The sequence below is a fragment of the Dromiciops gliroides genome, chromosome 5, assembly GCF_019393635.1.
Source record: "Dromiciops gliroides isolate mDroGli1 chromosome 5, mDroGli1.pri, whole genome shotgun sequence".
NCBI classification, from domain to species: Eukaryota; Metazoa; Chordata; class Mammalia; order Microbiotheria; family Microbiotheriidae; genus Dromiciops; species Dromiciops gliroides.
In genome coordinates, this window is record NC_057865.1 from 226,988,765 (window position 1) to 227,060,623 (window position 71,859).

At 41.9% G+C, this 71,859-nt stretch overlaps 2 protein-coding genes across 5 annotated transcripts; one reads left to right on the top strand and one right to left on the bottom strand.

Moving 5' to 3' along the window:
- Nucleotides 1-6,942: 6,942 nt before the first annotated feature.
- On the bottom strand, nucleotides 6,943-11,637 carry LOC122729892 (UDP-N-acetylglucosamine transferase subunit ALG13 homolog). Of its 2 annotated transcripts, none has more exons than XM_043969018.1 (2): nucleotides 8,390-8,520; nucleotides 6,943-8,259 (listed from the first exon to the last, which is right to left on the bottom strand). In XM_043969018.1, the coding sequence occupies exon 2, from the start codon at nucleotides 8,130-8,132 to the stop codon at nucleotides 7,947-7,949; it is 186 nt and encodes a 61-aa protein (XP_043824953.1). In that variant the 5' UTR covers nucleotides 8,133-8,259; nucleotides 8,390-8,520; the 3' UTR covers nucleotides 6,943-7,946. The 2 variants fall into 2 exon arrangements, with proteins under 2 accessions (XP_043824953.1, XP_043824952.1); XM_043969017.1 differs by adding an exon at nucleotides 11,541-11,637 and having other exon boundaries at nucleotides 7,000-8,517.
- On the top strand, nucleotides 11,290-36,148 carry ATP23 (ATP23 metallopeptidase and ATP synthase assembly factor homolog). 3 transcript variants are annotated; one of them, XM_043969014.1, is made up of 6 exons: nucleotides 11,290-11,655; nucleotides 16,121-16,166; nucleotides 17,267-17,348; nucleotides 22,868-23,005; nucleotides 27,277-27,360; nucleotides 35,677-36,148. In XM_043969014.1, exons 1-6 carry the CDS (start codon nucleotides 11,463-11,465, stop codon nucleotides 35,878-35,880), a joined length of 747 nt encoding a protein of 248 aa, XP_043824949.1. In that variant the 5' UTR covers nucleotides 11,290-11,462; the 3' UTR covers nucleotides 35,881-36,148. The 3 variants fall into 3 exon arrangements, with proteins under 3 accessions (XP_043824949.1, XP_043824950.1, XP_043824951.1); XM_043969016.1 differs by lacking the exon at nucleotides 11,290-11,655 and adding an exon at nucleotides 11,797-11,893; XM_043969015.1 differs by lacking the exon at nucleotides 27,277-27,360.
- Nucleotides 36,149-71,859: the final 35,711 nt, after the last annotated feature.

The following is a 71,859-nucleotide window of genomic DNA, read 5'->3' on the forward strand; positions in this document are numbered from 1 at the left end:
AAATTGGGCCCTGGAGGCTCAGTACCCAAATATCACCACAGCCACTAAACCCTGCCCTGCTGATTCATTTCTGAAGATGTAAGGAGCCTCATCTCCCCGAGCCAAGTGTGGGATCCCTTATGTGATGTAGGTAGGTAATCTTTTGTTAACTGTTAAAATGTTCCACGTGAGTCTCATTTAATTTCAATTTCAAGCCTGAACTACCAGACGGGTCTGCATCAGCCCTGGACTAGAATGCTCTTATATTTCACATATGAGTAAACAGAATCCCAGGGAGGTTAAATGATTTGCCCAAGATGACATAGAAAGTACTAGTTGCAGAGCCAGGGACTAGATTCGATTTATAATGTAAATCAGTACGAAATTATGATTCAAATTTATTCATTTTGCCTAGACCTTTTCAGGAACACGTGTATTATGTAACATGAAATATATCAGCTATGGCCTAGATTTCTAAGATTCAGTATGCTGTTAGACTGTGAGCTGCATTTTGTTCAAATCTACCTTATATGGTAGTTACATATCTAACCCATGGCCTGGGAATCCCACCATTCTGCCTCTCCCCCGGCTCCCTCCTCACCCTTGCCTTCTACCCCCTAAGACTCTAACTTACACAGAATGATTTGATCCTGGGGGTTGACATGGAGACGGTTGTTTTCTCTCTTTTGGCTTTCTTCCTAGGACTTAGGTTGTCCTGCTTAATGAGTGTGGAGAGGGCTGTCCCTTATATGCAACATGGCAGGGGTGTTCTCCTGTGGCCCAAAGGGAGGCACAATAGACATCTTTTTGTTTGTTTGTTTGTTTTTGGAGGGTAGTGAGGGTTAAGTGACTTGCCCAGGGTCACACAGGTAGTAAGTGTCAAGTGTTTGAGGCCGGATTTGAACTCAAGTCTTCCTGAATCTAGGGCCAGTGTTCTATCCCCTGCACCACCTAGCTGCCCCCGACAATAGACATCTTTACACTCTTCTCCCCCTACCCTGCTCCATAGGAGACTATAATTCATGCCCAGAGGAAAGCAGGAGGTGAGGGTCAGACACAGGTAACTCTGCTTTCCTCAGGGAGTGGAGGTGCTGGGCTAAAATTTTATCTATCCGCTCCCTTAAATATTGTCAGTCTAGGGGATGTAGTCCTCAGGTTCAGGGTAAACTTCTGGTCACTCTTCATTAATGGGAGTAGGACCCCAAGCTTTATATCCAAACCTTCACTCCTGTCCCACCAAATACCACAATAACCACACACAGCAATTCGCAAAGGGACCTATTCATCCAAATAACAAGATAGACATCTGAGAACGTTTACATAGGAGAATATATATCAGACAATACAGAGCAAAGAATCTCTCTCATTGGGAGTGAGGTAACGCAGATCATCTAAGAGAAAGAATCCTGGATCTCACCCAAGGGAAGGTGCCCTCAAGTCTCTAGTGTAGTAAGCTGGCAATAGGGACATTATGGAAATTGCTGGCTCCTTTTATGTCTTCCTAGAGTCTTTTCCTTCAGCAACCTGAAGTAGGGTTGGCTTCTTCCATCTTCCCTCTTGAAGCTGGAGGTCAGGAGTATTCAAAGTGACTTGAAGCTTGAAGACAATTTAGAGAAGTCTGAAAAAAATGGATGTTCTCTCCCATTCTTACCAACCCTGCCAAGCCCCTGATGCAGCAAGAGGCATTAATCTCCACGAATGAGGAGACCATCCCAAATCACTGGGCTTTGGGACTGGGGTTACATGAGTCTATCACATGTTTTACTATACTTTGTAGGCACCAGCTGTGCTTCCCAAATCTGTATCACTCTCCTCTCCTTCATATTCTCGCTATGAATGAATGAATGAATGAATGAATGAATGAATGAGTGAAAAAGCATTTGTGAAGTGTTTACTATATGCAAAGCACTATGCTAAGTGCATGATACAATTAGAAAAGCAAGACAGGCCCTGCTCTCAAGGAGCTCACATTCTAATTGGGGAGACAACATATATGAGGTTTGAGCTGCAAGACAAATGGGGATGATCCCATGGTCCTTAGGGTACTATGGCAAAGCAGATGATCCATCTTCTTCAATGGCATTTCCACTTAAGAAATCATGGCATGCCCACACTCCATGGGAAGGTGCTCCTCAGGTTGATCAGGAATTTGTAAAATTAATCAGCAACATCTTTGACCAACTTTCTCCTCTTAACACACACTCAAATCTAACAATAGACTGATGTTGGATCAATTTACGGAGTCAAGGACTTTGTGGTGCAAAGTCGATAGGTCTTCAGTGCCTGTGGAGAAGATGTTCAGCTCAAGGAACAGAGAGTGTGTGTGTGTGTGTGTGTGTGTGTGTGTGTGTGTGTGTGTGTGTGAGAAAGCATTTGTATTTGTATTAACAGTGAGACAGGAGGTTGAGGAGTCCACCCAAGTCCTTAAAACCTTTCATCACTTCTAAATTTCAGACTCTGAGATTTTTCAGGCTGATTTAGGGATTGCTAATCACTAGATTGGTGTCTTCTGAACCATATTAAATATATTTTCTAATGTCATTCTATCAGATCTTATCTATGCAGATATAATGCACTTTTAGTGTTGCCTCAAGTTTTAGTTGTTGGATGAATTTTCTTTGGAGGGAGCAGCTCTGCAGGTGCACATAGATAGATAGGCAGAGGAGCCCTGGGAGTAACAATACCCTCCCAGACCACCATTACTCCTTCCAGCCCAGCCTGTATCTTGGAAGGCAACTCCTGCAGAGAGGGGCCCAGCCATCTCCACCAACTGTCGCCAACTGCTATACATATGGAAGGCAAGTCAGTTTAAACCTGGCTTCTATACCCCCTCCAATATGCCTGATGCCATGGATGTCTCAATCCCATGCATCTGATTATGCTCTTTCATCCATGAGAGGAACACATACAAGAGCAGGCATTAAATTTTCACAGAAGGGGAGACACGTATGAAGTCCAGGTACTGCACTGACTTGGGAAAGGTCGAGAGAACGGCTATTGGCAATGGCTGAGGTTGGCTTCTTTTGGCTCCATTTCCCCACAATATTGTACAGATGGCTGGAAGTTTTCATCCCACCCATCTCATTCTACCAGTTAGCAATAATAAGTGTGAAAAAAAAATTGAAGCAAGTTTGTCTGACAAAGGCCTCATTTATCAAACACATAGAGAACCAAGGACTGGAAAATGCTTAGAAAACAAACCTGGTATGCTTTAATAAATGCTTAATGCCCAAAGACTGGTACTAAAGCTTCTACCACACATTTAGATTTTAAACAACACAGGGCAGAGATAGGAGGCAGCAGCATGTGCCAGGCAGATCAGATGACCATCATCATCTTGATCACCCTCTCCCTCCAGACTCTCAGTGGGGACAGCTCAAGACCCTGAACCCAGGAGTCTTGGGAATAACAGCGCTCTTCCCCTTACCCCTTCCTGGCCACCAGACTAGCTTCCAGCCCAGACCCCACAGCCAACTGATTATACAATGACTTTAGTATATTATATACTATATGGTTGTATGTGGCTTTAGTGGAGAGGGGGCCCACCTTCTGCCTCCAGCAGCGACTGTTCTCTAACTACTACAGACAAGCAGATGGGTACAGAACTGAGAGTGCCATCCCATTCCTACATGCAGCCCAGTCCTCAGAGTCATTATCTGGAGAAACCACTCCTGTGGAGATGGGGCTACTAGCCCTGTCACTTGTCAACTCATTGTTACATTAGACATGGCACTGCTAAGACTAGGGGGAGGTGGGGAGAGCTGAAGTTAGAAGGAGAGGTGGTTAAAGGGGAGGAAGCAGAAAGGAAAGGGAGGGATCGGGTGCTCAGTGCTGGAGCCTCAGAACCTTGCATGCACTGAGCAGGTAACAGGCCTTGTAAGTTCATTGAATGTGGTTACAAAGAGCTGGGCTTCCTCTACCCCGATGCTCTGGTAGAATCCCAGCCAGAGACCCTCCTTCTGTGCCCCTTAAGCCCCTAAGGGTGTAAGATATGGATATTGGTCAGCAGGGAAGTTTATAGTGGCCACCATTTTTCTGGGTTTTGAGTGAACTATCATGTATTCAATGCATACATGTAATTATAAAATGTGATTATTTTCTTAATTTCTAGTGATTGATTTCTGATCTGGGATGGATTTAAACTGTAAAAGAAGACAAGAGAAGGCCTCATATATACTTATTGTTAACTGCTATCGAAACAACATGAAAATAGCAACAACAACAATAACAGCAACAACAACTGTAGTTGGCCCTAAATTGTGACTAGTGGAACTTGCTATTTGAGGTAAAATCTCTCAGGACTGTAATTTGATATTGTTTTGAATTTTGATTTCAGGAATAATTGCCTAAATTATCATTAAGCTAATAATCTATGATTCAAGGGAAGTGCCACATGCTGCTCAAAGGGAATGTGATCTAAGAATGACTACAGGTGGATGTCTGTACCTGGGAAGGTTGAGAAGATGAACGTATGAAGGTGATGGATGGATTATCTTGACTCAGTTTCCCCATTGTGATATTTCCTTTCTGAACAGGAAAATTTTCCCACCTAGTTGAATCTGAGCCTGGCTATGATACTTTATGAATAATGTGTAATGTTGCTGTATGATTGGCTGCTAAAAAAAATGTTAAACGATTTGTTTCAACAGCCATGAAAACAGCTGAAGCAGGTGATCTGGAGTGCTTAGAGCTTGGTCAGACATCAAAGACCAAGGTCATGCACTGCACCTTAGGTTATCCCCAGTCATCTTGACTTTTGTCTTGTCATTGGACTCTGATGACTCTGGAAGAGAGAGTGAGGCTGACAACTTTTTACAGTTCTTCCTTACTTAAATCTAATTCACACATGAGTCAAAACATTAGCCCATGATGACACTGGTTCTTTTTGAAAATGAAGGACAAACAACAATGTGCACACGCTAACTTATAAGTGTGTGATCTAAGAGAGGTCTCATAGACCCCTCTCCTCTCTCTCTCTCTGATCAAAATGGAGGAAATTGTGATGGGAAGCTTTCATTTTCCTTTTATCATGTCATTTCTTATAGATATTTGGTGGACTGCTTCCCATTTAATATTAACCTCACTTGGCTAAAATCTGACTCATAGAATGACAGAATCAAGACTTTCTGTCATTCCTCAGATAAGATGCCAAAGGGGAGCCTGAACATCCTAAAGTGATTTAGTTATTTGTGGAAGGATTCACACGTAAGGCCTACTGACATGTAGGCATGTAAATTTCCCTTCTCTACCAGCCCTCTGTGAACCCTCTAAAGGTAGTTTAACCTGACTTAGTTTCTCTGTAGGGAAACTCTGTTGACTAGGTTTGTTTCCTTAGGGAATATATGAGATTATGATTTTGTTCATCCTTTTATGACACTGAAGGAACCATGGGATCATGAATCTATCTTTTTAACTTTTACATGCTAAAAAATGTACAGGACCAACATATGTAAAAAAGCTTATTTCTCAGCCTCTCTGATGTAATTTTGCGTATAAAAACCTGGTTAGAATCCTAATTTTGGTTCAAGTTTATTATTCTAAATCCTCCACCGGTACTTAGGCATAATAAAAATCTAGGTTTCTACTTTTCTCATTTCTGTCTTGCAGTAGATTTCTTTGGCAGCAGTGATTTACTGCATGAGCTCAAACTGGAGATACGTCTCCCATAACAAACACATTTATTAAGGGCTTACTACGTGCTGGGCACTGTGCTAGGTGCTGTGGATACAAATATAAAAGTGAGACAGTCCTGATCATTAAGGAACTTCTATTTTGATAAGGGGATACAGGGAAGGGAGGCCTTTCCTCCCTCCTCCCACTGCTAGTGACTTCCCTCTGAGATTACCTCCAATTTACATTCTATATGTCCTGCATGTCCATAGTTGTTTGCATGTTGTCTTCCTATTATAATCTGAGTTCATTGAGTTCAGGGACTATTTATGTCTTTCTTTATATCTTCGGGACTTAGCACAGAGCCTGATACACAGTAGGTGCTTAATAAATGCTTGTTGGCTTTACTTGTTGACTTGGGGGAATCAAAGAAATGATTAGTGAAGCTATAGGACAGAGTCATTATCATATACTTTCCAGTAGCAATGATAGCAATTATTTGGTTATTGTTCCCAAGGCAAGAGCAAGAGGCAGAGAGTAGAGAATGGAACAAGTGTAATAAGCAGAGATGATGGCAACATGTCCTCACTGGACAGGCTCTGGTTTTCGGGGGCGGGGGACAGGTGGATGGATGGGATGGAAAGTATGTTCTTGAAGGAAGTGCACAAGTCTTCCTTTTACTTTCTTGATCTCCTCAGCTCAAAAGTCATCTCCCCCTCCTCAAATTTTCTTAAGACATTTTTGTTCTCTCTTAGGATCTGGAAACTTTTCACCTTGTATCACACTGACTTGTTTACACATTGTATGCTATGCAATTGCAAGTGCTTTGAGAATACGGGACCATAGCAGGCTTTTGGGGATCCGTTTATATACGCTCAGGCCCTTATCAAACGTTGTTGAATGGAATTCCATCTTTATTGGCCCTAAAGCCACATCTCCGGGGTTATACTTTTAGATTGGTTCAGTAAATATTTACTGAGTGATTCCTTTGGGCAAAGTACTATTTGTGGAAAAATCACTAGACTTCGACTGTGAAGACTGTAGACACTTCACTTCTCTTGGCCTCAGTTTCCTTATCTGTAAAATGAAGGGGTTGGACTAGATGACCTCTAAGGTCCCTTCTGACTCTCAGGCCCTGTGATGTTAAAGTCATAGGTTTATACACATTCAACAAACATTTATTGATGATCACTTTGTGCAAAGCATGGTGTCAGGTGAGGTCATAGAAAGAGAATGGATTTCAACTCTGAAGATCCAGTACTTGCTACCTGCATGAGTAGGGCAGCTGCTTAATGTCTCTGAGCTTTCATTTTCTCATTTGTGAAACAAGTTCTTTGGGCTAAATATTTTCTAAGGGTCATATAAATTCTAAATCCAATAAGCCAAGTTGTATACAGTGATGAATAAAATATGAGATTTATCCTCAGGAACTTACTTGAAAGAGCAATATTGATTTTTCAAAAGATCTACAATACAATGTAGTATGTAATTAAGTGGTAGGAGAGAACCAGAGTTGGAAAAGATTACTTCCAGTTTGGATCAGGGAGAGATTTATGGAGAGTTGGGATTTGAGGTGAGATTTAGGGATTGGTTAATATTTTTGCAGGTAGAGATGAGATGGGCAAACGGAGGCAGGCAAAAGCAAGGTATGCTCAGCAAAGATAGAAGTAGTAGTTTGGATATTGTATGGGACATCTAAGTCTTGTGTGGTGTAGTAGGAAGAGTATGAGAAATGCTGTGGAGGTAGAAATGTCAAGGTACAGAAACCAGTTGGATATGTGTAGTGAGGGACAGGGATGATTTGGTAACACAGAGTTGATAAACCTGAGTGACTAGGAGGAGGGTGCTTCCTTTCATTCACATTTCTAGTGAGGCACCTTTTGAATTTTTTTGGAGTTCCCTTTCTTGGACATCTCTGGGGGGTGCCAACTGTCAAGCTCCTCAGAGCATTTCTTAAAAGCCACAAGGCTTTAAAAATCTCCATATGGGATTCCAGGTTACAACCTGTGTCTGTCTAGCCCCGACAAGTGTACTGATAAAGTGCATTGACTAAAAACTAACAGTAGCTAGAACGATCTGAGTAAATGTTTACAAATGTTCAAGCAAGAAGAAACTTTGGATGCATCCTTAGATGGAGAAATTTTATTAAGGGAGGGGCAGCTAGATGGCGCTGGATTCAAGAGGACCTGAGTTCAAATCTGGCCTCAGACACTTAACACTTACTAGCTGTGTGACCCTGGTCAAGTCACTTTGCCCCCCCCCCCCCCCAAAAGAGAGGATTTGATCTCACCGAATTTTCTAGGAAGGCTTATCTATGTGTGTACCTAGGTGGGTCAAAAATTTTGAGAGACTGGCATTCATTTTTTAAATCCCATAACTTTATCCAAAAATTCAGAGAATATCTCTGGCTTGCCAGGAGGAAAAGGTTTCAATGATGATAAGTCTGCTGATTTCAACAGCTCAAGAAGGGTGCTGCATGTGCAGTAGAAAAGGGACCCTTCTTTGTGCAGCTGTCTGGCCAGCTCTAACTGGTGATTGTCCATCAGCTTTTCATTTACCACTACCACCAAGGGCTTCCCTTCTTCCAAGGCCTCCAAGCAGCTCCCTGCACCTGCATGGCTAATGATCAGATCTGATCTCTTAAGGTCTTTTTTCAGGGAATTCTTGAACCTGTAAACAATCAGAGAGAAAGACGCAGAAGTGAAGGATTCTGGGACCACTCTTCCATTTCCAATTTGTAGAACAAGTTTGTTATAACCAAGGTTCCTGAGTAGCTGGAGGGTAGCTTCGGAAGACATACAGGTTATGAGTTCGTCAAAACTGGTGGTGCCCACGGTGACAAAAACGGACTTGGTAGCCATAACCTCTTGGCTGGACTCAGAACTATCAGATGTGACATCATCCATCGGCGGTTCTCACTGGTGGTTCCTGTCAACGGCAAGAGTAAAATTCAGACGGTGGTGGGATTTGGGGTAAAGCTGATGAATCTTGTTTTTTGGAAGTGCCGAGTTCGAGATATTTTGGGGACGCCTGGTTTGATATGTCCAACAGGCAGCTGGACGTGGCACTGGAGCTCAGGAGAGCCTGTGGGCTGGATATACAGATCTGGGCCCCATAACATTCCAAGGCCTTCTCCATGAGGCCTATCATTGCTCAGAGTCAACACCTAAGAGTCTGGCGTGTCTTCACTTCCTTTTCTGTGACAACCCATTCAGAAGAAGCTCAGTGGATGAAAGGAGACTTATTGTACTATTTCATATAATTCAATCCATCCATTAACTGAATAACTGCCTACTGTGTGCCAGGAACTGGCGATATGTTAGGGATAGGGACAGGACCCAAGAGTCATTGCCACTTCTGCCAACTGAACCTTAATCTCTCACAGGAGACTCTGGCTCATTGATAGCTTCCCTCCCCAACCCCCAGTCATGGTCTCAAAACTGGGGAGCAAAATTCCAATTTCTTTTTCCACTTACACAACTTCAACTGTGCTCAGCCATTTCTCTCTGTCCCGAGGCACTAGAACTTTACAACTGTAATTAGTGTAATTAAGTATACTGTGACATTATTCTTGCTCCTTTCTAACAAGGAGGTTATTTCCCCCCCCTTAAATTTGATATGGTTAACATCGAAAGCACCTTGTTAAAATATTTTAAATAAAACATTTTAATAAACATGCTCTTTATTGTGGAGGGGATTGCAGTTTAGTGATAATTTTTTTGGGCGGGGCAATGAGGGTTGACTTGCCCAAGGTCACACAGCTAGTAAGTGCCAAGTGTCTGAGGCTGGATTTGAACTCAGGTCCACTTGAATCCAAGGCAGGTGCTTTATCCAGTGTGCCGCCTAGCTGCCCCTAATGATAATTTTTAAGAATTTGACCCTACCTATACGAAATATACATAAAAATTCATAAGGCAACGGAAAACAGATTGCCTTCTAAGGGACCCAGGAGGAACAATTTACCTTATGGCGAGGTCCCTCAAACACACTCTTTTGTCTTGAAGTCCAGGGCATTTTTCCTGGCTATCCTCCGTGCCTGGAATGCTCTCCCTCCTGGCTTCTCTGAAGTCCCAGTTTAAGTCCCACTTTCTCTTTACTCTTAGTGCTACTGCTCTGAGACTACCCCCAATGTACTCCTTGTTTGTACACAGTGGTTTGCATATTGTCCCTGTAAGGGCTAAGATTCTAGCTATACTGTCTAAAATATCCAATGAGTGGTCGCCAATAAATTATAAGCTTTAGCAAGAGTTAGACTTTTAAGCATTTATTAAGGAGAATAAGAATTTGGTGAAGAGAAAGAGAAAGGTCTAGATTCATCTATCTATTAAAGGGAGAGAGCATTCCTAGCTCCGCTCTCTGCCAGAGTCCACATGAGAGCGAGCAGGTGCGCCAGTCTCCCCCTTCCTCCTCCCACAAGCCAACGGTCATTACTGACGCCAAAGAAAAGACACATGATCCTGCCCTCAGAGGCCCTCTTCTCATGTTGGAGCTTTCCTACAGTAAGTCTCCAGCAGGTGGCGTCATTCCAATTGTTACATCCTCCTCAATAGACTATGAGCTCCTAGAGAGTAGAGACTTTTTGCCTTTTTGGGGGAGGGGGTGTATTCTCAGTGCTTAGCACAGTGCTGGGCATATAGGAGGCCCTTAAGACATTTGATTTGACTTGACTTGTGTTGATTTTTTTGTTTGTTTGTTTTTAGTGAGGCAATTGGGCTTAAGTGACTTGCCCAGGGTCACACAGCTAGTAAGTGTCAAGTGTCTGAGGTCGGATTTGAACTCAGGTCCTCCTGACTCCAAGGCCAGTGCTCTATCCACTACACCACCTAGCTGCCCCCTTGTGTTGACTTTTAGAGCCGTAAGGGACCTCAGGAGTCTTTGGGACCAAGGCCTTCATTTTACAGATCAGGGAACGGAGGATGTGCTAGTAGATATATAACAAGTGGCTCTGGTGGTGGTGGTGGTAATGTATGTACACAGGATACACTTTTCATATCTTGTTTTGTTTTTGTATTTTGGGTGGGGCAATGAGGGTTAAGTGACTTGCCCAGGGTCACACAGCTAGTAAGTGTCAAGTGTCTGAGGCCGGATTTGAACTCAGGTCCTTCTGAATCCAAGGCTGGTGCTTTATCCACTGCACCACCTAGCTGCCCTCCCAGGATACACTTTTTAATATGCACTGTTAGTATTTCCTTCGTCCCTTTCTTAAGTTTAGACAAGACACTACATCAAGCTCTGATTTTTTAGTTTTTGTTGATTTCGGAGGTGTAAATGATCACCCTGAAAATGGAATATTCCAGCCCCATCCTTTGACTTCAATAATTCAAGACTTATGAAAACAAGTGGCATGGGTGCTCCCTCCCCCAAAAAAAGGCCCGTGCATTTTAAACCCCACAAGGGCTGGAAGGACTAAATGCATTTCAGGAAGAAGAAAAATCCAGTGACTTTATTTTATACCCCCAAATTATATATAATTATATTGAATATATCTAACATATATTATATAAGTATGGATTATATGTGTGTACACACACACACTTTATAATTATCCCCAAACCAAACCCCAATTCTGTGCAAGAAGAGAGCGTGGGGGTCCCGGGAAGCTCCGCCCACTTCGGGGACCGTGGGAGGGCATTGCAGCCCTGTCCCTTAGGACAGCCCCTCCTGGGGCGGGGGCTTTCGGAAGCCACGTGAGCGCCCGGGGCGGGGGCGCGGGCTTAGGGCGGTCCGGCTCAGGTAGGGCCGGGCTGGGGAAGGAAGGGCCAGGCCTCGTAGGTTGGCTGGCGGTAACTTTCCCCCCCTAACCCTGGGTCAGGCGCTCGGCTGGTGGGAGCGGCTCCTACAGCTTGTGCCGCTGGCGCCGGGCCCTGTTACGGATGGAGGGCGAGGGCGCGGGCGCGGAGCCGCAGCGGGAGCGGGAGCGGGAGCGGGAGCAGCAGCAGCAGTTCACCTACCAGGTCTTCCCCGAGCGGTTCGCGGAAGGCAAACCCAAGCGGAGCTTCCTCGCCACCAGCTTCTTCACCCACAACCAGAAGTGCCAGCTGATGCTCCTCAAGGCGGTGGATCGAAGTAGGCGGCCTGGCGCGGGGCGGGCCCTGGAGGTCAAAGGTCACGGGGCCGCACGGCTTCCGGGATGGGGCGGGGCCTGGGAGGCCCGGCGGGCGTGGCGGCCCGGTGGTAGTGTGGGGAGGACGGGGTGGCCTTGGCTTACTTCTCCAGCTCGGGATTCCCTCCAGCCCGACCCAAACTGCCACGTGGGGAGGCGGTGGGGCCAGACACGGGAAATGACTGGTCCAGGGTCATCCAGGTAGTAGTGGTAGTGGTAATTATATAATACAATAATAATAATGTTTATATAGCGTTTATGTGCCAGGCAAAGCACCACGTGCCTTCCAGTCATTATCGCATTTTTTTGGGGGGGGGCGCAATGAGGGTTAAGTGACTTACCCAGGGTCACACAGCTAGTTAGTGTCAAGTGTCTTGAGGTCGGATTTGAACTCAGTTCCTCCTGAATCCGAGACCGGTGCTTTATCCACTGCGCCACCTAGCTGCCCCATTATCTCATTTAATCCTCACACTAACAGTCCGAGACTATTATTACAGATGAGAAAACCGAGGCGCACGAAGAGGTTAAGTGACTTACCCAAGGTCACACAGCCAGCAAGTGTCACAGCCAAGACTGGAAACCAATTTTCATGAAGCCAAGATCAACACTTTTCACTACATCAGCTTCTAGTGACTGAGGGCTAAGATGAGTTTAGGGACTGGGGAGGGGAGTAATAGAGTTTTAAAAATTATTGGTATTTTTTGGTGTTACATCACCTATATTTCCCAAAAAAGTGGGGGGAAAAGAGTTTAGCAAAATGAACCAACACATTAACCAAATCGGAGGCAAGAAATTTTCTCCCTCTTTCCTCCCCTCTAAAAAGAACAAAAGAAGGGAGGGAGAGCTCGCTAATGCCTTCTTTGGGTCCAAGTTTAGTCATTACAATTTCACAGCACTTGTTTTCATTTCTTTGCTGTTTGTTCCGTGACATGATTATTAAAAAGTCCTCATGTATCTTGCTTGCTGGGATCTGTCATTATAGTCATTGTGCTGCAGTGTTCCGTACATTGGTGTCCTTTAATTTGCTTAGTCATTAGTTGTACCCCATCAGGGCATCCCCTGTGAATGTTTTACTGTATATATCTTTGACCTCCTTGAGGCATATGCCAAGATCTCTTGATTAAAGGGTAGGTGGCTTAGAGTACTGGGTTTGGAATCAGGAAGACATACTCATCAGGTGGTCATCCAACCTTGGCTTGGAAGTTTCTAATAAAGGAAACCCCTCACCTCCTGAGATAAAGGACTGTAGGTTTAAAGCTGGAAGGGACTTCGGAGATCTAATCCGATTTCCTCATTTCACAGATGAGGAAACTGAGTCCAAAAGAGAGTTTTAAGAGATTTGCCTGAGGTCACATAGGTAGTGAGAGGCAGAGCAAGGATTTGAACCCAGGGCCCTTCATGCTGACTTAACACTGTGCTGTGCAGCTCATTCTATCTTTGAATAGCTTTCATTGATTGTTAGGAAGACATCAAGACTAAATTTGCCTCAATTTCTTTTTTTTCCCCCAGGGCAATGAGGGTTAAGTGACTTGCCCAGGGTCACACAGCTAGTAAATGTCAAGTGTCACATTTGAACTCAGGTCCTCCTGAATCCACTGCCAGTGCTTTATCCACTTCGCCACCTGGCTAGCCAATTTGCTTCAATTTCTGCTCATTGCTTCTGGTTCTGTCAAATGGAACAAGTCAGATCCCTGTTCACATACTTGAAGGCAGCTGACATGTCTCCTCCAAGTTTCTTCTAGGCTAAACATTCCCTGTTTCTCCCACTGATCCTCATATGGCACGGCTTCTCCCACTTGTGCCCTCCTCTGGATCATCTCCTGTTTCTTAAGACCCATCTGAAACAATGGCACCAGAACTGACCATGGTTTTGCAGGTGTGGTTTGACCAGGGTAGAGTACTGGGATCCTGTCACCATCTCATGCCTCTCACTTTATAGCCTTTTTGGCTTCCATATCATGCTGCTAATTCGAATGGAGCTAGGAGCCCACCAGAGCCCACATCATTTTTAGACAGACTGCAGCCTAACCCTCTTTTCTCTCTCTTGGAATTGTAAAGGTGACCTTTTTTTTTTTTTCAACCAAAGTCAAAGACTTTGCATTTCTCCCTGTTGAATTTCATCTTACTAATTTCATTCAGCCCAGTGTTCCATCCTCTCAAGATCTCTATGGATCCTGACTCGCATCCTGTATGTTAGCTTTCCCTCTCAGCTGTATGTCTTCTGCAAATCTGATGAATGTGCCATAGAGCCCCTCATTCAAGTCATTGTTAAAAATGTTAAAGGGCACAGGGAGTGCTGCACTAGAGACCTTCCAGGCTGACATTGAATCATTAATGATCGCTCCAAATCTGTTTAATTATTCTGTTGTCTAGTCCAGTGGTCTCCAAACTTTCAATCACACACTAAAATGTTTTTTGATCTGCACCTTCAATATGTATGACCATACTCATTTATAAGTTATAAAAATTTGCTGCCAATCTACTAACAACATACATTGTAAGACTTCACAAAAGTGGAAATTGAAAAGGATAAGATAGAAATGAAATAACACTTGATCTTAGAATCAATTGGGAGCCTCCGGAGTTTGTTTGGGGGGCGGGGCAGGGTGACACGGTCGGTCCTGTGCATTAGGAAGGTTGCTTTAGCAACTGCGTGGTGCTTGTGTTGGAGGGGGAAGACAGTTGAGATGGCAGCAAGACCCATTAGGAGGCTAAAGCAATGGTCTGGGCTATGGGTGATGAGGACCTGAATTAGGAAAGGGGATGTGTGGGTGGAGAAGAGGAAACTTCCAAGTTGTTCTGAAGGTAGGTAAGAGCAGAGTGAGTAACTTCTTAGATATATGAGGTGAGGGAGAGCGAGGGGTCAAGGATGTCTCAGGTTGTGAACTTGGGAGACTGGAAGGCTATTGGTGCCCTTAATAGAAATAGGGAAGTTTGGAAGAGGAATATATTTAGGAGGAAAGGCAGTACAATCACAACCCATTTGTGCCTGCTTGTGAAGAGTGTTTGGGGGCATTACTCACTGGCCATTGCCCTGGAGCATAGAGCCCACCATTAAGGGGTACCTGATACATTCATGATAAGAGGGTTCAGGGCACGAGCATGCTGCAGCTTAAGGCCTGGGGGGCAGGCATTGTGTGTGTAGCTGCTTTGAGCTCATGGACGAGAGGGCCCCAAATGGGGGGAGCAGAAAGGGGGTGATAATTGTGTGCAGATGAGTCCATGACTGCTCTCAGGGTGGAGGGTGGTATTCACCCCATCTTCTCCCCTTTCCATTGGGCGATCACATCCCCACCCTGGGAGGCAGATGGCCTAGTCCGCCTCTCTTCACCTATTTCTGCAAGAATGGTATGGGGTATCTCCTACTCCTGCTTTAACTCCCTGGAGCAACACAGACCATCCACTGACTCTTCTGCACCACAGCTCATCATTGACGTGAATGAGGCAGTCTCACAAGTTGGCAGCTCTGTACTTTCTCGGCTTTCTTTAGAAAGATAAAAATCCTCCTTCCCCTCAACTGTTATTCACAGAAAGTGGGTCCTGAGCCTCTCATGTCTTGGCTCTCCTCCCTTGGACACTCTCGAGTTGGTTAATGTGCTGCCCTAGGCACGTGGTCTGGCTATTGTAGGGCACAGTGGGACGATTCCTACCCTTGATTTGGATCCCTCACTCTATTTTTATGAACTTGTATTCCTGCAGGCATTAGCTTTTTAGCAGCCACGTCACATGCTTGGCCTTTTCTTGCCAATCATGTGAATTAGGCCATGCACAGTAAAGTCTTAAGACCTTTGATTTTTTTTTTTTTTTTACTACAAAGCAGTGGAAAAGTACACCTGGTTCTGCTCGGGATTCTTGCCGAAGAGAAGTTTGGTATTGGTATCAATGTTTTACCTAAATAAATACTTGTGTTGATGAGCTGGTATTCTTGGATCTTCATTGCTCATGTATTCTAAGGCAGTACTGTGCGTACTTGGGCCACATGACAGCTCTCTTTGAATACTAGGTGGGCTGTCATGTGGAAGAAGAAGCATCAGGCCTGTCCTGATGTCCCCCCTGGGCAGAACTAGGCTGAAGTGGGTAGGAAAAGCTGAGGCAAATACAGGCTTGAGGTATAAGGAGAACCTTCCAAACAATGAAAGTGTTCCCAAAGTGCTGCTACCTTGAGAGGGGGTGGACTCCCACTCAATGGAGGGCTGCCAGATAAGGCTGAGTGACCACTTGGTCAGTGTGCTATCCAGAGTATTCACATCCATAAAGGCGGTCTGGACCGGACAGCTGCTAAGGTCCCTTTCCAGTTTGAAATTCTGTACCATCTGGGAAGTTAGTAATTATGGGTAATTTAGTTTTTGATAACATCATGTACTGTTTTTTGATAATTCTGCTCTGTGCATTTTTTAACCTAGTGTAATTGGCTCCATATTGTTCTAGGTCCATATGTCAAGCTTCTGTTGGATGCTATGAAGCGTTCTGGTTGGTAAGCAGATCTTTCCTAAGTACAGTTTTACCTCCTGGCTCCAAAAAAACCAGATCATTTACGATTTCTCACTGTATGCCACATGAACATCCGTCTCTGCCACTGTATGCCCCTTTAAACATGACAGACAGGTGCAATCCGCCTACAGCCGCAGAATCTGGGGGTTGGAAGAGGCTGCTCTGCTTGCTGGCTCTTTGCCCATCTTCTCCTGCTTTATTTATGAACCCTTGACCTGCCTGCCCATCATAGCTAGCCAAGAAAACATTCAGAATCCCCTTCTAGAGAGGTTTTTTTTTTTTTAGTGAGGCAATTGGGGTTAAGTGACTTGCCCAGGGTCACACAGCTAGTAAGTGTTAAGTTTCTGAGGCCGGATTTGAACTCAGGTACTCCTGACTCCAGGGCCAGTGCTCTATCCACTGCGCCACCTAGCTGCCCCTCCTTCTAGAGAGTTTTGAGATATAGCCTCTTCTGGCCTTAGGGGGGAAAAAAATTCAACTAACATCAGGGTTCTTCATGTGGGGTCCTTGAACTTTTTAAAAATATTTTTGCACCTGCATTTTAGTATAATTGACTTCCTTTGTAATCCTGTGTATTTTATACATTTAAAATCCTTACTCTGAGGGGTCTGTCGGCCTCACCAGCCTGGCAAGGGCATCTATAACAGGGCTTCTAAAACTTTTCTGCTTGTGACCCCCTTTCTCCTGAGAAACTTTTATGTGACCCCGGGTATATAGGTATATAAAATAGGCATACATAATATTTTACTGTTGCCAAATTTTTTGCGACCCCCACATTCAGTTATGCGACCCCATGTGGGATCACAACCCACAGTTTAAGAAGCTTTGATCTTTAACAGAAAACTTAAGAATCCCTGAACTAGATCCTTAGCTAGCTTCATTATGGGGGCCATCTAGTGGTGGCTAGTGGGATAAACCTCAGAATCACACCCCTGAAGCCATCACTTCCTCTCTGTCCAGTGCCTTTTTTTCTGCTTTAATAACGGGGCCAGATCCTATACACACAGACCCACACAAACACAAACATAAATATACTATTGCTAGGTAGCCTGTTCTTTAATACATATGCTTTTTCCTTTTTAGCACCATTTCCAGAGAGAGACACTTTTCTTGTGAAGATTGTAATGGAAATGTCAGCGGAGGTTTTGATTCGGCTACATCCCAGGTAGGAATTAAGTGCTGGATTGTTTTCGTTCAGCAAACACTTAATGAGCACACACACACACACACACACACGTGTGTGTGTGTGTGTGTGTGTGTGTGTATGTGTGTTTGTGTATGTATGTGTGATTGTGGGTCATATAAAGATGAACAAGGGGGCGGCTAGGTGGTGCAGTGGATAAAGCACCGGCCCTGGATTCAGGAGTACCTGAGTTCAAATCCGGCCTCAGACACTTGATACTTACTGGCTGTGTGACCCTGGGCAAGTCACTTAACCCCCATTGCCCAGCAAAAAAAAAAAAAAGATGAACAAGACCCATCCCATCACGGTTTTTGAAGATCATACAGTCTAGTAAAAGAGACTAGATGAAGATATATAAAAACAGCATATAAGGAGTGTGTGACAACTCACCTGCCAAATCAACTAGCCCTGAAAATGGATGGCGCTGGCGCGTCGGGCCCATACTGGCCGTTGCTGGCAATGGGTAGGAGCAAGGAACCAAAACATGTGCATTTCCTGAGTCGTATTTGCCGCGGGGGAGGAAGGTGCGAACAGACAGATGAAGCCAACTCCTCGGGGGCTAGGCTGCAACGAGTAGGAGGGCCGCCGAGGTGGGCCTGGAAGCCTAGGGTGTGGGCTGGGTGCAGATATTGATGGTAGTAGCAAATATAAAAACAGCATAGAGTAGAGTCTGATAAGTGCTCCCAAGGGACATGCACAGTGCTGAGGCAGTTTAGAGGGAAGATCTGGCACTTTTAGCTTGGGGGGCTTCCTGGAGGAAGCTGTGTTTCCCTTGGGTCTTATAAGATGGGTAGGATTTTTACAGATGAAGTGGGGGTTGCAGAGTCTCAAGCAGAGGGAATCATGAGTTAAAAGTGTGGAGGTAGAAAAGCATGGGGTAGGGGCAGCTAGGTGGCGCAGTGGATAAAGCACAGGCCCTGGATTCAGGAGGACCTGAGTTCAAATCTGGCCTCAGACATTTGACACTATCTGTGTGACCCTGGGCAAGTCACTTAACCCCCATTGCCCCACCCAAAAAAAAAAAAAAGCATGGGGTGTTGGGTATAGTGAGTGTCCAATTTGGCCACAGCTTAAGGAAGTTGTGAGAAATAAGGTTTGAAGGGGTGGGGCTACATCTCAGATTGCTTGGAATGCTGGCCTGAGGAGCACAGTTCTTTCATCCTATTGTTTATTTAAATGTTTGTTCACTGGCTCTGAGTGAATTACTTCTGGCAGGGTGATGGGCACCATAACAGGTGTTTGAGGTGGCAAGTGAAATGATTTGTGTTTTCTTTAGGACAGATAAATTAGAGGGGGCTAAGCCAGGAGATAGGAAAATTAATAATAGCAACTCGCATTCATATAGTGCTTTAGCATATGTTATCTTACATGATCTGCATAACAACCATTATTCCCATTTTATGGATGAAGAACAGAGGATCAAAAAGCTTAAGTGACTTTCTTAGGGTTATAAGGGTAATAAGTGAGGGAAGATTTGAACTCAGGTCTTCTTGACTCTGGGTCAGGACTCCACCAGACCATCAGGCTTTCTTAAGGGATCATTGATCTCGTCCAGACCAGAAGAAATGGGGGCCTGCCCTGGCATTGTGAAAATGAGTTATTGGGTGTTGGAACTAGAAGGGACCTTAGAAGTCATCTAGCCCCGCCCCATAGTTTTCAGATGAGGAAATTGAGGCCCGGAGAGATTAGTGACTTGTTTTCCCCAAGGTTACGAAGAAGGTTGGCAGAGTCTGGATGAGAAATCAAGTCTCTTTTCTACTGTGTTTCATTCCCGTGGTGAGGGTAGAAATAGGGAGATGGGCAGTGAGGTGCTGGGGAGAATTGAACTTGGAATGAGGAAAAACCTTGGTTCAGATCTGCCTAAGACACTTCTTAACTATGTTAGCAGGGGAAAATAACTGTTACCTAGTCTATAAAATGGGATTAATATGTTTGGTAGGCAGCTTGGTGACTCAGTGGATAGAGTATGGTGCCTAGCTAGAGTCAGGAGACCTGAGTTCAAGTCTAATCTTAGACACTTAGAAGTAGCTGTGTGACCCTTGGCAAATCATTTAACTTCTGTCTGCCTCAGGTTCTTCATCTGTATGATGGGCCAAAGTGAGAAATGTGGGACTGGGGCTTGGAAATGGGTTGCAGTTTTAGATGAGTGGAAGATGTAGAGAGGCAGATTTTGACTCAACAGAAGGGAAAGTTTTAACAGTTAGAGTTGTTCCAGAAGAGAAGGAGCTATCTCAGGAGGGAACCAGTTCCCCATCACTGGATCTCATCAGATAGATTCTGTCTGACTGCTTGTTGGGCGTGTTATAGAACAGATTCATGTTACAGTATGGCTTAAATGAGATTAAACCTCCCTTTGCCTGCATTGCTGAGAGTCAGCTTCTGAGATGGACAGGTCACATCTGGAGATTGAATTTGGTGGGGACAGTTGGGGAGTAATCCATGGAGATGATAGTTCAAGTTCTACAAGTGAGTGAGAGAAATGAATAGAAGGTAGAAAGAGAAGAGTGCAAAGTCAGCATCTTGGGGAACACCTGCATTTAGGGGTGGGAGGAGGAGGGCCGGCCTCTGTAGGAAGCAGGGGAGGAGTGATTGGAAAGGAAAGGACAAGGGCCAGCTGAGGGCAGTGTTGTCACAGAAGCTGGGACCGGAGAGCCTAAAGAAAGCACGAGTGTAAGGTATTGAAATATTTTGTGGTCTGTAAAGTATTCCTATAGGAAGATTAGATGTTAGAGAGGTCAGAGAGTGTGAGGACTATATGAAGGTCATAGGGCTTGGTGATTCAAAGTCGGCAGTGAACTTCAAGATAATAGTTCCAGCAGGATGAATGGGTTCAGAATAGGTTAAGGAATGAATGGGTTGTGAGTTAAAGGAGGTAATGATTTGAATAGAGGTCATAGAACTAAGCTTTCTAGAAGTTTGGTGGTGAAAGATTTTGGGGGGACATGGTAGCAGAGTCAAGGGGAAGGTTTCTCGGATGGGGGGACAAGGATGCATTTGTAAATGGTGGGGAAGCAGCTGATGGAAGGGGAGAGATCGAAGATGCAACAGAAAGAAAGACTGATTGGTGGGACAAGGTTTTGGAAGGGAAGAGATCAGGTGCACAGGCTGAGTGGGTAGCTTTGGGAAGGACACTTTGCCCTGAGACTGGAGGAAAGATGGAAGAGATTAATGAAGATAGAAATTTTGAGGTGGAGAGGAGGGAAGCTGGAGGTGTTCAGCTCAAATGACCTCAGTCTTTTTCTCAGAAGAGTAGGAGACTGGGCTCTCTGCTGCGATTGGGGAAGTTGAGGGCGGAGGTGGGTGTTCAAGGGGCAGAGAACAGATTTGGAACAGCCACTGAGGGGAGTAGGATAGTAAATAGGAGAAGAGTCAAAGTACTGCTGAGCCATGGCGAGGCTTCAGCTGATGGGGCATATATTGTAATGGGTGCAGTGCGAGTTATGATGTGACTTTCTCCAACAGTGCTTGGTAGCCTGGGAACAGGAACACAGGAAAGAGAAGGGGATTGGTTATTTAGAGGTGCAGATTTGCCAGGTGAAGATGGCAGAAAGTCACAGGGACAGAGGACTCTAGTCGGGAGGAGAGCGAGTGAGGCAGAAGGGGATCATGGAATGGGAGGATGGGGAGGAGGGCCTGGAGCTCATGAGGAAGGGCAAGCCCACATCTGGTATAAGTAAAGGAGTGGAAGTGGGAGGCGATGACATTGCCTTCAGAGACGTCCTGGGGCAGAGCTCCCGGGAGTGACCCCTTGGGATGGGAGAGAGGCTGTTTGTGAACTTGAGAAAGCTCTTGGTCCTTGGAGCTCGGCTTCCTAAGTGCTCTGGACGATGCCCTTGGCCAGGACGTTAGATGTGGGCCCTCCTCTGTGCCTTTGTCCTGGCTGCCCCCACGCCTGGAGGGGCCCCTCCCTACCTCTGCCTCCTGGAAGCCTTCCCCTTCTCCAAGATGTAGCCTATGTACCTCTTTGTATGAAGCTTTTCCTGATCCCCTCAACTGCTGATGCCTCCTTCCCCATCGTCCTTGTACTTATCCATCCTTATTCTGTGCTCGTGCAGACATGCGCACACGTGTGCACACACATGCGCGCGCGCGCGCACGCGCACACACACACACACACACACACACACACACACACACACACACACACACACACTGTCTCCCCTGTTAGAACATTCTTTGTATTTGTATCCCTAGCACCTGTCATAGTGCTTGGTATACAGTAGGGGCTTAATAAATGCTTGCTGAATGAATATATATGGAAATGCTCACTTTTGTGGGTGACTGGGGAAATAGTTAATCAATCACTAAACCTTTATTAAATACTTACTGTTTGCCAGGAACTGTATTAAGCACTGGAGATACAGACAGTGCCTGCCTTCAGGAGCCCGGAGGACAGCACATGTAGACAAATAGAGACATACAGGATAAATAGGAAATAATGAAAGGCAAGAAGGCTGTAGAAGTAAGAGGGGTTAGGGGCAGCTAGGTGGCTCAGTGGATAAAGCACTGGCCTTGGATTCAGGAGGACCTGAGTTCAAATCCAGCCTCAGACACTTGACACTTAACTAGCTGTGTGACCCTGGGCAAGTCACTTAACCCTCATTGTCCTGCCCCCCCCCCCTCAAAAAAAAAAAAAGAAGTAAGAGGGGTTGGGGAAGGCTTCCTGTAGAAGGTGGGATTTAAGTGGGGACTTACAAGAAGCCCAGGAGGTCAGTAGTCAGAGTGGAGGAGGGGGAGGATTCCAGGCATGGGGGACAGACGGAGAACATGCCCAGAGCTGAGGACATCAGGAAGGTGCTGAAGCCCTTGCGGATGATGGAAGGGAATGAAGTAGAGAGAATGAAGTCAGGTGCTGGCACCACTCAGGACACTGTGAAGTGTTTTTGACATGAGTAGACAGTGGAGACGAGGCTGGGAGATGATGGTGTAAGGGGTAACGTAAAGTTCAGAAGAAGGAATGTTGTCTCTTGTGGCATTTCCAAATTACCGTCACCCTCTATTCTCTGGTGACGTAGAAGGGACTGTTTTTTAACAGATTATTTGATTTTATTTCACTTCCTAGATAAATGTACTCTTTTGTGTCTGGGCAGCTTCTTGCTTGTTGCAGGAGCACATCTGTTTCAGCATGTAGGTGGTGGTGGGAACCAGCATGAATAGCATGAATCTAGTCAAGGGAGTGGGCATTTATGGCATACTTTGGGGGTGTTTTAAGGTGATTGGATTTCCCTAAAGCAAAGTATACTTTGTGGATGGGGTGGTCTGGATACTTTTCTTGCAAGACAAATTGAATTCATTTTTGTGTCCAAGTTAATTCATGAGCAGCTCGAAAGTGATATGTGATTTCATTCATGTGATTTAGAAAGTTGATACAACCATCTCTGAAGGCATGTTCTGTGTGCCGCAGGTATAGAGGGAATTAGAATCTGGGAAAGAAAAATAGTTCGGGCAGATGGGATGAAATAAAAATTAACTTCTTGTTCTTTGTATCTTGTATCCCATAGATAGTGTTGTGTCAGAATAATATCCATAATCAAGCTCACATGAACCGAGTGGTCACCCATGAACTAATCCATGCATTTGATCATTGTCGTGCTCACGTGGACTGGTTTACTAATGTCAAACACCTAGCCTGTTCGGAGGTAAGGCACACTTTCTGATTGGTCAATTTAATTTCTGACTTTAGTTTTCTTAAGTATGAGATCTTTCCTAATGATCATATGTATTATTCAACCAATTTTCTCTCTTTTATTTTCAACCAACAAGCATATGTTTCCCCCTCCCTCTCATTTCTTTTTTTTCTTTTCTTTTCTTTTCTTTTCTTTCTTTCTTTCTTTTTTTTTTGTGGGGCAGTGGGGATTAAGTGACTTTCCTGGGGTCACACAGCTAGTAAGTGTCAAGTGTCTGAGGCCGGATTTGAACTCAGGTACTCCTGAATCCAGGGCTGGTGCTTTATCTACTGCGCCACCTAGCTGCCCCCCTCCCCCTCATTTCTTTTGGCCTTTGGACTAATTATGTTATAAATATCATTTAACCAGACTTTGAATTTTAGCACACACATCAGAATAGCTTTTAGTGCTGTTTCAAGCATAACCAGGGATTCAGATAGTGACAATGGTTAAATATTGGTACAGCAAATTATTGGTTCATTATATGGCGAAACAGGGCATTCTGGTTATTCCAGAAATAAACCTTTAGTGGTTTTTGTTTGTGTCTCAAACAGGGGTAATAAAAGTGGCATTTATTGAGCACTTTGATTTGTAGCTAAACACATGTACATATTCACACACAGGAGCAGATACCCTGAATAACATTACTCTGACTACATATTCACAAAAATAGCATTAATATATTATATGTAACCTCTCCTGTATTGGTAGGAAAACTTGCTGCTAACATTTTTGGACTGATCAGTCACACTCTTTGGATGAACGGTAATCATCTGAACCAGTTTCATGAGTGCAGCTAGCATTAACTCTTGAGTTGGGCTGCTTAGTGTCCCGTTCATGCTGTTGGTCTCCTGGCCCTCAATACCTCATATAACTGTTTTACCCAACGTGGTGTTTTTGTGGAAACAGTAAATGAGCTTATGTAGGTTATTCCTGCATATGGACACTTGTATACTTTACATATGCACCTCAAGGGTACAATTAAATGAGAGCGCTAGTCTTAATTAATGTTAAAATGATTTCAGGATCCCACCAATTTACATATACCCATGGATCTTGCTTTCTGTATTTCAGTTAAAATTAATATGCAGCCCCAAATACATTTAATTATAAGCCATGTTATTTGGAGAGGAGACTGAAACCTTGGTGAAAACTTGTTAAATATTTGCCTCCCTTGGGTATTGTGAGAATTAATGCCTGCTTAGCAAGTTAAAATATGTTAAATGCCTTGAACTCCTCTGAGTAATGAGGCTGTGTTGCTGTAAAAATAACGAGGAGCAGGCCATTCTGCTTGTGCTGAGCAGATGTCATAAGGTCTACTGGCTATTGCATCTGTGTAAATAATGTAAAACCTTTTCATATATTTGTTGGGATTATTTGCTGGTTACTCTGTATCCTTGCAAAGACAAACATGGGACAAATGCGCCTCACTGTCCAACCATGCATATGCTTAGTAGAGTCAGTTGGAGAGTGTCCTCATTTCCTTATGCCGGAAGAACTGGTTTGTTTTATCTAGTTTAGCTTGGGGCAGTAGTTCTGAGATGGAAGTACAGAGGAGAAAAGTCACATCTTCCTTAGGAATTTGAGATACCACTTTATATTTATATTTATACTATAATAGCAACACTGTAAAAACAAATAAACTTGAAAACTATAAGAACTCTGATCAGTGTGTTGACCACCCATGACTTCAGAGGACCAATCATGAAGCATACTCCCTACCTCCAGACCAAGAGGTGAGGAACTTGGGGTTCAGAATGAGAAATATATATTTTTTGGATGCTGCCGATGAGGGAATTTGTTTTGCTTGACTGTGCATGTTTGTTATAAAGAATTTAGTATCTCCCCCGCCCCCCTCCCCGACCCTGCAGTGGAGTTGGGAGGAAGGAGAGAAAATAGATTTCTGTTCATCAAAAAAGATTTGAGACATATGAACTAGGTGCTTAAAAAACCCTAAACCAAAACAGTAACAAAAGCCGGCTTTTGTTGGTTGTCTGGAGAGGTTTCACCTAAAGATGTGGTTTATATTGAGGTATAACCTCTAAGCATTTTAGACTCCGATGTTGTGAACCACATTCATCACTTACAGATCCCCAGAATGCTTTCTGGGTAGTTTCTAGGAGTGTTTGGGTTTGCACTTCAGCAATTTGAGGCCTTACTTCTGGCTTTAGCAGATAATTGGCTATGTCATAAGACCCCAGTGTGAAATTTACAAATAGCACTTTCTGATGGATGGAGAGAACTTTGAGATCAAGTGTTTTATATAACACAAAATAGGGAAAAATATCCTTCCTAAAGGTGTTTGCCGCCATCAGGGAGGATGCCTAACGCAGACCAAAGAGGGGATGCTCCTGATGTTCTTGTTTGTGGGTGGAACTTCCAATTGCATCATTCCCTGGGATGTGGCAAGGTCTCAAAAGAGAACCATTATCACTCAGAAGAGGATGGCCTAATTATTCACACACAGATAATGTGTGTAAATAAAAAACCAACAAATTTAAATAGTCGAATAAATAAACCAAATAAAATAAACACAAACAAGTGAATGAAGCATGCCAATAAACTGGAGAAACCACTTTTCCCATAACTACTTGCTTATCTCTCTTTACCTATCAAACTCTTTAATCTCTTAGGCTTAAATACACATCAAGGGTTACTAGCTGTACTATTTATTAGTAGCGTATCAAACAATTAAACAAAGACAGAAATAATTACAGTAGATCAGCTGTGGGAAAGATCACAGCCAAAGCCATTTATAACTATCACTTCACTTGCCGACTTCTCCTCAATTCTGGAAACACAGTCCCACATTAAATTCTTTCTGGATGTCAGTTAATGTCTCTTCTTAAGAATTCTGCATGTTTTTCCAAGATAGGGCTAAATCTAGTTCTCTCAGGAAATAGGTCCTCTGAGGCTTTAGGAAATAAGTCCTTTTAGACTTTTCTCTCTATCTTCTCTTCAGCCATTACAGTTAGCAGCCTCTCCAGGATGTTAGTTTGGTTGTGCAAAGGATAGAGTGTTGGGCCTGGAGTCAGGAAGAGTCATCTTCCTGAGTTCAAATCCAGCCTCAGACACTTATTAGCTCTGTGACCCTGGGCAAGTCACTTAACCTCACTTGCCTCAGTTTCCTCATCTGTAAAATGACCTGGAGAAGGTAGTAAGTGTCTGAGGTAGGATTTGAACTCAGGAAGATGAGTCTCCCTGACTTCAGGCCTGGCACTCTATCCACTGCACCACCTAGTGGCCCTTCTACTAATTGGTCTCACTCAAATCTCTAGATGAAAGTTTCTGGTCCCAATCCCATACGGGGTCGTATAACTGAATGTGGGGGTCGTGAAAAATTTGGCAGCAGTAAAAGGTTATGTATACCTATTTTATATACCTATATACCCAGAGTCGTCCAGTGTCTCTGCCAAGAATATACCGTATGGAGTCACAAAGAGTCAGACACAACTGAAAATAGCTGAACAATCACAACTCTTAGTCTCTTCACAGGCAACCCTGTTTCATAGAAGAGGGGAGAACCCCTCACTGTAATCCAAAATCAGTTGCTGCTTGTAGCCTCAGCTTACATCTGGCACATGACAAAATCAGTGTCATTTTGCTTCACCCTCCTAACGGGCCCTGCTCCATCTGTGCTTGGTCACTCTAGCCATTTTCTGCTCTTCTGACAGTTAAACTGTCACCTCAAGATTTTGTTGCCCCAAAGGACATTGAGAATCTCTAGTGGGAGTGTCAGTGGTCTCTGTTGGAGAAGCCAGGAAAGCTTGTTTTCCATCTCACTGATGATTTTTGTGTTTTATAACCTTTACCCCCACCCTACCACCTGGCTCCCATTGTAACCAAGAAGAAAAGCTAAGTTAAACTGTCACAGAGACCACATATGACTGTGTATGAAGTACCTTGCTCTGGTACTCCATCACTTTTCTACTCTGAGTAGCTCCTGATTTTTTTTTCTCAAGAAATTTCTTATTATGCAGACATGCTTTATCTTTGGTTCTTCTTTAAAGTCTTACATATATAGTGTCCTCAAAGTCTTAGTGCAGAGTCAGTCTTTAATATCTTAAAACTATTCTGAGACTTTTGAGGCATCCTGTATTTTCTCTTGGAAAAATAGAATGATTTTTTACAGTTCCCCAACTAATGAAGAAAACACACCAAATGGCATATTAAAGATGTAATATAGGCAGCATGAGCATTGCCTTCCCTTTTAATCACCTTCAATCACCTTCTGTCTTTGGTAGATTCGAGCGGCTAACCTCAGTGGAGACTGCTCACTTACCAATGAAATGATCCGATTTAATTTTGGATTAAAACAGCACCATCAGGTAAGAAGCAAAACAAATTCCTTCTACGGTGTTGCCAATAGAAAGAATAGGATTAAAAAAGCGGTTAAGAACCATCTAATGAATGAGAGCCTTGACAGAAAGGTAAAAGAAGCATGTATGTATATTGGTAGAGGAAGAGTGAATAGATGCTGCTCCTTTCTTTTCTTTTCTTTCTTTTTTTTTTTTTCCTTGCGGGGCAATGAGGGTTAAGTGACTTGCCTAGGGTCACACAGCTAGTAAGTGTTAAGTGTCTGAGGCCAGATTTGAACTTGGGTCCTTCTGAATCCAAGGCTGGTGCTTTATCCACTGTGCCACCTAGCTGCCCTTAGATGATGCTTAATGGCTGTTGGGAAGTGTTTAAGAATTTATGGACTGGATTTCCCTTGTAGATGTCTAGGCTTAGATAAGGCTGTTAATGAAAGGATGGTATAATTGAATAGAAATATTATGTGTGTTCTCTAGGGCTGAGACCTAGGGAGTCACAATTACATATCCTGCTTTCTAAGATGTACTTGAACCCAGTGTGATGGAACCACTAGCCAGCTTGCTAAGAAAATGAGGGCCACGCAGCCTTCAGTGTCTTGAAATCAGTGGTGTAATCAGTGTGGCAGATAGAGCGGATCCTGTGCTGGAGTGACCAGATGAATCCTTAGAACATTGTGTAGCCCATGTCTATCAGGTTTCACCTGAAATGCCGAGGCCTGCCCACCAGGTTAGCCATTCAATCACCTTAGACACTAGGATCTGGGAAATATCGATCTTGTTTCAGACGAGAAACAGGAAGAAGCTCCTAGTCTAATCCCAAACCAGATTCCTGTTTCTAGCCTGGGCTCCTGTGTGGTATATGAAGCTCGACTGGTCCCAGACATGCTTCCACATACCTCTCCTTTCCCTCTCCCTTCCCTTGTCACCACTCCCCTGTATTTTGTCTCCTAGTACTGGAATATGAAGCTCCTCGAGCACAGGGATGTCATCCTTTAGAACGTGTACTTCCCCTGCCCAGCTCAATACTTGGCACAGGGTATGTACTCATGAAATGTCAGCCTGCCAGGAAGCAAGCTCGTCAGAGACGGGAAGCAGCCTCATCTCAACGGAGAGGGCCTGGATTGGGAGTCCAGAGACCTCGAGGCTCCAGTGCTTATTACCTGTGTGATCTTGGGCCAGTCACAAGCTTCCTGGGCCTCACTGTCCTCACTTGTGAAAAGAAGGGGTTAGACTAGGAGAGGCAGTGCTGGATTTGGCATCAGGAAGACCAAGTTCAAATTCAGCCTTCGAAACTTCAGCTATGTGAGCACAGCAAGTTAAATAACCTCTTTGGGCCTCACTTTCCTCATCTGTAAAATTGGAATAATATCTACAGTGTTCACTTCATAGGGTTGCTGTGAATCTCAGTTGTAATAAGGTATGCACAGTATTTTGCAAACTTTAAAGTACTATATAAATGTCAGTTATTATAAGTGGCAGCTTCAAGGTACCTTTCTGCTCTGGACCCTATGATTCTAGAAGGTAAGGGAGACCATAAGTTTCATAGAAAAATTGGAAAGGAGAGGGGAAGGGAATCCCCTCTCACATGGTCAGATTTGGCTGGAGAGGGGCACCATGGAAGGGGTGTGAGTGTAGGGCAGTGCTTAAGGTCAGCCCACTGATCCACTAGTGACCTTGCTAATTAGCACTAAATAATTGAGACTTTCCCAGGAGATGGAATGTTTCTTTTTCCTCACACTCATGTATGCTGCTCAGCTACCTGCTTAGCAAAATTTTCATTTAGAATTCTAGATACTACAGGATTGTTTTCACACCGTGTTGCTTTTACTAACAAATATGTTTTGGACAGTCTTGTGAAAAAATGGCTTAGATGCTACTTAGTAATGAGAGACCAGGGAACTCTTCCCAGATACCAGTGAATGGAACACAGCTGGGACTGTGGAAAGCTATCAGAGAAGCCCTTTCCAGAGGATTGTTTTTATCACTGTAGGATCAGGCCGGATTTGATCAAATTAAGAAATGAAGTTAGCGTTGAAAAGTTTGTAAAACTAAGAATATTATCTCATGAGAAATTTGATTTTCAAATGGAGGTTATAGGTACTAACACAAGTAATATCACAGCTACACTGAAGAGACTATACACATAGACATGAAATTAGAAGAATTCTATTTCAGGGTGTTTTTTTTTTTTTTTTGGTGAGGCAAGTGGGGTTAAGTGACTTGCCCAGGGTCACACAGCTAGTAAATGTAAAGTGTCTAAGGCCAGATTTGAACTCAGGTCCTCCTGAATCCAGGGCTGGTACTTTATCCACTGTGCCACCTAGCTGCCCCCATTTCAGTTCTTGAGGAAGAGAACTTACAATAGAGAAGGAAAGCACCCGACAACCTTGGAGTGGCAGTAAATGTTTCAGTGAAGGAAGCAAAGATCTTATTTTTCCTTTAAGCCCTTGAATACCCATTAGCTAAGGTTCTGCTCTTAGCTCCAGACAGATAGCCATATGTCAGTGTCAGAGATAAGTAGGTATGTAGGATTGTATGCCATGAAGATTAGTGCTAATATCGCCTGTGTGGAATGAAGGTGATCATAGTTTATATAGTGATTTTCAGCTTACAAAGTACTTTCCCCACAACAGCCTTTTCAAGTAGATAGGGTAATATTATCATTCCCATTTTATACATGAGGAAATGGAGGCTCTGTGATTTGGCCATGGTGACAGGACTAATAAGGAACAGAGCTGGGATTTGAACCCTAGTGTTGTGACCGTGGGGCAGCTAGGTGGTGCAGTGGATAGTATGCTGGGTTCTAAATCAGGAAGACCTGAGTTCATATCCTGGCTCAGATACTTTGAATTCCAAATCCAATGGAGCTGTGTAGCACAGAGCAAATCACTTAACCTCTCCGCCTCAATTCTCTCATCTGCAAAATGGGTATAACAATAGCACCTGGCTCCCAGGCTTGTTGTGAGGATTGCAAACTCTAAAGCATTATAAAAATGCTGCTGTTATTCTTGTTCATCAGTATATGTATTTCTGATAGAAAATGAAACAGGAAATTGTTCCCAGAAATAAATAGGAAGCCTGGCTGTGTTGCCTTCAGGAAAATGCTGAGAGGGAACTGTAATGACCCTAAATTTCTCCCAGCAACGAAGATGCATTTATTAAGAAAACAAAAACATGAATGTACCACTGGTGCTGGTGTATGGTTGTTATGTCGTTTGAAAATGTATGGGGGTGCCTATCTCTGTCCTAAGTTATAGGGAGCTTAGCTGGGGTTTCTAATATATTGCTACTTGTAAATTAGAGGCTATAGCACCAGTCTTTGGCATTAAGCATTTATTAAAGCATATTAAATGTTAGTGGAGAGAGAGAGCAGTTTGCTCAGAATTAGAATCCCTACATACCTAGGTAGAAAAGAGAGAGGGGAGTCGCATGGCTGCCTCTTCCAGTGTCCCAGGCGCAGCATAAAATCCCAGGATGGGGAGAGGTGCAGCAAGAAGAGCAGGGGAGCGACCCTGCCTTGCCCCAAGGATTTTTATCCTCTCTCAGATAGAGGTGGGTCATTGCACGTTGATCCAAGCTAATTGGCCAGTAACATTCAAGTCCATTGATTGACATGACTTGGGTGGGGGGGTCACCTAGGTGAGTTAACTTCCTTTAGGGAGTCAGGAAAGTCAATCTACATTGCTTTTGCAATTCTGCTGACTGGGCTGACCTTAAAAGACGTCAGGCAAAGCTCCCTCGAGTGAGGGGGCTCCTCAAAACCCCATTATTTTCTCACACAGTGAGTTAAAAATTATTACTCAGAGCAGTGGACAGATGCATGGTGGATGTGAGCAAGCTTCCACATGTAGGAAATAAGGAATTAAAAAATCAAGTATTTATTAATGTCTACTCTATGCTAGGCACTAGGGATACAAATACAAAGAATGAAATAATCCGTACTCTGAGGGACTTTACATTCTGATGGGGGATACAGCAAGTACGTCTGTAAGCGTACAGGATGAATACCAGGTGGTTAGGGAGGACACTAGCAGTTGGAAAGATCGGTTAAGCCAACAACATGGCAAGTCAGTAACTATCTATTAAGGCAGCTAGGTGGAACAGTGGATAGAGTGCTGGCCCTGGAGTCAGAAGAACTGAGTTCAGCTCCAGCCTCAGAGACTTACTAGCTGTGTGCCCTGTTTGCCTCAGTTTCCTCATCTGTAAAAGGAGCCGGAGAAGGAAACAGCAAACCATTCTAGTATCTTTGCCAAGAAAACTTCAAGTGGAGCGGCGGGGAGGGAAGGAGCATTGGTAGATTGAAGCTGGGTTCAGATCCCACTGTGGATGCTTGCTTACTGCCCATGTGACCTCAGGCACATTTCACTTCCTGGGGCCTTAGTTTCCTCGTTAGTAAAATGAGGGAGTTGCCCTAGATGATCTCTGAAATCCCTTCTAGTTCTACTTCTATGACTTTATGAAGAAGCGGTATAAAGTTTCTCGTTAAAGAAATGTATAATAGGAGCATGGCAAAAGGGAAGACTAGTAAATCGGTGACCCCACAGCTTTCTTTGGGATATCAGGAGTACTCAAGGAAGTCTCCCAGGACATCGAGCTCCTTGTGGTGACCTTATGGGGGCACTTGGATCAGAATCTCTTACAGACTGGGCAGACATGGGTATTGGATGATATCCACTATTAGAGGGAATACCTGCATCAATGAGATCAAAGATCCACTGGGAGTATTATGTACACACCTAATAGGTATGGATCAAAGATGATTGCTAATGCTGATCTATAAAATGGGAATAATAATGTTTACATTCTCTCACAGGTCTGGTGAAGACTGTGAGCATGAATTCTGAGTTTGAATCTTGCCTCAGATTCTTAACCAGCTGGGCAACCCTGGGCAAGTCACTTAAATGTCTCTGTGCCTCAGTTTCCTCATCTGTAAAGTGGGCTTGATAAAAATAGTACCTAACACTTGGGTTGTTGTGAGGATCAAATGAGATGATACTTGTAAAGCCCTTTGCAAACCTTAAAGTACTATAAAATGCCATTATCTTTTTAAAGAATTTATTTTAAAATTTTGTTTATTTTTAACATGCATTGAAAACAAATTTTAAGTTCCAAATTCTGTCCCTCTCACTCTTGCCTCACCTATTGGAAAGGCAAGTAGTATATCAGTTATACATGTGAAGTCATGCAAAACATATTTCTGTATTAGCAATGTTGCAAAACAAAAACAAAAGCCAACCAAAAAAAAAAAGAAAAACTAGGAAACATAAAGAAAGTAAAAAGTTATACTTCAATCTACATTCAGATTCCATCACTTCTTTCTGGAGGTAGATAACATTTTTCATCATGGGTCCTTTGGAATTATCTTAGATCATTATCTTGATCAGAATAAAATAAGTCTTTCACAGTTGATCATCATTTCTGTTACTGTGTGTAATGGTCTTATGGTTCTACTCCCTTTGTTTTGCATCAGTTCATTTAAATCTTCCCAGGTTTTTTCTTAAACTATCCTGCTTTTCATTTCTGATAGCACAGTAGTATTTCCTTATATTCATATAACACAACTTGTTCAGCCATTCCCCAGTTAATGGGCATTCTTTCAATTTCCAATTTTTTGGAAATAAAAAAATAAAAAGAGCTGCTATGAATATTTTTGTACATATAGGTCCCTTCTTCCTTTCTTTGATCGCTTTGGGGTACAGACCTGGTAGTGGTATTGCTGGGTCAAAAAGTACACACAGTTTTATAATCCTTTGGGCATAGTTCCAAATTGTTTCCCAGAATGGTTGGACTGGTTTATAGCTCCATTAGTTAAAATGCTATTCTCAAATGAAACAGTAATACACACACACGCACACCATACAGAAATCTAGCTACTAGCAATTTGGGAATGCAAGTTGGAACAGAAGGTTGTCTTGAGGGAAGACAGGTCTTGTATTTTCACTTTTACTTCCTTATCATTCTCCTTGGGAGGGTGACTGAGGGGGTTCTAGGCACAGACCTTCCACAATCATGCAAATCTTCCTTCAATCACGGATTAATAATAATAGCTGACATTTATGTAGGGCATTAAGGTTTGTAAAATATACTATGACTTACATGAAAAAAATAGTAATGACAGCTGACATTTACAAAGTGCTTTAAGATTTTTAATGTGCTTTATGTATATCACCCCATTTGGTCCTCACAGCAGCTTTGTGAGGTAGATGGTATTATTATTCCCATTTTACAGATGAGGACATGGTCTCAGAGAAGTTAAGTGACTTTCCCTGGGTTGCTTGATTTGTCATAAATTGTAGATGTAGGCTTTTAAAATTTAAAATTTGTCACGATCATAGGATTTATAGCCCTAGAAAGACCTTAGGAATCACCTTAGCTAACCTTTTCATTTTACACATGAGGAAACTGAGGCCAAGAGAGGTGCCATGTGATGTCTGGACCCAGAGAAGCCCAAGTTTACTTGGGTAGGAGTAAAAGTTCTCTGCCTATAAATCCAGTACTGTACCATGTGGCTCAGGGAAGACATCTGAGGACTTTTCAAGGCCATATGATGATTATTTTGAACATATTACTGTGTATTCTGAATCCCGGAAAGGGGACGAAATAGTGACTCATGCTGCAAAGAGGGAACATCCTGCCTGTTCTTGTCAGCTTGATGATGGACAGTAGCAAAGAGAGTGAACCTGAGACCCAGACACAGGAGAATCTTTGTCTTCCAGAGACCAAGAGAACTGTAAAGGAGAAGTAATCATGTCCTTGGGTTGGGAGGCAGAAAGAAAAGGTGGGTTCTGGAGAATGGTTGCGACCCTCTGATGGAGCACAGGGGAAGAGGAACAAACGAAGAGGAGAGCTTAGAAATCACTGTTTAACTTCTAGCTCACTTCACATGAAAATACACTTGCCTGCAGCAGACATGGTATAAAAAAGAGGACCCTTGGAGAAGAAGGAAGATTGGGGAAAAGCTGGGGATAACGAAGGGAGGGGAAAAGTCCCCACTTCCATGTTCCACTTGGGGCAGGGAAAAAAACTCCAGTTTGGAAACCCGTTGGGGAGAGCCTTTTATTTAGTGAGTGGTCTGTGTGGTAGGGGATGGAAGCCCTTGTTTTGTTGCAGATATAGTGGATAGAGCATTAGGTATGGAGTCACAAGATTTGGGATGGACTTGTCTGTCAGTCACTGTGTGACCTAGACAAAGTTCCCTTTCCTCTTAGGTTCTCAGTTCCCTCATTTGTAAAGGGAGATAATTATACCAACCTTATAGTGTAATTCTTTTTGGTGAGGATCAGATGAGAACATATGTAAAACTTTTTGGAATTGTAAAACTCTCCACTTATTTATGTCAGCTATTTTCGTTTTCAAAAATAGATTTTTATTTGTCTTTTGTTTTTATATTGCTCAGATTTCTCCTGTATCTCTCTCCTTTCCACTTCCCAGAGAGCCGTCACTTATAAAAAAGTAATTTCTTTTAAAAGAAAGAAGAAGAAGAGAAAAACAAATTCAGTAAAACCTATTTGGCAAAACACACCGGAAATGGTCTGACATTGAGTGCAATGTTCTATATCTCTGGATCATTGTCTTCAAAGGAGTTGGGGAGGTGTCTTCTTGTCTCTCTTCTTTGGGACCAAGTTTGTTCTTTACAATTAAGCAACATTCAGTTTTGATTTTTTTGTGGTGGTTACTTGGTCTTCTTGTCTTCTTTGTATTGTTTTCTTGCTTCTGCTTACTTTTCTTTCATTGGTTTGTGTAGGTCTTCCTAGGCTTCTCTGTATTCATCTTATTTCTTGTAGGACAGTGATACTCTAAAAAGGACTTTACCCTAGATTTTCTATGAATTGTTTGCAAATTGAACATTTTAGCTGAAACTTTGTAGCAGTGTGTCTGTTGGTGTGATAGAATGTATTGCTATAGAGACTGAACCTATGGTGTCTTTGGGTTTGGGAATTTCAGGGTGAGGAAACTCTCTTCTCCACTGTGCATCAGTACCTTCTCTGCTCTGTAGTTTATGGTCTTAAGAGAGTTGTCCAGGACCCCACAGCCATCAGAGCAGGACTTGACTCCTGGTTCTGAGAGATAACTCTCTATCTACTCTGTCATGCTGTCTTTTTGTGTGCTTAGAAAATGAGTTCTGAATGAAGGAGTTTTTATTTATGCTTGAATAATGTGGGGCTGCGCCAAAATGCCCTGGAAGGTTTTTTTTGGGGGGGTCTTTTTTGTTTTCTTCCCCTCCTTTATGTTGACATCTCTCAGGAGAATATTTCTTTTAAACTGCTTATTTGAAACTGCTCGTATGAAATGCTGCTTTGTTTTCTGAGTAAGCTTTCTCGTTTTCCTTAGACTTGTGTCCGAGACAGAGCCCTTCGCTCCATTCTGGCTGTTAGAAAAGTTAGCAAAGAAGATGCCCAGAAGGCAGTTGATGAAGTTTTTGAATCCTGCTTTAATGACCATGAGCCTTTTGGAAGGATACCACACAGCAAGAGTGACGCAAAGCACGCCCATCGAGACTTTCAGAACCGAGATCGATATTATGCAAATGTATGAGGACCACGGTGCTCATCTCGTGTTCAGTAATTACAGTGTTCATAGACTGACATGTTAAAACCAAAGTTAACTTGTGAATATGGATCCAACAAAAGAGGTAAATTCCATTTGTTGGTCAGAAATGAAGAGCAAGGCAGAAATGAAACTGCCTTAGATTTTTGGATGTTTTTAAGCCTCAAGGCAGAGACTTTTTTCTTTTTACCTTTTCAGAGGTTAGTATTTGGGATACTGCCTTCTTATTGCAAATAAATGATATTTGAGTATTTTCTACAATCGTGGTGGTGGTGTTCTTTAGTACATGGAAAATACATTTTCCATTTTAATTATTTTGATCATTATTTTAATACATTAAAAAAGTGTTTTAAAACCTTCTGTGAGGTACATTCACTCCTCTGTGGTGTGGGTGGGTGGCCAGTGGTAGAATTTCCATCTTATAAGTGAAAGAGTAATTATATTATTGGATTGATTGCCTTTCTTACTCCCCACAGAAGGTATTCCAAATCTTCCTCTTTCTATCTCCACTCTCTCAGCTGAGCACCTCATGTCTTATTTTACTGCAACAGTCAAGACCAGTCTTGTGAACTCCTTCTCTTCATCCTCAACCCCCTTGGTATCACCTGTGCTTTATTTTCTTCATGTGACTCTTGTCCATGTATTCTCGCAAGTCCTACCTGAGAGTGTTAAAAAGGTGAGAGGAAGTGAGGGAAGACCCATTGACATGCGGGGATTTATTGGTGACTTTGTTGGTGATGAAATTTGGACTCTAGAAGTATAAATCTATGTACCTAAATGTCAGCAATTCAAGGTTTACAAACCCCTGAGTGACCTATTTAAAGCCTCATTCAGAGTAAAGTGGGTTTTCAATGTAATCAACTTGAATTATGAGTTTTCCTCTTCTTTCTTAGCAAATTAGTAGATGCTTCTTAATTTTAGGGCTTAAAAAATAATGAAGTGAACAGGACATCACTTAAAAAAAATTAACAAGCAAGGAGTCCCATGACAAAATAATTTAAATGAAATGATCAGGGAGAGTTGGGATCATTTAGAAATTGTCTTTTCAGGGAGTCGCTGAATGAAGCAATAACTGGTGTACCTTAAATGTTCTATAGGCCACAGATTTAGAACTAGGAAGGATCTCAAAGGCCCTATACCTATAGTCCAGTTGGCAGAGAGAGGTTGAATGACTTGCTTTTCTTGACTTTCTTTCTTTCTGCTTGTCTTTGTATCCTTGGTGATTAGCACTGGGCCTGGCACATAGTAAACGTTTAATAAATGCTGTTGACTTGGTTTACCCAGGGTTACATAGATAGTAAGCAGCAGAATCAGGCTTCAGACCCATGTCGTGTGGCTCTGTAGATACAGTTTTCCTCACGGTCTCACTGCCTAATGCCTAACATAATGCAGGCTGGATCTTTGGGCTTTAGTCATTCAACACTTGGATTCCATCTGTGGCCTGAAACCATCTGAGGTAATTGAAGGTTTCTTTAAAACACACACATGCTTTGGGGCAACTTCCAACTCATTGCAATTTAAGTACAGGCAACACAATTGAATTTTCAAAAGTTTTACCTCGGAAGCCCAGACCATGCCATGATGTTGTCCTTTGCAGCTTATCTTTAGTTCTTCTCTATATCCTATATTCTTAGATGTGTTTTGTGATACTTGAGAGAGAGAAAGTAGGAAATATTCATTTGAGAAACAGCTTTTACCATTAAGAACTAGTAGTCACGGGGCAGCTAGGTGGCGCAGGGGATAGAGCACCGGCCCTGGAGTCAGGAGTACCTGAGTTCAAATCCGGCCTCAGACACTTAACACTTACTAGCTGTGTGACCCTGGGCAAGTCACTTAACCCCAATTGCTTCACTAAAAAAAAAAAAAAAAAGAACTAGTAGTCATCATTTTGGAGGCAGCTGGGTGGCACAGTGGATAGAGCTCTGAGCCTGAGTCAGGAAGATCTGAGGTCAGATGTGACTTCAAACTAGCTGTGATCCTGGACAAGTTACTTAATGGCTATTTGCCTCAGTTTCCTCATCTGTAAAATGAGCTGGAAAAGGAAATGGCAAACTATTCCAGTATCTTCCAAGAAAACCCCACATAGGGTTACAAAGAGTCACACACGACTGAAACAATGGAACAACAAAAAGTTACCATTTTACTTAATGGAAGAAAAGAGAAAATTGGTGAAAGGGGATTCCATGAGGCCTGGGAGCCCTTGAGTACTTGACAGGATTACTGTCAAGTTGTGGGAGATTCTGTCCATCCCTTGTTTGTGCAGCTGTTACGTTGATGACCACCAGAATAATAAGAAAATGGGAGAGACAAGATTGGGAGATTGGAGGCCCAGCTCAGAGCTCAACTTGGTGACTTTGTAGAAATCACAGGGTCCCTTTCAGATCGAACAGTCTATGAGTCACCTTCCTAGTTCTGATCTTGACTTTAAATGCAACTTTCCCAGAAATTGGGAAATCACTTGTTGAGTTAAGGGACACCCCCACAATCCCATGACAGATCCCTCCCTCAGAGACTCCTGTTCCAGGTACTCTGTGGTTTCATAGTCATTCAACACCTGGGCCCAAGATATGTCTGCCTTTATTAGTAAGGAGACTTAGTTCAGAGCAAAAGCATTTATTTAATGAAATGACATAGTGATGACAGTAACAATAAAATATTCATCATAAATCTGGAGCCCACTCTCCCCCAAAGACACAGAGCTGGTGGGGACTGAGTGTGGAGAAGCACATTCATAGGGAACATGTGGCCAGGGTGCACATAGAGAGCACACAGCCAGGACACCTGTGGAAGGCACATATGTAGGGAGTACTAATGAATAGGATGTATAGGGAAGCGAGGTGGTGCAATGGATAGAGTGCTGGGCCTGGAGTCAGGAAGACTCATCTCCTTGCGTTCAAATCTGGCCTCAGCCACTTACTAGATGTGTGACCCTGGGCAAGTCAGTTAATCCTGTTTGCCTCAGTTTCCTTATCTACAAAATGAGCTGGAGAGGGAAATGGCAAACCACACCAGTTTCTTGGCCAAGAAAACCCCAAATGGAGTCACAAAGAGTCAACAACAACAATAACAATCATGTATGGGGCCACACGTGTAGGGAAAACGTGGCCAGGACACACGTCTCTGAAAAGGCAACTTAGATTATGAGCTCCTGCTGGACTCCACTGGGCACAGCTTTGCTAGGTCTGTAGTATCCATTGGACACAAAGTCTTTCCAAGACAACGCTCCAAACGGATGCTCTCTGCTGGGTATGCAGTATCTGCTAGAGGCTGTTTCATTGGACAAGCTGTTTTGCTAAAGGCTGCTCTTCCCAGCTCCTGACTTGAGCAGAATTGTTTGGCTCTAGGACTCCATCTGTCATGCTCTTTCAGTTCAAAGCCAGAGGCTTATAAGAAAAAACCTCTTTCAGACAAGCAGTTCTACCTTAGCCTTGGAACAACAAAAGCCTTTTCTAAGGGGAAAAAAAAAAGACCTCATTTTTTTCCCCTTCCTGAGTGAACTGCCTTTTTCCCTCTTCAGAGACCTTTTATCTCCTCAGCAAGAAATTCTCAGGCCCAGGTGCCCAGCTCTTTAGAACAAAGAGCAGAAACACTTTTGGCTATGTATTTAGTGCTCTCAGCCTGGTCCATCTTTTCTTTGGCTTAAACTTCTTGGTGACTGGGGTTTGTAGTCTATGCGCCCATGGTCAGCTTTCCCTTTTGCCTCCTGATGATTTTAATTATTTCCTCTACTGATCCAGCCACATTTCCAAAAGGACTAAAGGGACTAGAACTAGAATTTTTCCCACTAGTCTAAAAGAGAGTATTTAGATTTTGAGTCACTAAATGGGGAGGACTTGTCTGTGTTTCTCTTTGGCTAAAATCTAGCAGAATTCATTGCACTTCTCCATTTACCCTATAGGTATCTTGTATGTACATAGTTGTTTGCCTTTTGTCTTGTCTCCCTTACTAACCTGGGAGATCTCTGAGGTTAGGGACTTTGATCGTCCTTTCTTTGTGTCTCCAGCATTTAGCCCTGTGTCTGACACATAGTTAGCATTTAATAAATGCTCATCGACAACTTGAATGATAATGCTACTTTCATTTGAAAGGGACTATGACATACTCATGTCTTAAGTATTTTGTATTTTATCCTGGAGGCCACAGGGAGCTACAAAAACCAACTCTTGACCTGATACAGTAACCCTTACTGTGGCAAGTAAAACTATATGTGGTTGCCTTATTTCTGTCCCAAGTTTGGGGAAAATTAGCTGAGGTTTCTAATATATTGCTACTTATAAATGAGAAGCTTTAGCACCAGTTTTGATGCATTAAGCATTTATTGAAACATATTAGGTATTAGTAAAGATAGAGCACATTGCCCTGAAAGTTAGAAAAGCCTTGCTAGGATCTAGGGAAGAAGAGAGAAAAAGGTACTTTCACCTCCGAGTCTTAGGCTAAAAAAGGAAGTCCCTCTCCCTGTGTGATTGGAAGCTTCCTGCAGGTCCCAATGAGAGATGGTCCTTACACACTGCTTCAAGCTAATTGGCTAGCATCGCCCAAATCCATTGGTTCACTGGATTTGAAGGCCATCCATGAGCAGAACATGCCTGAGATCAGAGTTCAGAGAACATACCCTCTGAGGGCCAGGCCTTCAGGTAGGTGTGGTTCCAGTCAAGTTAACTCCAAGTGAGTCAATCAGCAAAGTCAATCGGGGGATTAAGACTGGATTGACTTTGCTGATTATTTTCTCACATTACCCAAAGACCACTTTGTTTTGTTTGTTTGTTTGTTTGTTTGTTTTTGTTTTTTTAGTGAGGCAATTGGGGTTGAGTGACTTGCCCAGGGTCACACAGCTAGTAAGTGTTGTGTCTGAGGCCGGATTTGAACCCAGGTACTCCTGACTCCAGGGCCGGTGCTCTATCCACTGTGCCACCTAGCTGCCCCGGACCACTTTGTTAATGTGGAAATTTATTTTGATTTGGGGACCCTACCTTTGGGCTGAGATTAGAAAGCATTAGGCCCTCAGGTTTTTCTTCTCTGTGTGGGAGGGGCTAGTACCCCTCCCACTCTGCTTCAGCTGATGGATGGGATGCCAGGTCAGACGACTGGGGAAAAAAGCCTAGCTCTCTCCGCCTTGAGCAGATCTATCTGAGAGATCCCGGGCTTGTCCAGGCCGTCCCCTGGCATAGCCCTGCAGAGGTCCCTGGGCGCACAGCAGGGGGCACGGGCCCCTGGAGCCCTGGGTGTGGTACGCACAGGACACTTGAGGGTCCCCCCACAGCCGCAGCCCTAGGGCGGCTGGCGGATTAGCTTGGTGTGAGTGGGGGCGCAGAGAGCCGGAGATTTGAGGGGTGAGAAAGAACATATATAAAGGGGGGATGTTGGAGATTGGGGAACAGAGAAGGATGCAGGAGATTAAGAGGACGGGGAAGGAGAAAACGCTAAGAGCAAGAAGGGACGGAGGCCGATACGGAACAGGGGGGCTTTTCAGTGAGGGGAACGCTAGAAGAAGGTCCGTTGGTACGCAGGAGGAGGCTAAAAAAGTTCCAGGCACAGCAGGAGGAAAGAGACATGCCGGAACGCAGTCAGGTTGTACATTTTATTTCCCTGTATTTTTATGTTTAAATTGTATCTCATAAATAAACTCTGCTTTGATTATTTAGTTAAGAGGCCTCTTAATCTTTTGCTGATCAATTTGGGAGCAGTGTGGAGAAATTTTTAATTAATAGCAGTCAGATAGCCAGTGAGCCAACAGCTCCAGATTAAGTACCCCAGTCAGATTAGGCCCCCCCAAATTAGGCCAGTAAGTCAAAATATTTTTACATTAATTTCTATGAACTCACCAGTATGATGATATATTTAGAAAACCCTAATTAACAAAATTTGAAATAATTATTCAGCAAAGTTTCCACGTCAGTCATCAGCATTCATATAATATACATGTGTGTATATGTATATACATATACTTATGTACACACACATATGAACGTATCTCTAACAAAACCTAGGAAGAAGATCCAGAGAGAAACATTCAATTCAAAATACTTGAAGTGTATCTTCCAAGATTTGGATATAACTTTGCAGAAACAGATCTAAATAAATTGGAGAAACACTAATTGTTCATGGGTAGTTCAAACCAATAAAATAAAAATGGCAATGCTACCTGAATTAATTAACTTATTAATTACTGTGCCAATCACACTCTCAAAAATTGTCTATAAAGCTAAAAAAAATGACCAAATTCACATGGAGAAAAAAGGGTAAGAATCTCAAGGGTACTGATGAAAAAAGTGGAAATGAAATGAATCTATTGGTATCAGATCTCAAACTACAACAAAGTAGTAATTATGAAAATATTTTGGTAATAGTTAAAAAAATAGAGAATCAAACAAACATAGTATCATAACATTTAATATATTCAAAGACCCTGGTTACTGGGGGCAAGAACTCACTACCTGGCAAAAATCTGTGAAAACCTAGACAGTAGTCTTACAGAAATTAGGTTTTGACTAACAGTTCACATCATACACCAAGATAACCTCCAAATGGACACTTGACCTAGATATGAAAGGTCACATTAACAAATTAAAGGAGCAAGGAAGAAGTTAACTTGGATCTATGAATGGGGAAGAATTAATAGCTAAACAAGTGATAGGATCACATGACAAAATGGACATTTTTTTTTTTAAAGCGAGGCAATTGGGGTTAAGTGACTTGCCCAGGGTCACATAGCTAGTAAGTGTTAAGTGTCTGAGGCCAGATTTGAACTCAGGTACTCCTGACTCCAGGGCCAGTGCTCTATCCACTGCGCCACCTAGCTGCCCCGACATTTTTTATTATAGAAAATTTAAAAGTTTTCAGAAATCTAATGTAGTAAAAATTAGAAGGGAAACAAATAACTGGGAAAGAGTCTTTTGCAACAAGTTTCTCTGACAAAGATAGAATTTCCAAGATATATAAGGAACTAATTGAAATTTAAAAGACTAAAAGCTATAGAAATGCAAATTAAAGTAATTTTGAGGTTATATCTCCTACCTATCAGACTGGTAAAGATGACAAAAGAGGAAAATGACAAATAGTAGTAGTGCCACTGTGGGAAAAATAAGTATAGTTTTGTTTTCAAAAGCAATTTGGAATTATGACCAGAAAATTACCAAACTGCATCTTATTTGAAATAGATATTTATTACTCCAAGATCTAGACTAAAAAAAAAGATAAAAGGATCTGTATGTATGAAAATATTTATAGCAGTTCTTTTTCTGATAAGAATTGATGAATGGATAATTTTAGAAGTAATTGGGAAGACTTGTATGAATTGATGCGGAGCAAAGTAAATTCTTACTGTGTAGTCCTTCAGTTGTGTCTGAAGATACTGGAGCAATTTGCCATTTCCTTCTTCAGTGGATCACCTTTTGTCTGGACTCTATACCGTGACCTGTCCGTCTTTGATAACCCTGCACAGCATAGCTCATAGTTTCATTGAGATACCCATATTCCTCTGCCACAAGGCAGTGATCCAGAAGGGGACAGACAATTTATATATTGATAACATTATAGAGGAAAACAACTTTAAAAAACTCAGATCAACACAGTGATAAACCACCATTCCGCCCCAAGTCTCCCCCCCCCCAAAGAATTTGTTGTCATGTGGTTTTTTTTGTTTTTGTTTTTTGTGGGGCAATTAGGGTTAAGTGACTTGCCCAGTGTCACACAGCTAGTAAGTGTCAAGTGTCTGAGGTCGGATTTGAACTCTGTTCCTCCTGAATCAAGGGCCAGTGCTTTATCCACTGCACCATCTAGCTGCCCCCCCCCCCCCCCCCCCGCCCCGCAAAAGAATTTGAAACATGTCATCTACCTTCTGGCATTTGGTTTTCAGGTTTTTAAAAAATATATATATATATTTCAAAATTTACTCAACGGGGAGGAGTAGCAGGAGGGACAGCTTAGTTAACAAAAATTTGTTGCTTGAAAAATAAAAATAGTCTGTTATTATTAAAAAAAAAACAAAACCGGGGCAGTTAGGTGGTACAGTGGATTAAGCACTGGCCCTGGATTCAGGAGTTCCTGAGTTCAAATCCGGCCTCAGATACTTGACACTTACTAGCTGTGTGACCTTGGGCAAGTCACTTAACCCCCACTGCCCCGCAAAAAAACAAAAAACAAACAAACAAAAAACCAAAACCCACTCATCAAACAGTCCTCCAGCCTCTGCTCGGAGACCTCCAAGCAGGGGGGAACCTCTATCAACTTTTGAGGCAGCACATTCCACTGTGGGACAGCTGTAATTGCTAGAAAGTTTTTCCTTACATCAAACTTAAATGTGCTCAGTTCTCTGGGGCTAAATAGCATAAATCTAATTCTTCCTCCAGATGTCAGCCTTTCAGATTCTTGACAGATCTCACCCCCATCCGCCCCTTCCCCAGGTTTCCAGGTTAAACATGTCCAGTTTCTTCAACCAATCCTCATCTGACATGGAGTCCAGGCCCTTCACCATGCTGATTTCTCTCCTCTGGACACTCCAGTGTATTGCTGTCAAGAGACTCTGAAGTAGTTATAGACCAGGGCTTCTTAAACTTTTTCCACTCGTGACCCCCCTTTTCACCTGAGAAATTTTTATGAGACCCTGGGTATACAGGTATCTTAAATAGGTATACGTAACCTTTTACTGTTGCCATACTTTTTGTGACCCCCACATTCCCCCACATGCCAGTCTATATGGGATTGTGACCCACAGATCAGAAGCTTTGTTAAAGACAACAGAAGTGTGATGACTGCCATCTACACAAAGCCTTTTTTGATCCTCTCAGTGGCTAGTGCCTTTTCTCCAAAAGGATTTTTATCTCTTGTATATAGCTGTGTGTGCATATTGTCTCCCAGCTAGATTATAAGTTCCTTGAGGGCAGGGAATATTTATTTCACTTTTATCTTTGTATCCTTAATACCTAGCAAAGTGCCTGAAACATATTAGCTAACTAAGAAACACTTTTAATTTGATTGATTGACAACATCCAGGGATCCATTTTGGGTCAATAATCACTCACATTTCTTTAATGTCTGAGAGCTTAGCCATGGGAAGGAGGTGGAACAAATGTTAATATTCCACTTAGCAGATGAAGGAATGAATGAGACTTAGGGGTGAAATGACTGACTGAGGGTTGCACAGCTGGACAGTGCTGGAGTTGGGATTTGAACCCAGGTCTTTTACCATTGTGAATTTTCCCTTAGATCCTGCTGCTTCATTAATAGTACACCTTAGGGGCGGCTAGGTGGCGCAGTGGATAAAGCACCGGCCCTGGATTCAGGAGTACCTGAGTTCAAATCCAGCCTCAGACACTTGACACTTACCAGCTGTGTGACCCTAGGCAAGTCACTTAACCCCCATTGCCCCGCAAAAAAAAAAATAGTAAACCTTTAAGTTTTATATATAAAACCAAACAGATGTCAGCCTGGCACTTTGAGAAGTGTTTAAAAATCCATTCCCTGGGAAGACAAAGACTGCATTAGTGGGATTTCTTTGGTGTGGTTTGGCCAAAAAAACTGGCCTTATCGATGCAGGGAGCATTTGAGGAAGATATTTTGTCTTTCAGATGCATTTTTCCTCTTTGACCAAGTGTTCATACCTTTTGAATGAATAAGACTGTCCTTCAGAAATTCTAGACACTTTCAGAAATCATTTCTACAAAACCACATCCTGTCCCCTGAGACGCATAATGAAGTTGTGTAACGATTGGAATGATGCCACCTGCTGGAGACTTACTGTAGAAAATGAGGTGAACATCTCTGAGGGCAAGACCATGTGTCTTTTCTTTGGCGTCAGGAAGTGACGTTTGCTGGTGGGAGGAAGAAGGGGGAGCCTGGCACTCTGATTCTCTCTCTTTCCTGAGGATGCTGGTGGAGAAGGGAGCCAGAAATGTGCTCTCCCTTTAATAGATAGATGAATGTAGGCCTTTCTCTCTCTCTTTACCAAATTCTTATTCTCCTTAATAAATGCTTAAAAGTCTAACTCTTGCTAAAGCTTATAATTTATTGGTGACCACTCATTAGATATTTTAGACAGACTAGCTAGAATTTTAGCCCTTAACAGTCGGAAATAGAACTAAGCAGGAAAGAGAAAGGGGAGAAAAAGGAAGTTTGTCAGTATCGTGCAGTGTGCTTGCAGAAACACTTTAAATTTGTCAAAGTAAACTGATAGTCTACTGGGTTCCAAAGGAGTTCTGCCCAAAGTCAGGAGACCTGGGTTTGAATGCTGACTCAGTCTTAACTAGCTTTTGGGCCATGGGCACATCACTTCATCTCTCTCTTTTAGTTTCCCCATCTGGAAAATGGGGACAATAATATTTACAGAAATCTGTCTTGCAGGGTTGTTTGGTGGAATGTACATTGTAAACCTTAAAGTGCTATAAGGAAATGAGGTTTTTTGGTTATCAACATCAGTAAACATTTGTTGAATTTTCCTGGAGTGCCCTGCCCATTGGTGAGTACAGTGAATAGATAGGTTTAGTTAATTTTTGGTTGTAAATCTCAACCCCTTTAGGTATAAAGTTCCCTCTGGTCCTACCTGGGGGTAGGCCAGGCTGCTCTGATCTGGGGGAGGGGGTTAGGTACCGATGTCTCAGTGAGGCCTCAGAAATAAGAGGTGGACCCATTTTCTGAGTAGCTAACATGAGCTGACTGTTAAGTAGGGCCCAGAAGCAGTGGTTATGCCCCAAGTTCTGGGGGTTACAGGTCAGTGGTGTGTTGGTTTCCTGGCTGTGAGGAGCAAAACAGGAAAATGTATTTAAGGCAGGCAGCATCTCCCCCCACTCCCAAAGCAAAGCAAAACAAATCCAACCCTGAGTTTTCAAACAGGTTTGAGTTTCTCTATATCGTGATCCTTTTCTAGATTAACTTGCTGAATGTGATCAATGCTCATCTTTTCAGTTCTAGCATTTGGAGTCTCATTCTTCTGAATGAACTTCAGGCCTGGACAGCTCCTGTCCCCCAGAAATGTCTCCTATTTAGGAAACAGCTGTGTGTGTTAGGCTGTGGACAGTGAGAAGGGGAAACAGAAGAGTCAACCATTTCTAGGACCTAAAGTTGGTTGACTTAGAAGTGATATTTTGTTTTATTTTCTTCCCAGAGGTCCTCCTCTCACTCCCTGCCCCAGGCAGAAGTGATCAACATTTTTATGCTTGCTTAATACATGATCCTTTCTTCCACACATCCAAACCACTGGCTATGTTTGATAGACTCCATTACTGCTCATAACTGTCTTTACATGAATCGCAGTCATGAATAAAGAATATAGCATATATAATTTAATACACATCAATGCCAATTCTGTTCTCCCTTCTTTTGAATGCAAAGTCAAGTCTGTAGGACTTCTTTGTGGAACAAAAGTATTGTAAAAACATGTAAATGCTCAATTTTCATTTTACTCTTGGCCTGTACTGCCTCTTGCACCCACACTTTTACAAATGAGGGAATGGTGAAGAAGGAAGTGGTAGCTTGAGGAGGCTTCTGTAAACTGTCATGAGAATGATCATCAAGGCAGAATGTAATCCTTTGGTTATAACCCCTGCCCCTACATAGAGCTTGTGATCCTGTCTTGCAGAGTATATTGCTGCTACTGAGCATATATCAGTATACTTGGCATTGTGATACAGTGGGAAGAATATTGGAGTTGGAGTCAGAAGACCTGAATTTGAATTTTGGCTTTGCTACTTATTCTCTGGGCAGCTAGGTGGTGCAGTGGATAGAGCACTGGACCTGGTGTCAGGACCACCTAAGTTAAAATCCAGTTGTAGACACTTCCTAGCTGTGTGACCCTGGGTAAGTCACTTAACTCTGTTTGCCTCAGTTTCTGCATCTGTAAAGTGAGCTGGAGAGGGGCAGCTAGGTGGTGCAGTGGATAGAGCACTGGCCCTGGAGTCAGGAGTACCTGAGTTCAAATCTGGCCTCAGACACTTAACACTTACTAGCTGTGTGACCCTAGGCAAGTCACTTAACCCTAAATGCCTCACTAAAAAAAAAAAAAAGAGCTGGAGAAGGAAACAGCAAACTACTCCATTATCTGCCAAAACAAAACAAAACAAAAACCAAATGGTGTCACAAATAGTTGCTTGTAACTGAAATGACTCAAAACCACCACTACCACCAGTGTTACCACCACCACCACCACCACCACCACCACCACTTATTCTCCACCTGTTTTTTTAACATTTAAAAATATGTTTTGATAATTGTATTTCTTTTCCCCCCATTTATTTAGAATTTATCTCTAACCTGGGTTTTAAAGCAATTAAAGAGTATGTTCTGACATTTCCTTGCAAATTAATAGAATGCACAGTCTCATGTACTAATTAGCTTTGAGCCCCTACCCTTTTTGCAAGGAAAACAGAAAAATCACCTCTTTTCCTAAAAGCTTTTGCTCATCTGTGTTTCAGTATTAAACCTTTTGGCCTCATAGACTTCAACAACATAAGTGTTATTGTTTGTACAATTTATAACAATAGCAAATAATAAAAGAAGAACATAATTATTTACAATATATTACATAAGGGAAAGAGGCATGGAAAAGAATACTTTACTTTTTTTTTTTCTTTTTTTTTTGTGGGGCAATTGGGGCTAAGTGACTTGCCCAGGGTCACACAGTTAGTAAGTTTCAAGTGCCTGAGGCCAGATTTGAACTCAGGTCCTCCTGAATTCAGGGCCAGTGCTCTATCCACTGCTCCACCTAGCTTCCCCAAGAATACTTTACTAATGCTTACATAGACTCTTCCTAAGCTTTAGAAACAGTCTTTCAGGATGGAAATTCGAAGTTTCTCAAGAATTCTTTTCAGGATACCTTATTCAAAGCATATCATCTGCACAGGTTACAAATTAAACTCAATTGTCTCATGACATCCCTCCAATCATTCTTGGAGGGGATAACTCAGTCTGTAAGGGAAAAAGTTCTCTTAGTCTCTTCTCTCTGTACCTCATGCAGTCTCTGCTATGATAGTTAATTCTTTTCAGAATGACAGCTAAGTTTTAACTCACTAAGGTTCTAGTCCTTCTTTCTCTTAAAGATCCAGTAACAATGTCCATTCACCATGAGAGAGGCTATTTAAGCTGTGCTTACATTACTATTTCATAATCACAGTTTAAAATTGAAAGGAACTGGCAACCATTTAACCTAACCAGTACCTGAGAGAAATCCCTACCATAGCAAACCTGACAAGTGGTTATCTAACCTCCACATAATGACCTTTAGTAAAAGGGAACCCCCTAGCTCTGAAGACAGCTCATTCTACCTTACCACGCTCTATTTATTCTAAACTTCCCCTTCCCATCGAACCTAAATTTGCCTAATTTCAGCTTCCACTGTTGCTCTTGCTTCTGCCCTCTGAGGCTAAATAGAACAAGTTTAATCTCTCATGCATGTGATAGCCCTTCAAATACTTGAATAGAGATATTGGGACCAATCCCTCCTCCCTGAGTCATCCCCAGTTCCTTCAACTGAGTTCATTGTGGCAGAGGCTGAAGTTCTTTCACCATCCAAGTTGACCTTCATTAGATATTCTTCAGTTAGTCAATGTCCTTCCGAATCTGTGGCATCTAGAACCCAGTGCAGAATGCTAGACATGTTCTGATCAGGGAAGAATATATAGAATCTTCCCATTACTGGAAGTTATGTCTCTTTTTGTGAACCCCAAGACTGTATTAGCTTTTTTGCTGCCACATCATATCGATAATTTGTATTGAACTTGTATTCCACTAAAGCCCTCAGATATTTTTCAGCCAAACTATTGTATAAATAAATGAGATATTTGTAAAGTGCTTATCACAGTGCTTGGGACATGGCAGGTGTTTAATCAATGTTTATTTCCTTCCCCGCATCATGTTCCCCACATTTTGTACTTGTGAAGTTGATTTTTTTAACCCAAGTGTAAAACTTTATATTTTTTCCTATTGAATTTAATTCTATAGGCTCATAGCTCTTGAGCTAAAAGGACATCTAGTTCAACAACTTTATCTTACAGGAGAGGAAACTGAGGCCCAGGGATAGTAAATCACTTGTAGTCTTAGGTAAGTTACTTCACCTCTCTGGTACTCACTTTCCTCGCCTGTAAAATGAGGGTGTTGGACCAGAACATGATCTTTAAGGGTCCCTCCACATCACAGCTCATAGACTATTGAGAATTTTTATATAAAACACTAATTAGATTCGCAGCAATTTATAAATGTTTAAGGTACTACAGTGTTGATGACAAAAATATTTATATAAATGTAAATGGATTTAAAAAGATCATTTCTGTGTTACTATTATTAACACATTCCATTAAATGAGGAAATTCTTACTATTATACACGATGATATACTTGAGGGCATTTTAAGAAAATGAGGGCTGCTCCCCTATTAATAAAGTTAGGCTATGAGTTCAATTAAAGATCATGAACCTCTAAGATCAAATAGTTTGACTTAATTGCATTAGCCAAATTAATTTGAACCAGCAGAGTTATTTGCAAGTCTCAAGAAGAAGTTATTATTCTTCATTAGAGCAAGATAAATGGGCCACCTTGGGACTTACAATTGGGCTTCCCTTTATGACAACACATTGGAAGTTGAATCCTCAGTGGTGAAGGGAATCTTTCAGCCAAGGTTCACCAAACCTGTCTTGATTAATTTTTCCAAAGCTCACGATGAGCCTTACTAATTATGTTTTCATGGAGTGATGATTAGTTTCACATTGTTGAGCAACCTGCATATTGCCACTTCAAGCTCCAGTGGACCAAAGTGGTTTAAAAAGGCCTGATGGAAATGAACTATGAACAAAACTCTAAAAAGGAACTAGAGTTGTCATCTCAGCCTCCATCTTTGTATGCTTATATTGTCAGGATATCTGAAGGGTTGCACATGAGGTATCTCAGTGATAATCCTCACAATAGCCTTGAAAAGTAAGGCACCTTACAAGTATTAATTCCATTTTTGTCGATAAAGGAGACCAAAACATAGAGCAATCATGTCACTCTCTCTCTGCAGGTCACGTGGCAAGATTGATGTCAGACCAGTGAGGCTGAGCAGCAATTTTCTCCCTTCTTTTCCTATCTCTAAACATACTATTTTAGAATCAAAGGGTCATAGAGGTTTGGAACAGAACGTTTCATAGATAATCTAATCCATCTAAAAAGTTTTGTGTGTGTGTGTGTTATTCTGAACTTGTCAAATACAAACAGGAACATTTCCATATACAAAGAAGAAAAGAGGATTATATATGGAACCACAAATTTTTATTGTGTACAGTTTGTACTTTTGAAAAAGTATATTATAAATCTAATGTTAATTTCAATGCTATCATTGCCTGTGATTCCCTCTCTTCTCTTCTGGGCAATTTAAAAATGCTTTATTGACACTCTTTTCTTTTCTTTTTTCCTTTGAAAACACCATCACTAATCTCTGTGTCGCCAATTCACTCTCTCACCTCCCCCCTCCCCCATCTCAAACCTTTACAACACCTCCCTGATGATAAATAAACATAGTCAAGTAAAACAAATTCACACTCTGATCATGTCTGAAAATGTTTATCTCTTTCTATGCCTCTTGTCCATCACCTCTCTTCAGGATAGTTAGTAGCATTCTTTATTATTAGTGCCCTGGACTTGTGGTTGGTTAGTACATTGATCAAAGTTCTCTTTCTACATTGTTTTTCTTTGCAATGCTGTAGTTTTTGTGTAAATTGTCTTCTGGTTCTGTTTACTTCACATTTCATTAGCTCATAAAAGTTACCCAAAGTTTCTCTTAATGCATCCTTTTGGTCATCTCTTATGGCACAACAATATTCCATTACATTCATATAGTATTATTTGTTTAGCTATTAGCCAGTTGATGGGTACTCCTTAGCTTTGTTACAACAAAAAAATGCTGCTATTATTTTTGAACCTATTGGACCATTCCCTCTTTGATCTCCTTGGTTTGTGGACTTAGTACTGCTATCACTGGGTCAAAAGGCATGCATAGGGGGCAGCTAGGTGACATGGTAGATAAGCATTGGTCCTGGATTCAGGAGCACCTGAGTTCAAATCCGGCCTCAGACACTTGGCACTTACTAGCCGGGTGACCATGGGCAAGTCACTTAACCCTCATTGCCCTGCCCCCTCCCAAAAGGCATGCACAATTGTGACTTTTTTGAATATAGTTACAAATAGCCCTCTAGAATGGCTTGGTCGATCCATAGCTACACCAACAATGCATTAATGTGCCTGTCTTCCATTATCTCTTTCAATAATTGTCATTTCCTTTTTTTTGTCATCATCACTAATCTTATAGGCATGAAGTGGAATTCAGAGTTGTTTTTTTTGTATTATTTATTAATTATCATTTATTAATGGCTCTTGTTCATATATTTGACTTAGTTTGCTAAAAAACTTATCAGAGAAATTTGGTATGAAGATCCTCCCCCGCCAATTTCACTGTTTCCCTTCTAATCTTACTTGCATTGAAGTTGTTTGTCCAAATGTTTTTTGATTTTAAGTAATTGAAATAGTCCATTTTATCTTCCATGATCCTCTCTATCCCTTGTTTGGCCAAGGAATCTTTTCCTGTATATAATTGTAATAGATTATCTCTTTCTGGGCTCCTTTAATTTGTTTATAGGTTGACTTTTATATCTAGGTCACATTCATTTGAGGTTTATCAATTTGTTTTATATTGCTTTTTCAATTTTTCCGCATCAGTTTTGGTTGATAAGTGAGTCCTTGCTCTAGTAGTTAGAATCTTTGAGTTTGCTGACTATTTTGTTATTATATTCCTTTGCTTCTGTAGGCTGTGAACTTGATCTATACCACCATTTTAAAATCAGTATCAAACAGTTTTGATAATTACTGTTTTATAGTATAGTTTGGGATCTAGTAATACCAGGCCCCCTTCCTTGCTACTCACTCTTTTTCGTTTCATTTGAGATTCTTGACCTTTTGTTTCTCCAGATGAATTTTGTTATTATGTTATCTAGGCTCTGTAAAGTAACTTTTTAGTGGTCGGTTGGTATGGTACTGAATAAGTGTTTAGGTAGTATTGGCTTTTGATTATATAGGCAGTCTGCCCTTAAACAATCTATAGCTCTCTATTATCCAGGTTTTTATTTCTCTAAAGGGTGTTGTGTATTCACACCATCAATAATAATAGCTAGCATTTATATAGCTCTTTAAATTTTGCAAAGTGCTTTACAGATTTTTAAAAAATCCTCATAACCCTGGTAGGTGAGTATTATTATTATCTTCATTTTACAGATAAAGGAACTGAGACAAACAGAGATTATGTGATTTGGCCACAGTCACACAGTTAAGTGTCTGAGGCAGGATTTGAACTCCAGTTTTTTGGAATCCACGCCCATTGTTCTATCCACTGTGTCAATTCTTATAGCTCCTGTGTATCTTGGTAGGTGGACTCTCAAATATTTTGTAGTCTTTACTTTAAATTTTTGTTTTGTGGTTTTTATTATTTTTATTAATCTATTAAGTTTGTAGGTTACTACCAAACCAATGCTATATTTTTCATATAAATCCAATCTGGACATAGTATAAATCTTTCTAACATGTTACTATAGTTGTCTGCGGACTCCTACAGTCATGTTGGCGCTGAGGTGGCTGGGCCCTTTCCTTCTTGAGGGAGGCCAGCGCTTCCTGGAGGGTCTGAGCCAGCAGACTGCTGGTCGCAGCATCAGAGGAGTCTGGCATGCTGGAGGTGGTGTACACATTCAACCTTGCTACTGGCAGAATCCCCATCTGACAAAATCTCGTGTTCTTAACTGAGCTGTTAAGTGCTACAATGTGATTTCGGATTCTCTGGCGTTTTGGGCATGACTCAGATATTGTATTGGGTCATTTTCCATATCCAGATCCTTCTAAATAGACAGGTAAAGAATTGGGCATTCCCCCGATGATGAAGACTAAAACATTGTCATCATCACTACAAGTAGGTGCTACCAAGCTCATTTCCCAGTAATTACAACTACCATTTAAATTTTAAAAAATGTTTAATTGATATTCTTTTCTTTTCCAACATCATTGTCATTTCACAATAAATAATCCCTCTCCTCCAAAACCCCCTTCCCCCCAAAAAACCCCCAACCATGTTACTATAGCCTCTGCTAGCATTTTATTCAATGGAATTTCTCATTTTAACTTTGTGCTGAGCTTTGTTACTAATATAAAGGCTAATATAAAGGCTGTTTTTTTGTATGTAAATTTATTTTACATCCCATTACTTTGCTGAAGTTATTGATGTTTCAACTAATTTTTAGTTGAATTTCTAGGATTCCCTAATCAGACCAATGCTGTGATTGAATTTTAACAAAAGGGTACACTGAGGCAGATCTCTGCACAAGATAACACTTATTAGCAGGGCCACGTTACCTGTCAATAAATGGGTCAATGGATTACCTCTCTTAGTGCCAAAGATCCCAAGTGAAGGGACAGTTCCCCTTATATAGGTTTTGGGGAGTACATAACAAAGAATAGAGCAGGGTAGATGACATCAGGGGATTAAAGGAAACATGATTTGTTACAGAGCTGAGGCACAGGGAACAACATGATTGGAAGTTTGGTAATGGTAATAGCAACAACGCCCCATCCTTTCTCATGAGACTAAGAAATGCTCTTTGTTTGAGTCCAGGTGTGAGATAGTAGGCCAGACTTTTGTGTAGCAAACCAGACATCCTTGAAGGATAGTCTGCCACTCTGAACCAGCAATAGGCCAATAGGATCAGAGTCCAGAAGCATTTACTCTCGTTCAGACCCAAACACAGGTCAGGAACTTGCAGAGCTCAGACCAGGGGAAGCAAACAAATTTTACCATGAATCAGACTCTTTGGGGGAGCACTGAAAGCATGTTCCCAGCCTGTCCCTGATACCCTGTAATAACAGAACACATAACACTCCAAAATGCAGCAATAGGACCACCCCAGATGTTGCCTCAAGAAGTGTGCCCTAATGTCAAGTTTGAAGTCAGGAAGTAGGCTGGAGGAATGGTCAACAACAACAACAACAAAAGAAGAATCACAACATAATGAGCTATTGTGATGTCAGGCCCTCTCAAGACACAAATGCAGAATAATAGAATGACTCTAAAACGTCTACTAGCAATGCTTCAGAGAAAAACGCAACTTGGGTACAAACTCAGCTAGAATTTCTGAAGAGTTTTAAAAAAGAGTTTAAATACATTTAAAAAATAAATGAAATGAAGGTGCTTGAGAGAAAAAATGAAAAAGAAGTGAGAGCTATGGAAGAAAGAATTGGAAAGAGAATTAACAGCTTGACATAAGAGGTCCCTTCCAGCTCTAAATCTATGATCTTAGAACTATTTCCATTGCATTTAAGTTCTTTAACCCCTAGAATAACTTGTATTCCCCCCCCCTCTCTTTTTGTGGGGCAATGAGGGTTAAGTGACTTGCCCAGGGTCACACAGCTAGTAAGTGTCAAGTGTCTGAGGCTGGATTTAAACTCAGGTCCTCCTGAATCCAGGGCCAGTGCTTAATCCACTGCGCCACCTAGCTGCCCCATATTTCCTCTCTTGTTAATGGATCTCTCTGCCTTCCCTCTGTTGGTTACTTCCAATTTATCCTGAGTTAGACTGTGAGGCCCTTGCAGGTAGGGACTGCCTTTTGCTTTTCTTTGTATTCCTAGTGCTTAGCATGGTGGCTGGTGCAGCATAGTAGGTGCTTAATAAATGTTTATTGACCATTCTTCCTTGTGGTTCCTATCTCTTGTGGGTACCTTTGGATAATATTTGGTATATCACTTTATATTTTTACTGTAGTTTAAAAATCCCTATTTTTGTGAATTACACAGTGCCATCTGTTGCTTCACAAAAAGGGACTAGTCCAAAGAATTTTCCATGAAATAATGCATTAATTGTGTAACTTTTAAGAATACATTGAATCTCTTATCTAACCAACCCTATTCATCCAAAGTTTTATTACATAGAATAAGGTTTAGCATTTTGCAGTATATTTTTGTAACCACACAGTGTGAGAGGAGTAGAAAACATGGAAAGACAGAAATATGGTTTTCTTTTATTTATCACTTTAGCTGGATGAACACTAAGGCATCACCAGATATAATACTTCAATTATGAAACTCGAAGGAACTTGTGGAAACAAATGCTGTGTGAAATGAGGAGTAAATTATATCTATAATTAATAAAATGGAAATCTATATAGCTGGCTAATATGTACATAAATAAATTCCCTTTTGAGAATATTTTAGTATTTCAGGGCCAAAATATGTGGCCCTTTATTGAACAGGAATAAAAACATAAATAAAATAAATAAATAAATAAATAAATAAAATCAATAAACATTATTCAGCATCTACTATGCTCCAGACAATGTGACCTCTTGGCAACCTTGAAGGAGGGGCTGGGAGCTGGGAAAACAAAGGCACAATCACCATTGTATATTCTCTTTACCAATCTAAACAATCATAAAATTAAGGTAGAATTTTAATTTACAGAATTTCACTCATCAAACCCGATTTTAAAAAAGAGAATATACTGTGATGCAAATATATTGAATAAATTATTAGTCAAGAGGCAGTGGCAATATATTCAATAGATTGTATTATGACCATGTCTCCCTAATAAAACACAAAAACATTAAAGGCATAGGCTATTTGATTTTTCTTTTTCTTCTTTTTTTTTGGCGGGGGTGGGGGGCTGAGGCAATTGGGGTTAAGTGACTTGCCCGGGGTCGCACAGCTAGTAAGTGTCAAGTGTCTGAGGCCAAATTTGAACTCAGGTCCTTCTGACTCCAGAGCTGGTACTCTATCCACTGTGCCACCTAGCTGCTCCTGATTTTTATTTTTCTATTTCCACTACCTAGTAAGTGTCCAGCACATTGTAAGCACTTAATAAATGCGTGTGGATTGATTGATTAATTGACAATGTTAAGTTTATAACAGAAATGCAGGGATGTCTCAACTTAGCATTTATGAAGACTAAATATAATCAACCATATTAATATGGATAATAAAAACAATAAAACCTCATGATTATATCAATAAATGCAAGACTTTTGACGAAATACAGTACTGGTCTATGTTAAAACACTAAAAACATATGATAAATGGCCTTTTCTTTAATGTGATAAGTAATTTCTATCTAAAACCAAGAACTAGCATTGTTTGTAATAGATAAACACCATAAGCCTTTCCAATAAGATCAGTGGTAAAGCAAAGATGTCCATTGTTACTGTTATTTTTTTTTAATAGTTTTGATGTGCTAGCTATAGTAACAGAATAGGCATAGACAAAGAGGAGACAGAATCACCCATATTTGCAGATGATATAATTGTTTGTTTAGAATACCCCAAAAAGTCAACTAAAAATTAATTGAAATGTAACACTCCCTTTGGGGTCCTCCCCTAATTTTCACTCATGCTTATGAGTTGGGTGCCCAGAGGGTGGCTGCGACTTTGGGACTCTTCTCCTAACATTATGACTCATAAGCCCCACCAGTATGTTTCCCATTAACAATCAAGCAGTAGGGGGCAGCTAGGTGGCACAGTGGATAGAGCACCGGCCCTGGCGTCAGGAGTACCTGAGTTCAAATGTGGCCTCAAACACTTAACACTTACTAGCTGTGTGACCCTGGGCAAGTCACTTAACCCCCAATTGCCTCACTAAAAAAACCAAAAAACCAATCAACCAGTAGACAAAATTAGCTCTTAGAAAAGGTATTTACTAAAATAGGATGGGAATAATAATAACTATAAGACATTCTTCTTATAAGCCTAAAGAACACTCTCCCACAAATACCCATTGTGTCTATGGGAAAAGCACAATGGTAGTGAGGCAAACATGTAGAATACATGTGTGGCAAAGGCAACTTGAAATTCCTAGTGCTTCAGAGCCTCTTTCTTTTTTTTAGAGTACTCATACAGCTGTCTTTGGGTGCCGTGTCCCTGTTGGATGAGTTGCTTGGTTGAGCTCTCGGATTTGCTCCTATTGTCAAGGGTTCTGTTCTTTCTTCCTCAAGTAAATATTGGGAAGACATGAACTGGTTTACAGTGAAGTCAATAGAACCAGGAGAATTTACATGATGACTACAATATTGGAAAGCAGTGATGTCAAACTCAAATAGAAATTGGAGTCACTAAATTGGGAGACACAGGATCCCTGTGGGCTACATGCTGACTTCGAAAATGACATATTAGCATTACCCATGTTTTATTATATTTTAATTTATTTTGTTAAATATTTCCCAATTATATTTTGGCCCCACTCAGGAGTGTTGTGGGGCTGCATGCTCTACAGAGGCTATGTGTTTGACACCTCTGATATAAAGGATTGTTATACATTGTGGGGGCAGCTAGGTGGCACAGTGGATAAAGCACTAGCCCGGGATTCAGGAGGACCTGAGTTCAAATTCGGCCTCAGACACTTGACACTTACTAGCTGTGTGACCTTGGGCAAGTCACTTAACCCTTATTCCCCCTCTCCCCCCCCCCCCCCAAAAGACAGATCAATGCAATGATCAGTCACAACTGGTCTCCTGGTATAAACATACCTCTTGTTACAGAAATGGTGAATACATCTTTATTCATGGCTGACATGTTTATTTTTGTATTTGTTCTAATAACTCTATTGGGCAGTGGGTAATACTATGGCATTTCTGTTTTTCCTTAAATGTTTTCCTCATGATCCTTTACAGATGTCCTGAGGATCTGAGTTGTTTGTAAAACCAGGAAGCAGCAGAGGGCACTCATGTACCACTGATAGGCCTCTGGAAGCCTAGCAGGGTCCATCTAGCTCTTTGCAAATGAGGTTTGATTTAAATATTTATTTTAATCAACTCTGCATCACAGTAATGTTAAAGTAGATTAGAAATTAAATGCGTTCCCAGAGCATTGTTCAGCATTTGCATTGTCCTAAATAGCGTGCTTATTTTCCAGAAGATCCATGGCTGAGAAAGGCAGTTTAACCCATTTTATTACCAGGAAGCTTTACAGAATATGTGCATGCTTGGGTGTCTGCAGCTCAGAGAGTCTGAGCTTTAGTGATTGCTTCTAATATAGTAAGATGCTGGCCTGATGTGTGAAAGGGGCAGGGCTGTGTGGGTTAGAAGGCAAATAAAATTACAGGGATAAGAAACTAGTAGGCAGATGAAAACGAGATTGGCACTCCAACGGTCAGACAGACTGACTGCCCCAAAGTGGGGTTATCTGATATCCTATGTATGTTGTGCCTCCATCCCCAAGTATGAGGCATCTGTATGGAGCATTTGAAATATAAGCTAATCACACTCATGTGGGATATCCTTTGGTGCGGCGATGATTAGGATGTTTCAGGTTCTTCTGATCATTCTTTTTTAAAATTAAAAAAAATGTAAAGATCATCTTTTACAACAAACATTTACTGAGTCTTTATTTCACTTAGGTCACTGTGATAGCTATTAGAATAAAAGCAAGTAGGGATGGTTTCATATATTGTATTTGCATCTCCAGTGCTTAGTACAGTGCTGTATACATTGTTGTTTGGCCTTAGTCCCAGAGAGGATCATGACATCAGGAAGTGATGTCATAACTTGCAGTGAATTGGATTTAAGTGAGGGAGGGCTGTGCAAGGTCACCAACCTCATTCTCTCCTCCACAGCCTTTTGGGCCCAGTGGCAAGATATACATCTGTAGGACTGGAGATGGCCCTGGATGTTTAAGGCAATTGGGGTTAAGTGACTTGCCTAGGGTCACACAGCTAGTAAGCCTTCAAGGTGAGATTTGAACTAAGGTCCTCCCGACTTCAGGGCCAGTGTGTTTAATAAATTGCTTACTGATTGATTAATGGGTGTGGCAGTTTCAAAGAGGCATAAGACAGAGTTCTTGTCCTCAAAAGACTTATCACTTAGGGACATAGCCTAGCCATGGTGGGGCAGAAATACCTTAGTTGTTATTCTGATTAACTACTGTAAAATGGATCCTCAAAGTTTTAGGTTAGAATAATGATAATGGATAACAGGATTTCCAATGATTTCTTAATGCAAGACATTGCTTTATTCCCTAGCTCACAATTGCCATTTCCTCCCCCTAATTTACCATGGTTCAGGTGTTTGGGGTAGGAGTTTTAAAAATGGACATATTTGATTACCGACAAATCCCAGGCAGAAGCATATTAAGATCTGTGTATCTCTCACGTGTCTTGGGAAAACAGATGTTTTTCCTTTAGAGAGAAACACACACACACACACACACACACACACACACACACACACACACACACAACCAGCATTTCATCCTTTCAGCACATCACATCATCATGTCATTTGTTAGATGAACAAAAGCAAATGAAGGATGTAGATATCTCTTTCCATCAGGGAATTGTTCAAATTATTTGGTGTTTAAAGAATTATTATTTCAAGTGCTTTTAAAAGTAACTTTGACAACATATGAGTTGCTGCTGAGGTAGAGATTCAAATGTTTGTTTTGCAGAGATGTCATGATGTTTTGTTTCTTCTCCCTAAGGATCTGAGATCCTTTTGCAGTCAAGTGGTGACTATTTTACCAACGGGAAGGTGGAGTGGGCATGCCCACAGTTGCACCACTGAGAGCAGAGGAGTTGAGAATGAAATATTAGACTGTTTCTAGGGCTCTTATGTGGGTTCAAACTTCTGTCCTCTCAGTTTTTCTTCCTTATTTTAGCCAAAGTCCTAGAAAAAGTTGTCTGTATTCACCATCTTCACCCTTTCTCCTATTTGATCTTCACAACAAACTTGGCAGGTGCTATTATCATCTCAGTATTACAGATGAGGAAATTTAGGCAAAATGACTTGCCTAGGGTAACAAAGCTAGTATTTGAGGGTAGATTTGAACTCAGATCTTCTTGACTCCAGGCCCAGATCCCTAGCCACTGCACCACCTAGCTACCTTTCTACCAACTCATCTTGGAGAAAATAAAGGAAAGGGTTTTTGATGATTGTGCATCTCAGCTTCTTCTTCTTCTTCTTCTTCTTCTCTCTCTTTGTGGGGCAATGAGGGTTAAGTGACTTGTCCAGGGTCACACCCCTAGTAAGTGACAAGTGTCTGAGGCTGGGTTTGAACTCAGGTCCTCCTGAATCCAGGGTCGGTGCTTTATCCACTGCCCTTCTTTAGGATTTTCTTAATGGACATTTTAGTTACTAGTTTATGCTTAAACCCGTGAAGTCACTTCTTATTGTATCAATTAAAGAAATGGCACCATTAATCAATATCAGATGCAATAATCTATTTTTTGAACCCTTCCTCTGTGTCTAGCCTGTGGGAATTACAAGAAAACAAGTGTAAGATGGGGTTTCTGTCTTCAGGAGTTTGCCATTTTATCAGGGAGGAAAAAAAAACCCCAACTCATGCTGAGAAAGGCTTCATTTTCTGGGTAGAGTTTTCACCTCTGAAAGATCCTATTTTGAAAATCTTTTAAGGTTCTTTGAAACTCTTGGAGTTATAAGAGGTCTTAAGAGTTTTCTAATGGAATCTCTTCTGCAGGAATGTTCCCAACAGTATTGCTGCCAGGTGGTAGTCCAGCTTCCCACACCATTAATTCCTGTGGTGGGGAACTCACTATCTCATTAAGCAGCATTTTTTGGGGGGGGGAGGGGAGGGGAATATCTACAGCATTTAGTATAGAGTCTGGCACACAGTAAGCACTTAATAAATGCTTGTTGACTGACTGACCAATTAATCTGTCATGAAAGCTTGTGGTACTGGGATGATTTTAATACTCTTTCACTTTGTTCGCTTCCTTATGTCTGTCTGATCCACTAGAACTGTTACATCTGACCAAGAAATAAGTTGAGCAAAGACATCTAGGTGATGTGGCATTTGGAGCTCTGGTATTGGAGTCCAGAAGACATCATGTTCAGATTTATCCTCAGATGCTTACTAGGTGACTGAATGAGTCATTTAAGCCTGCCTGAGTCTCCTCATCTGTAAAATGGGGGTAATCATAGCATCTACCCCCCAGGGTGGCAGGGAGGACCAAATGAGATATTTGTAAAGTGCAAACATGGCACCTGGTGCTTAATAAATGCTCGTTTTCTTTCCCCCCTTCATTATATTTGTGGTTCAGTTGTTTCAGTCACGTCTGACTCTTTGTGACCCCATCTGGGATTTTCTAGGCAAAGATACTGGAGTGCTTTACCATTTCCTTCTCTAGCTCATGTTACAGTTGAAGAAACTGAGGCAGTAAAGTGACTTGCCCAGGATCACACAGCAACTACGTGTCTGAGGAAAGATTTGAACTCAGGAAGGTGAGTCTTCCTGACTTCAGGTCTGTCACTCTAGCCACTGTACCACTTAGCTACCCCCTTCATTATATAGGCTATGTCTAATGCTACTACTGAAGACAAATGATACTATTCACATGTACAAGATGCTTTAAAGTTTACAAAGAGCCTCCTTCGAAACACCATTGAGAGAATATAAGCTCCTTGGGGACAGGACTGTTTTTTTTGTCTTCTCTTTGCAGCCTGTGGCCTTGCACAAAGCTCTTGGAAGTGAATTGGATTGGGTTACAAGTATAATTTCCATTTTATCGTGGAAGACACTCATGTTTAGCAAGCTTAAGTGACCTGTCCACGGTCTCATAGTTAAGAAGTATTGGAGCTTGGATTGGTTCAAGGTACTGATTTGAATTTATGTTACTTTACGTGGTTAGGGATCTAGTAACTCATATACAGAACTAAGTGTGTAGAAGAGATACTAGGTAGCCTAGTGGACTGAGTGCTGGGCTCAGAGTGAGGAAGGTCTGAGTTTAAATCCTAACATAGATGCTTGTTCACTCTGTGACCCCAGGCAAGTCATTCGTCCTTGTTGAGCTTCATTTTCCTCACCTGTAAATAATAGCAGCTGCCACACAGGATTGTTGCTATCTCAGGTGAGATAAAAAGAAAAGTGTTTTGTGAACCTTAAAGTGCTATATAAAGGCTAGCTATGATTATTAGTTTGGAAAAAAGCCACAAAGGCCAAAATCCTCCAACAATCTGGATTTCTTCAAATAATTAGCTAGAAACCAATTACCTACCAGTTCTTTTCTTTTTTTTTTCTACCAGTTCTTTTCAAAATAATAATTTGTTTAATTGAATTCAGCTTTCTATTTTCTAACTAGTTTATTTGCAGGGACAACCTTGCACCCTGGTGCTATGTACAATTAAATCTGGTTCAGCTCAATTTTGTCTTTTTTTTTTTTTTTTTTTTTTGCGGGGCAATGGGGGTTAAGTGACTTGCCCAAGGTCACACAGCTAGTAAGTGTCTGAGGCCAGATTTGAACTCAGGCACTCCTGAATCCAGGGCCGGTGCTTTATCCACTGTGCTACCTAGCTGCCCCACAATTTTGTCTTTTATAATTCAGAAATAGGTGTCAGAAATAGATGTCAGTCACCAAAAATAAGTGACTGCATTTGATCTGGGGAGTCCTGGGAAAAGATCTGTCCCACTATCTCCTACTATTTCTCCCATGATCTCTTGCACTAGTCTTTCATTTCAGTACTAGAGATTCATTTGTTTGGATCGATTATTTACAAAGTACATTTCTTACAATGACCCTGCGGAGGAGGAAGGATAAATAACAGTGTCCTCATTTCACAAATAGGGAAAAGGGTCAGAGGGGTCAAGTAATTTGCCCCCAGTCTCATAGGTGGCAAATGTCAGTGTAGGGTTCTGATCCCATATTTCCTGAATCCAAAATTCATTCCAGTGCAGTATCGCAGTCTCATGCAAATAGCTTACCTGTTGAGGGCAACAAATGAATCCATTGGTTTGCACACAGTGGGGATGAAGGTGAAGATAAATTTCACATATCATAGAGCCTTCACCTGCTTCACCATCATGCCTTTGGCCTGCCAGCCTTTAGGTCTGGGAAGCAGAGCCTCTGGCTTTGAAATATTGGGCCATATCTAGTTCCCAGCTCCTCAGTTTTTTGATGCTCAGGTTTCAGTGTAAAGCTTCCCTCTTCAAAATGACATTTTAAAAACCAAAGGAGGAGCTCCTCAGAGAAGCTACCCTAGCATCTATCCTTTCCTAGTAAATCTTTATTTCTAAGGCATTGTGCTCCGACCCAGAGGCATTTACCTTTGGTGGCTTTTATCACTCTTCAAAATAAATAGAAAGGGACACATGCATTTTTTAAATCAAATCATCCATCCAAAAATGAAGCCCAATTCAGCATGGAAACAAATGACTTTCCTGTGCTTTCTAATAATGTTTTATTACTGACATTTTGTTATTACTACCACAGTTTGCTCTCTCTCTTCTGATTTTGTGATAATATAAAATTATCAGTAGAACATCATTATAGCAGTTTTAGTTTGTGGATTCTTGGGACTGGTGTTACTGTTGGAGAACCCATGATTTCACCTATGTAGAAGATACTGATTTCCTTTCCTTTCGTTCTTCTCTTCCTCTCCTCTCCTCTCCTCTCCTCTCCTCTCCTCTCCTCTCCTCTCCTCTCCTCTCCTCTCCTCTCCTCTCCTCTCCTCTCCTCTCCTCTCCTCTCCTCTCCTCTCCTCTCCTCTCCTCTCCTCTCCTCTCCTCTCCTCTCCTCTCCTCTCCTCTCCTCTCCTCTCCTCTCCTCTCCTCTCCTCTCCTCTCCTCTCCTCTCCTCTCCTCTCCTTTCCTGTTTCCCTTTCTGTTTCCCTTCCCTTCTCTTCCCCTTTCCCTTTCATTTTCCTAAATCATTGAATTGTTATTTTTTAATGTATTCATTTGGGCATATGGCCTAAATATTGTTGTTATTCAGTCATGTTTGACGACATAACCCTATAGACTTTGTGAGATTTTCTTGGCAAGGATACTGAAGGGGTTTGCCAATTCCTTCTCCAGTGTGTTCCCATTTTGTAGATGAGAAACTGAGGCAAATAGAAGTTAGCTGACTTGCCCAGTATTACATGGCTAGTAAGTGTCTGAATCCAGATCTTCCTGACTCCAGGCCAGTGCTCTATCCACTGTGCTACCTAGCTACCCCAGCCTAAATATAAAAATCCTCAGAATATCAAGGTTTGCCCAGATAACTTTTTTGGGGGGGAGGGGGCAGGGCAATGAGGGTTAAGTGACTTGCCCAGGGTCACATAGCTAGTAAGTGTCAAGCATCTGAAGCCAAATTTGAACCCAGGTCCTCTTGAATCCAGGGCCAGTGCTTTATCCACTGTGCCACCTAGCTGCCCCTTTTTCCATTTTTTTTTGTTGCCATGCTAATGTTATGTTGAATTCATTGCTAGCAATTTAGCCAGCGAGGCATTTATTAAGCACCTTCTGTGTTCTAGGTACTTTTGTTCAAAGTTTTCCAGTTGATTTGTAATGTTGTCCACTATTTCCTTTGCCTAACTCTGATGCTGCATAGGAAATGTTATTGGGTATATTCCTGGCCTGCTGAGAATCCCCTTTTGTGGTGGCATCCGGGGTGAGGTTTGTCAACCTTTTTTGCAGAGCCCAGGAATATTTGTCCATTGTCAAGAGCATTTGTCCATTCACCAGTCATCCCAGCTGCCTAACATGTCACCTGACACAGAGTAGGCACTTAATAAATGCTTGTTGATTGATACCAGTCATTAATTATAGTCTTCACATATTTAGCTATCTCAGTTCACTCATTTTATACTTCTAAGGGGGAAGCCCAAAAACTGTGGGGATATAGTAACAGGGGCTAAAAATGACTGAAGAATGAATAAAAAACCATTTTTGGAAAAAAGAGGATTTTTCTCTATCATTTTGTGGTTGGTGTTCAGTTGTTTCAGTCATGTCTAACTCTTTGTGACCCCATTTGGGGTTTTCTTGCCAAATATGCTGGCATGTCATTTACTCCACCTCAATGGGAAAACGGAGGCAAATGGGGGTGATTTGTCCAGGGTCACACAGCTAATAAATATCTTAGGCTGCATTTGAACTCAGGTCTTCTTGATGCTAGACTCAGTGCTCTATCCACTATACCCCCGAATTGCTCTTCATATTCCCTGAAAAAGAACTTTGGGATCTCACAGATTCTGCAATATGACTTAAGATGACATTTAATGAAAAACAAAATGGAATTTGGTTTAGCTAGGTGATGGTGATGATGGTGAACAGCAGAGAGTGCCCTGCAATTGAAGGTGAGAAACTGGCTTATTAGGAACCCATTCTACATTCCAGGCAATGTGCCAAATTCGGGGGAACAATCACAAAAAGTAAGCCAGTGGGGGCGGCTAGGTGGCGAAGTGGCTAAAGCACTGGCTCTGGATTCAGGAGTTCCTGAGTTCAAATCTGGCCTCAGACACTTGACACTTACTAGCTGTGTGACCATGGGCAAGTCACTTAACCCCCACTGCCCTGCAAAAAACAAACAAACAAACAAACAAACAAACAAACAAACAAACAAACAAAAATAATAATAATAAAAAGTAAGCCAGTGCTTGCCATGCCAGTGATGTGGCAGAAAGAGGTCTTGAGAGCAGAGTGGTTGCTTTGGGCTGGCTAGACAGGGTGAACTTTCATCAATCAGGATCACACAGCCTCACGGTGGGAGACAGTGACAGGTTGGAGGTAGAAGTAGAAAGCATCAGATATCCTCTTAGAAGGGTATAATCCAAAGAAGCACATACTAGTCCTCCATAAATCCACATTGCTGCCCAAAGTAAGTCATAGCAGCAGTGGTCCTTCATCACTGTGATGAAGTGTTGGAAGATATTTCTGCATATTCCTTCAGTATCTCTCCTGTGTAATAATAGCCGGCTTTTATAAAGCATTCACTTTCTGCCAACCACTATGCTAAGTGTTCTCACTTGATCCTCATGATAATCCAGGGAGGTAGGTGTTATTATCATCACCCCCATTTTATAGATGAGGAAACTGAGGCAATCCGAGGTAAGTGACTTGTCTGAGGTCACATAGCTAGTAAGTGACTAAGGATGGATTTGAACTCAGGTCTTCTTGACTCCTGCCTGGTACTCTATCCACTATACCAGTATACAATCCTGTTTTTTTTTTTTTTTTACATTTAGTAACAGTTGGTGACCCAATCTAACCACCTTTGATTTTGCTTCTTTATTTTATAGTGTGTATTAGCTGGAAACTATTTGTAAGAAGGAGAAGGCCCAGGACAGACCCCATTGTATGGAGAAGGACTCTTACCTCAGGACACCCAGAGATAGTGGACATGACCTGGAGGAAGATTCAGCAAAGGAGACTGAAAAGAAGCTGACAGGTTGGGGGAGAAGCAGGAGAGAATAGTTAAGAAAACCTATAGAGGTGAGAGTACACGGAAGAGGGGGATCGACAGTGTCAAAGGCTGTGGAGGAGTCAGGAAGGATGAGAAGAGGCCATTGGGTTTGGCAATTTAGAGATTATGGGTAACTTTGGAGAGAGTGGGGGAAAAATGAGGATGAAAGCCCGACCACAGAGGGTTTAAAAGAGAGTGAGAACAGGAAGTGGTAGTGTTGATTGGAGATAGATTTCTCAAGGAGCTGAGTCATAATGGGGAAGAGATATAGGGCTATAACTATTGAGGGCGGTTAGATTAGATGAGAGTATTCTTTTTTGTTTGTTTGTTTTTTTGCAAGGCAGTGGGGGTTAAGTGACTTGCCCAGGGTCACACAGCTAGTAAGTGTCAAGTGTCTGAGGCCGGATTTGAACTCAGGTACTCCTGAATCCAGGGCCGGTGCTTTATCTACTGCGCCACCTAACTGCCCCAGATGAGAGTATTCTTTAAGGATTGAGGAGATATGGGTATGTTCGTAGGCCATAGGGAAGCAGGAAGTAAATAGGGAGACATTGAAGATTAGTGAGAGAGTGGGCATCGCAGACGAGGCAATTGCCTGGAGAAGATGGGATATTATTGGATCACTTGCACATTTAATGAGGTTTACCTTGGCAGAGAGAAAGATCATCTCTTTATGAGAAACAGGAGTAAAAGAAGAGATAGGGTGGGAAGACGTCTTAGTGTTATGAGATGAGGAGGGAAGTAGAGGGAGCTCTTGGTGAATAGCCTTAATTTTTTTTCAAGTAAAGTGAGAGGTGAGAGCCTTCTTTGAGAGAGTAGAAAAAAGGAATAGCATTTTGGATTTGAGGAAAGAGATGAAAAGGTTCGGAAGTGTGAGAATCAGGGTGCCACCCCCCTGCCGAGAAAGACATTGTGAGAGCCAGGGCAACGTCCCCCTGAGGAGAAAGCATGTGACTAGCATCTGGAAGTTACATCTATTCATAGAAATGCCTGTAAGTCATGTCAATCAATGCTACCAGCCAATTAGCTTGGAGATGTGTATAGGAACTGTGCCTGGGTGGGCCGGCAGGGAGCTTCCACTCGAGAGAACGGGGGATTCCTTCTTTCCATTGGAGGTCACTATAGGAGCAGCAGATGTAGGGAGCTAGGGTCTTTCCTTCTGAACTCCATGTGTTCTCTTTACTAACTCCTAATATACTTTAATAAATACTTAATGCCCAAAGACTGATGCTGTACGCCTCTAATTTAAGGCGACCTGTTAGTTGAGTCACCAGCATGCTCACAGCCTGGTGAGGTTTGACTCAGAGACTTTTTTCAAAGAACAAAGAATTAGACATTCTTCCTCTGCTTTATAAGACCCTTGTGGAGAAGGGGGAACCAAGTGACTGTAGTACGTGATGACTGGTTTGGGGAAACAAAAAGCAGCTCCTTCCTTAAATAGTTTACTTGAAAAAGAACATGGGATGATCACTAGTATTATGATGCAGCAAGAAAGATAATCAATCATACAATTGGTATGTACTTTTTTTTTGGTGAGGCAATTGGGGTTAAGTGACTTGCCCAGGGTCACACAGCCAGTAAGTGTCAAGCATCTGAAGCTGGATTTGAACTCAGGTCCTCCTGAATCCAGGGCTGATGCTCTATCAACTGAGCCACCTAGCTGCCCCCATATATATTTTTTTAATATTAGTGTTGAAAAATACTTTCTAATTTAGATATGCACAAGTTGTTTTTTAATTTGTTGTTATTCAGTTGTTTACAGTTGTGTCTGACTCTTTGTGAACCCATTTGGGGTTTTCTTGGCAAAGAAAGCACTGGAGTGGTTTGTCATTTCCTTCTCCAGCTCATTCTTTTGTTTTTTGTTTTGTTTTGTGAGGCAATTGGGGTTAAGTGACATGCCCAGGGTCACACAGATAGTGTCAATTGTCTGAGGCCGGATTTGAACTCAGGTCTTCCTGAATCCAGGGCCAGCACTCTATCCACTGCGCCACCTAGCTGCCCTCTCCAGCTCATTTTACAGATGAGGAAACTGAGGCAAACAGTGTTAAGAGACTTGTCCAGTGTCCAGATTTGAACTCACAAAGATGAGTCTTCCTGACTCCAGGTCTGGCATTCTGTCCACTGTGTTTATAACATCTTTTTTTTTGGGGGGGAGGTGCAGGGCAATGAGGGTTAAGTGACTTTCCCAGGGTCACACAGCTAGTAAGTGTCAAGTGTCTGAGGCCATATTTGAACTTAGGTCCTCCTGAATCCAGGGCTGGTGCTTTATCCACTGCCCCACCTAGCTGCCCCCTATAACATTTTTAATTTACTAATACTTCTGTTTCTAAGCAAATATAGTGGGTTAGTGGGGAGGGCTACTACATAGGAGCACTGTTGTTGTTGGTCCTTTGTTTTTTTTTTTTTTTTTTTTGGTGAGGCAATTGGGGTTGAGTGACTTGCCTAGGGTCACACAGCTAGTAAGTGTTAAGTGTCTGAGGTTGGATTTGAACTCAGGTCCTCCTGACTCCAGGGCCTCTGCTCTATCTACTGTGCCACCTACCTGCCCCTGGTCCTTTGTTCTTGAAGAGACCATGACATCGGGATGATGTCATGACTTGCAGTGAATTGGATTTAGGAGATGCAGGCTGTGCAAAGTCACCAGCCTCACTCTCTCCTCCAGAGTCATTTAGGTCCAGCGGCAAGATGCACACACACACACACACACACACACACACACACACACACATGCATGTACGCACGCGCGCGCGAGCGTGTGTGTGTGTGTGTGTGTGTGTGTGTGTGTGTGTATGTCAGGATGACTGGAGATGGCCCCAGATGTTTAAGGCAATTGGGGTTAAGTGACTTGCCCAGGATCACACAGATAGTAAGCCTCCGAGGTGAGATTTGAATTCAGGTCCTCCTGACTTCAGGGCCAGTGTTCTATTCACTGCACCACCTAGCTGCCCCATTGTATGGAGAAGGACTCTTACCTCATCTGATCCCATAGGAAGCATCCCTCCTCCCAGTATGACCGTCCACTCCCCTAATCATTTAGGGAGAACTAGTTGCAATAATGAACTTTGTAGTGTAATGAAGGCTTGTGCTTGGGACTCCAACTTCAATGTCCCTTTTTATAGATACCAGGGATATTATTTCATCCATAAGAGAAGAGAATCTTGGGGAAAGTGGCAGTTTAACTGTCATACTGGAGAGAATGTTAACTGTCATGACTGGAGAGAGACAGCACACAGAGATAAAAGACTAAGATAACTTCCCCGCCTGAGAAATACTGTGTGAGAAACAGAAAAAGGATTAAGATAAATTATTTCCTGGGAGAGCTGAATTTAACTCACCTTGTGAAGAAACATTATAAAAATATTTTTGATAGACTTTGACTGCCATCTTGAGAGAGTTATGAGATTTTCCAAAGTTGAGAAGTCAGTAGTTGAAGTTGATAGTTAGAGGTGATTCTGGTCATTATCTCTCTCCCTGGGACATATTGCTGAATTATTTTAATGTCTTTGTCTTGTGTGTTACACCATTAACAAGTGATATCCAGTAACACTGACATTTATTAAATCTATGAGACTATAAGATTTGAGAGAGAGAAAGTTTATGAAAAAAAAAAGCATTTTTCCAGTTTATTTTGTAAACTGGAAGAGAGGATTATACATTTCTTTTAATTTATGAAGAACATGAAATTATATATGAAGAAATATTTATGAAATATTTCTTCATACCCAGGATGAAAATTAATAAGAATATGAGCCAGGAGTAGTTTAAAAAGAGTTTATCCCGAGGGGCAGCCAGGTGGTGCAGTGGATAAAGCACTGGCTTTGGATTCAGGAGGATCTGAGTTCAAATCCAGACTTAGACACTTGACACTACCTGTGTGACCCTGGGAAAGTCACTTTAACCCTCATTGCCCTGCAAAAAAAAAAAGTTTATCCCACCTAAGCTATATATAGGGTCATTATCCTCAAAGTCCTGCTAATTCTTTAAATCATAAAACAATTTCAGCCATTCAAATGATTCCCAGTACCTATAACACCCTCAAGCCCTCTTTTCTACCCCTCCTACTCCTATCCATTCTTTAGTTGTTGTTCAGTCATTTTTTCAGTCAAGTCCAATCTTTGTGACCCCTATTTGAGGTTTTCTTGGCAAAGATACTGGAGTGGTTTGCCATTTCTTTCTCCAGCTCATTTTACAAAGGAGGAAACTGAGGTAAACAGGGTTAAATGACTTGGGGAAACAATTCTTTGCCACCACAAAAAGAGCAACTATAAATATTTTTATACAAATAGTTCCTTTTCCCTTTTCCTTTGTTCTCTTTGGGATACAGACCTAGTAGTGGTATTGCTGGGTCAAAAGGTATGTACGGTTTTATAGCCCTTTGGGCATAGTTCCAAATTGATTTCCAGAATTATTGGACGAGTTCACAACTCCACCAACAATGCATTAGTGTTTCTATTTTTCCACATCCCCTCCAGCATTTATCATTTTCCTTTTCTGTCATGTCAGTGAATCTGATAGGTATGAGACATTATCTTGGAGTTGTTTTATTTTGCATTTCTCTAATAGTGATTTAGAGCATTTTTAATGTGACTATTGATAGAGGCTGCTGATTCTTATAAGAGATTGGAATTGAGTAAGTTAAATGTTATCTGTGACATGTCTGTGAGAAGACTCTGCAAGTTAACTGTCACTTTGTGAGAATTTTAATTTTTGTTTGTAACTCTGATTTCTTTTGTGTAGGGAAATCCTTCAACTGAGGAAAGTCCATCCATATAACTATTATACAATTTATGGTCTTAAAGAGTTGCTTGGGATGTTAAGGTCT

Bases quoted from the DNA above. Each gene is read 5' to 3' on its own strand.
- LOC122729892 (XM_043969017.1), bottom strand. From the start codon at position 8,495: ATGGATGATGTCACATCTGATAGTTCTGAGTCCAGCCAAGAGGTTATG.
- ATP23 (XM_043969014.1), top strand. From the start codon at position 11,463: ATGGAGGGCGAGGGCGCGGGCGCGGAGCCGCAGCGGGAGCGGGAGCGG. The intron at 23,006-27,276 runs GTAAGGCACACT...TGTCTTTGGTAG, and splicing joins AACACCTAGCCTGTTCGGAG to ATTCGAGCGGCTAACCTCAG. The intron at 27,361-35,676 runs GTAAGAAGCAAA...CGTTTTCCTTAG, and splicing joins GATTAAAACAGCACCATCAG to ACTTGTGTCCGAGACAGAGC.